Genomic DNA, 72,089 nt, shown 5'->3' on the forward strand with positions numbered 1-72,089 from the left:
AAATCAGGGCATGTTTGCTCTTTGGAAAGATGATTGTTAAACATTTATCAGTAGACCATTAAAACATATATTTTTATATAAACTGTAGTGTATAAAACAAAGGAAGACTGAGTTAGGGGAGTGGGGTCCTAAGCCATACCCTCTTAGCTTCCTCCCTTCCTAGTGCATGTCCTTTCCCCATAAAGGGCTTAAAGGCATCTCGGTGGCACTCTATAATTCCATAGGACTTAAAAATCTCCGGGAAAAAATCCTTTCTGCTCACGCTATGACTGTATTCCTTTAACCGTTATTTTCCTTTTCCTAGACCTAAGAGTACAGACATAAAACAGCAGGATTTCCCTCGGTTTTTATGAGATTGTTTTTAAACTGCAGTGCCAAAGGGATTGGTCTGAGAGCACTGGAAATCTGATTCCTAGATATACGAGAAGAAACGTACATAGGAAACAGGGAGCTTCCTCACTTTGTAAATGTTCTGAATGTAATTGTGAATTTTCCCCTGTGATGCAGGCCAGCCCTATGTGTAGTCATAAGTTTACATGTTGTGAAGACACCCCAAAACTTCCGATTAGCACGTTACTTTTTTAGTTTGTTAGACTAGAAACCTGAGAATCGGAGGGAATAAGATTTGCTGGGATGTTGCAATGTGTGGAGGGTAAGGGTTACTGAAAGGCGGGTTTAAATGATCAACAGACCTTTGGGAGGGCTCCTAAAAAGGAGAGGGGCCATAAAAGGGTACTACCCAAGGGCAAACTTTGTCCACTTGCTCTTTTTTCTTTCGTACTGCAGTGTGTATTTCCTGCAGTGTCTGAAAATGGTCTTACGGGGTCCCACAGAGGCTCTCGGGGTGCTGGGACATCACTTCTGGCATCTTTTCTTGATATGCTTGAGGTGACAGCGATGTTTTCATGGTGTCCATAAGTCGGACAATAGGAGCATGAGTGGCACGATCTGCTGCAAAACTTATGAAGCCAAATTGACTCTATCACTGATTGCAGGATCCCTTTTCTTCTCAGAAGAAGTGACATCATATGTGCATATGTTATGTCGGATAATTTCAACTGAATTTCTCTTGTGCTCTGAACTCTGATTTATTTCATCTTACTGTTCCCATTCCCCCCAGAATCACAATGGCTTCATTCCCCTTTCAAGGTCTTTCCTTGACTTTGCCCCTGGTTTCCCTGATATCAGGTTCTCATCTTCAGAGGGAGAGGCCGACTCATGGCTAGCTAGAGTGTAGCTCTTATCTCTCTACTCACACTCCTTCCTGTTCCCTTCTCTTGCCAAACTTCCCTCTTCACTCTGCCCTCTCAGTCCCTCAGCGGGCTGTGGGCGCGGGCTGTGGGCTTGGGCTGTGGGCTCGAGCCTTTTCCCACTGTCCTGCTAGAACCTGTCTTCTAAAATGCATTGCCAAGAACGCTCTCCTTCCACCGTCTAAGCCCTTTCCTTGGGTTCACACTGCTATCTTGTCTTCTGCCAGCTGAGATTCAATCTCCATTTCTCACCTGATATTTGTGTCTTTCACTTAAGTTAGCTAAAGGAAAGGCTTTTACATTTGCACCAGAGCTATGTCACTTTCAGATGTTAAGCACACATTGTAAGATGAAGTAGAATGCCCCTTTCTGTATCTTTACAGTTAAGCGGCATGGACTATTTTGGTTTCTTCGAAAATGCATAGAAGAAACAATTTCAAAAGTCCCAAATACTTAACAAAAATTGATTTAGACTTAGGAAAAGTAAATATTATTCTCTTCTTAGAACACAGATCAGAAGTAGGGGCTGCCTGATTATATTGCCCCAATCCACAGGGGCAACCAAGACAAGCGAAACTCCCTTACCATGCAATGCAATTTTGCAATGAATTTAGGAAGATAATATTTTTTATCAAACAAAAACTGTGTTCATCAGGTGTAACTTTTCAAATCTAATGATCTGACACCTAGTGTTAGTTTTGAGTACTGCTAAATTTTCACAAAGCATGTTAAGAGAGTCTCCATTTTAAAAATTCCACTTCATTTTCGTACATAACCTGTGAGATTTATTCAGGTTATGACATAGTCTCAGGATAGATACAACTTACTCTTTGGTATTTAAGTTAAACAGTGGGACTTACAGTCAGGAGGCTGGGCTCTAGCCTTGGACCTGACTAGATCCTGTGACTTTCGTTAAGTTTGTTTTCTTCTTCGAGTCTGTCTGAGAGTTATCTTTGTTAACATGTAAATATCTTATTTATTTTTGGTCTTTTCAGATTTTAGCACCCTATGAGATATCTTTTAACAGATGTATATGCAAGCTCTATTTTGAAGCTTGGAATATGTTGTTCACTGAATAAACTAGCAAATAAAAACAAACACTTATTAATTGAAGAGGCGTGGTTATTATTATTTTTTTTGTGCTAAAATAAACCCAAAAACCAATGTTACAGTTATAACAAGGAACTAAAAGAGAATTTTAATGACTTATTCAAAGCCTAACCCTCACAATTATTTTTGTAAGCTAATTTTGTACATTTGAGAGTTTGGTTAAAAAAGAAAAAGCCATGAGTCTCATAAGATGCTGCAATACATTTATTTTTCTATTTATTATGCTGTCTAAAAAAATAAATACTTAGACAAGTTCTTTCAATTGTATTTAATGTAAATTTTAGCTTTCTTAAAGTTTACCCTGAAAACTCAAGGATTTTGGATAGAAACCTCATTCCATTTTATTCCTTCCAAATTATTTATTATTAGGTATATTTTTGTTTTTTTTAAAAAGTATATTTTTATTGATTTTAGAGAGGAAGGAAGAGGGGAGAGAGAGATAGAAACATCAATGATCAGAGAAAAGTCATTGATCAGCTGCCTCCTACACGCCCCCTACTGGGTATTGAGCAACTTGGGCATGTGCTCTTGACCAGAATGGAGCCCAGGACCCTTCAGTCCGCAGCCTGATGCTCTATCCACTGAGCCAAACCAGCTAGGGCTTTAGGTATACTTTCTTTTGTTCTCTTGCAGTGAAAATTAAACCCGCTAGTCTCTTTTATTAGCACATAATTTGTTTTGATTTCTTGGCAACGTAGAAGACACTTTCCATTTAACCCCTATTGCCAGATAAACAACTCTTCCAACAACAACACACACACATACAGTATATACACTCACGTACATATATACAGACATGTCCACACACAATTACTAGTTACATATACATTCATACACATCACATCTCTCTAAAATGTAAGGTGACTGAAAACAATTTTTTAGTATTTTGGTGTTGAAAGGGTCTCTCTCAGCAAGGTGCATATGCATAGGGGAATCTGGCCCAGAATGAGTAGAAAAATGACATGTGACTTATAAAGGTCGGTTTTAATACCTGTAATAAATTTTATCTCTTCCACACCTACGCCTATTCTACTCCTAATTTCTGCTTTATTTTAAAAGTACTATGCAAAAGCCTTGTCACTCCCATATGTATGTCAAATAATCAGAACGAGTTACTTTGTACATTAAAAATGCAAAACCCATGTGTGTTTCTGTCACCCAATCAAAGAACAGCACTTAAGTCTCCTGAGAAACAATAGGTCAAAGCTCAATAGAGTGTACTGTTTACAACACTGTATAAAGGTAATTATTGTTTTCAGTAATGACTGCAGGGCACTATAAAACACTGAACTGCCTTCTGAAATGAAGATTGAACTTTACTCATGAAAAGTTCAGCATTGTGACTGTAATTGAGTTCAGTTCCTTAAAAACCAACAAGCTTCTGTAAACGCATAATTGTATATATGTGCATAATTTATTGTACTTATTTTTAGAATGTGATTAGATAGATTGTCCTCTGCTGCAACATTTTGGAAGAAGGAGTTTCACATATCTACCTTTAATATACCACAGGGAGCATGATATGAGTTATCTCTTCTCTCTGACCAAATCAAGTTTGAAAATCCTTTTGCTAGCATGAATGCCATGTTTCTATATTCACCAGAGTGGAAAACAAACATTATTCTCTGCAGATTAAAATGAAAAGTCCTTAGTAGTATTTCCAGAAAGAATATTGCTGTACTGAATATCACATTGATTTATTCTATGCATCCATCCAGATACTTTTCTTTATTATAAAAATTACATCTGTATCATAATTTTCTTCTACAATCCTGCTTTTGTTATTAAATACTAGTAGTTTAACTAGTTGTATATCCTAAGTGTCCAGTAGATGGCAGTACATGCACTATGATCCACAGAACATTGTCTTAAATCCTAAGGGCAGTTACTCTTTTTTTTTAATCTGCATTTTGGAAACTTTGATAAAGTCTCACATAGTGATGTGAAACACAATGTTAAGCTACTTTGCTCTTAATTTTGTCTTTAAAGAACCAATATAAATGGAACATATATTTGCCTTTTGGTTCAGGTTACTTGAAAAAGATTTTGGCACAATAAAACAAAAGAAATGATTAACTTAAAACATCCACAAGCCCTGATTGATCAAAGCAATGAACCAATTTTCTGTCCGTTTTCTTAGTGTTTTAAAGAGGAGCAGACTGGAGGATGTGATTTGCAGCTGAGATGCTGCCCTTCAAATATGACCAGCAACAAACCAGGGGATGCTTTGTTCTTAGAAAGTGTCCTCTCTCTGTTGAAGAAACAACTGATGAGTGATTGTAGGAATTTGTGTCAATATTAAATACTGCAAAGTGGCTGTTATACAAACGGCCAATCTGATCTGTTGAAGGGGAAGTATGGGGGGGTGGCTTTGCCTGGGCAGTGGTTTGTTTCTATCTCCAAAGACCCAGGCAAGAGAAAGAACCTATCCTTGTCCACTGGAGAACACACAGAAAGAAATCACTGCTTCCAGGTGTCAGTGCATTCCGAGGTCTGTTGTGAAACAAGCAAGTGTGAAGCTGCTGGAGGCGGTGAGGCTGCCCTGAGTCAGAGGAAGGTGGAGGTGGAGGAGAAGGAGAACCGCTCCTGGTCAAAGAATCAGGGAGGTACTAGGAGAGGTCACTGATTCTGTTGGAAGCCAAGGGGAGTGTGGCCTGATGGAGAAGAGCAGGCAGTAAAAATCAGAGAAAGTGAGAGGAGATGACTCAAGGTTAAGTCTTCACACATGCCATTAGCTTGATTCCAAAGGCTCTTCTCCCCTCCACTTTCCACCAGGCCAGCATAGTCTCAGTCTTCATGTCTCAGCCTCCTAGTAAATATTTATTTGATCAGTGAATGAATGATCGTGCATAGGAAATTATTGGACTATCCCAAGACTAAAAGTGTGAAGATACAACAAGGCAGCAAGTACAACCAACCATGGTAAGAGAGAGCAGGGGAGAGCTTGTCTGTAGAAGGGGTAGCCAGCTCTTGCCACCCTGAGAAAAGCCGTGGAGTCTATGTGGCCCACCATACAGAGGTCTGGAGGTCAGGATAGGAGCTTAAGAAGAATTCAAGAAATTCCACTCTGCATATTTATCCAAAGGACTTGAAAGCAGGGTTTTGAAGAGATATTTGTACACTCATTTTCATAGCAGCAGTATTAACAATGGCCAAAAGGTGGAAGTGATCCAAATGCTTTTAAAACTTGGGTGGATAAACAATGTCTGGTATATATGTAACCATGATCATATACTGCATTTTTATTTACTTACTTTTTTGAATTGTTTTATTTTTTCTCTATTTTTTTATTGTGGTAAAATCCACCTAACATAAGATTTACTGTCTTAACCATTTTAAGTGTACAGTTCAGAGGTATTAAATGTATTCATAAACTTGTACAATCATCACCATCATCCATCTCCAGAATATTTTTCATCCTGCAAAATGGAAACTCTGTGTCCATTAAACAACACCTCCCCATGACTCACTTCCTGCAGCCTCTGGTGAGACCACCGTTTACTCTCTGTTTCTGAGTTTGGGTTTTTTATTAGATTCCATCTGTAATGAATCATACAATACATGTCTGTCAGTATCTGGCTTATTTCACTTAGCATAATGTTGTCCCCCAGTTTCATCCATGTTGTCACAAATGGTAGAATTTCCATTTATTGAGGCTGAATAATATTGTGTAGTATGTTTATACATTTTCTTTATCCATTCATCCATTGATGGACATTTAGATTGTTTTCATATTATGGCTATTGTGAATAATTCTGCAATGAACGTGGGAATGCTGATAGCTCTTTGAGAGACTATGTTCATTTCCTTTCTTTTTAAAACTTTACTGTTGAAAGTGAAAACTTTACTGTTGAATCCCCCCACTGGACCCTCTCTACCCCTCTTCAGCCTTCCCTGCACTATTGTTTGTTCATAACTATGCATATATGCATACTAGGGGCCCAGTGCAAGAATTCGTGCACCTTGAACTGTGGGCCTCAAGGCTACAGTGGGCACAGGGGGGGGTCTTGGCCCATCCTCTGTGCCCCCGCTTGGCCCCTCCTACTGTGGCCTCCGGTCCCCTGTCTGCTGGCAGCCCTGCTCCTGCCGCTGCTGCTCCCACATGCGGATGGTGCCGACCCCGCTCGCACCCACAGACAGCGCGGAACGACTGGGGCTGGCTCCAGCAGCGGGTGTGAGTGGCGGCTGCTGGCCCCGATTGCCCCTCAGGAGCAAGGGGAAGTGGAAAAACCCTGAGGGGCGATCAGGGTCGGCAGCTGCCGCTCACACCTGCTGACAGCACTGAGCAATCAGGGCCGGTGCTGGGCGCCAGCAGCGGGTGCAAGCAGGGCTGGCACCGGCAGCAGGTGCAAGTGCCTGGCAGGACTGCGTGAGTAAAGAATTTTCAGTAATCTCCAGAGGCTCGCCCCGATGACAGTGACTGGCGCCCTGCCTTGGTCTGGCGCCCCCACTCACCTGCTCCACAATCCTGCTGCAGCCGATGCCTGCCATGTTCTACACCCTGCTGCCTTCACCGACTCCCACCATGTTCTGCACATGCCCCCTGGTCGTCAGTGCATGGCATAGCAACCCGTTGTTCCATTGTTCAGATGTTCCACCGTTCCATCTATTTGCATATTAGGGTTTTATATATATAGATAAGTTCTTTGTTTAATCTCTTCTTGTCCCCACCTCTGTCTGAAATACGTCACTCTGTTGCATGTTTCAATGTCTCTGGATCTGTTTTGTTCATCAGTTTATTTTATTCACTATATTCCACATATATGTGAGATCATGTGATACTTATCTTTAACTTGTATAGGACTAATAATAATAACCTCGGTTAGAATATAGAGGTAAAGGGAATCCTAACATGAATTTAGTTATAGCTGAAAGATATTTTAAACCACATAGGACAAACTATGTTAACTTCAGGAAAAACTAGAAGAATCAAGTGGAAACTTGATTCTTGAACTTCATTCATTCTGGAAGGCTGTTCGAGAAGTGATTTGTTCGAAAACCAAACCATTTTTCCCCGTTAGAAATAATGTACATTGAATTAATCTGTTTCAGATGCCCAAATGATTCCCTATTTTAACCTTTCTCAATTGCCTGTGGTTGTTATTTCATGAGCACGTTCGTACCCTGAGCGACATCCGCACTCCTGATGGCTTCTTGATGTTTTAAAATGGTGCTAATTTTTTATTTTGCCATGCCATATTAGGTGGCAAGATCAGACACATGAACACCTTTATCATACTTTGCAATTGTTTCTTTTTAAAGCTCTATCATTGTTGTCACAACTTTTCACTTTGCTGCCACACTAACCTTCTTGGGACCCATGGTGACTTACTGTACATATTTAATAATAAGAAGAAGCAACAAAAGCAAAAAAGCATGAAAATATTCACAGCATAATTTCCTGAGATGTTAACAAGTAAACTGACTCATACTCTCACATTCTCTCCTTTTTGTTGTTGTTGCCTGAGAGACATGTGACTAATCACACAGGTATCAGCATGAAAGGGCTGTCAGATTCTTTTGTTTGACAACCGAGACATTTTTTTCCATGAACAACTTCGTCAAGAACCAAATTGTTCGAGATGAGAACCAAGGTTTGGCTGTATTAACTTGAGTCATCTAGGTTCTTGCAATAAAATATGAAAATTTCGTATTATTCCAACTAACTATAAAACAAGAACCAGAATAAAATGCACGAACACAACCAAAACTCATAAAAGGGAAATTTTATTCTAAGTTTGTTTACAAGCACATTGCAGGATTCAGAGTTCCAGTTCCCATATGAACAAGAAATTGCCTGATCACACGATTCCTGCTGGCACAAATCATCCAACTACAGAAATTCATCGAATGCTGGCTAGTTCCAGAATGCTGACATTAAACATCTATATTGGGACCACCAAGAAGACGGCATACATGTCTGCATCCCCTTACTTCTACCCAAGAATCACTGGCTTGACCTTGATGTTAAGATGGGCTTTGGGACGGGAGTCTGCCATCTTCTCAGGTCACCAGAACATGAATAAACCTCTCTCCTCACCAGCACCTCTCTCACACATATTGGCAGCAGGCAGCTGACCTTGGATTTGGTAACAGATACACGTAATAGAATAGCATTCAGCCTTAAAAAGGAAGAAATTCTGACACATGCTACCACACGTGTCTTTTGATCTTGGTAGAGTGGCCTTATGTAGCAGGTGTCCTGTGGGACCCAGGGGCACAGTCTTCCTGGTCACCTGAGCGGAGTACTCCAGGGGTGTCCTTGTGTGGCTTGTGTGTGCCCTCCTGTGTAGCTGAGTCTGGATTGCTGTTGGCACATCAGTGGGTGGGGTTGGCCCTCTGGCTGACTGTCTGTGAGAACTGGCCATGACTACAGCACGTAAGCTGTTGTGCAGGGCCTGATACCAGGGAGCAGGATTTGCTTGGGTGTGTTATTTGTGGTGCTAATTGGGTGCTGTTCTGGTGTGGTCTGAAACGGGCCACTAGGTGTGTTGGTTCTGGGCCTCTCGGGAGTGCTTCCAGTGCTGGTCAACGTCAGCCCCTACCTTTGTCCGGCCCGGGGCCACATGGAAGGAGCTATAAAGTGATCTGCGGTTATTAGCAGCTCGTGCTGGCATTGGTTTTGCTGTGAGCTTGGCTTGGGGCCACTTAGCAAGAGGTGGGGTTTGTGGACCTTTTAGAGAGTTTAGGAAAGGTCACAGTGTAGGCCCAGGCTGGCTGCTTGTGTGATTTAGCCTCTGAAAGAGGTTTGTGAATTGGTGGGGCAGGGTCTTGGAATCACCAGGGTGGGGCAATCAGTATTAGCCAGGTTAATGGAAACTCAGACCTCGTGCCCACCTGCACTTGCAGGCTGTGTGGGGTACGCCTCAACAAAGGAACACTGGCACCTGCCAGGACCTTAGTCCCCTGGAGGGCTGCCCCTCCAGCCCTCTCGCTGAAGCCAGACAATTCAGCTCGTCCCACATGTCCCTCGTGCTTTTTGAGATACTGTTCCTTCTCTGGAACTTAGGGCGAGTGTTTGTGAACAAGTGAGACTGTGCTCAGCCCCTTTAGGAGGACACGTGGATCTACAGCAGTTCTCTGTCTCACCTGGACGGAGTCCCTACTGATTTTCACAAGCAGATGTTGTGGGACTCCTCTTTACAGTACTGGTGCTATGGCTGGTGAGCCTAGTGTGGGTCTAGGATTCCTTACTTCTCACTGGGAACCTGTGCTGCCCAGATAGTCCTCCTGATTCTCAACTGCCACACAGGCAAACCCTGTCACATTGTCAGCCCTCCTACCAGTCTTCTGGCTTCTTCTTTATATCCTTAGTTACAGGAATTCTATTAGCTAGTCTTCAGGTCGTTCTCAAGGGGACTTGTTCTATACTTTAGTCATAACGTTGTGGTCATGGGTGGAGGTGAGCACAGCATTTGCCGGTTCTGCTATCTTGATCAGAAGTCCCACCTGGGGGTCAGAAGCACTGCACCAAAGCCCACTTTTCTAATACCTACTCAATCCACCTTCAGACGATAGGCAGAGCTGGGGAAGTAGGACTGAGAGCAAGGATGGAGAGATGAGAAAAGGTACTCAAGTGATCGCCATGGACATAGCCCCAGGCTGTTGCTCACTTCTACTGGTACGATTGCAGGTGGTCAGATAGGTTTAGAAATGCCACTGTCCTGCTTATTGTCTTTTGACATCTTCCGCTGATGTCATGTTTACTTACATATGAGGCTTGTTGTGCTCAACTCTGTACCTGCCCTTCACAACTGGGCTGGATCAAAATCAGGTCGCGGTCTCTTCCAAAATTCTTGTCTTATAAAAGTTATCCTGACCTAAAAAAATAAATAAATAAAGACTTTTCTTCTTTCTCACCCAACTCCATGCTTTTTGCCCTACGAAAAGAGACATTTTTAGATTTATAGTAACTTTCTGTTTCCTAAATAGAGTTTGAGTTAATAATCCTGTGGGGCTGATAGAAACCCAGGAATAGATTCATTGACTCTTGCTTGGTGTTCCTTGGCCAGGAGAGGGTTTTTGAAACAGACTGCTCAGCTGGGGTATGGGGACATCTCTGGCCATAGGATAGGGGGAAGCCTTGGATAGGGTCTGAGAGTCTGGCCTCATCAACACTGGCTCTGGCCACTAAGTCCGGGGTCAGCAAACTATGGCCACGCCACCCACTTTTTTCTAATAAATTGAGTTTTATTGGAACACAGTCAATGTGTGGAATGACAAAGTTGACTAGCTGGGACAAAGACCATATGTTCTGCAAAGCCTAAAAATATTAACTATCTGGCTCAGAAAAAGCTTGCCAACCCCTGTCTTAAGTTATTCACAGATTTAGAAGATAATTAGTTAAAAAATATTCAATTTGTCTCTAATGTCTTTTCAAGACCAAACCAAAACAGGCCACCACTTGAATGTGGTGCCTCTGCAATTTGAGTCAGCCCCTCAAAGGCGGCGAGACAGTGCTGGTCTGTAGTCGGCACTCACATTTTTGTTCGGCAAACACTCATTATAAAAATGGGCTTGTGTTTTTCAGAACACATTGGACATTATAAACCAGTGCCTGGTTCAATTTGGATTTGTGCTCTGGCAAAAAAAATAAATAAATAAATAACTTAGTGGAAGCCTTCTGGAAAAGTTTTCCAGGACCTTCATATTTTTATTTAGCCTGCAGCAATGCTCAACTGTTTCCTTTATTATTATTACTTTTTGGAACTCTCTTGTCCCCATGGGTCTTATTGTTCTCAAAAATATATTTTTTTTAAACTAGTGAGTCAGAGCCTAGCTACAATGAGTAAAACATTTGGTCTCACAGAACTTTGCTAGCGTGAGAGATGACGCTGAGGTGCAAAGATGTCACAGGGTGAGCTATATATAGGGCCTGCAAGGCCTCCCAGGCCCGGCCATTTCTCTGCAGACAGAGGCCTGCTACATGTCATGAGCCTCCTCCCCTTTCTCGGCCTTGTGCCTTTTGCACTACTCTGAGGAATCTTTCTCCTCAGGGCAGAGCCGATGAAGCAGTTACTAAATTCCCTGCGGGACCAACGTGAACTATCCACTGGAGGAAGCAGGCTGGCTGTGGTGACCAAGAACAGAGTAGGGAGCCTCAAGACATCCTGTTAAGACATGTTTTTTCCAGTTTTTAAACTAATTTGCTATGCATTTGGGTGGCAGCACTTAGCTGCTAAGTGTGGTGACACTATAGGGTGGTGCTTTTTAATTTGTTTCTTTGTACAAAGGGATTGGACAAGGCAGTTTACAGATGGAACAATGAGGATGTGCATTTTTAATGTCAAGAAAATACTGATGAGATAAAGTCACTTGGCTGGGTTAGAGAACAGTCCTATATTTAAACTAAAAAGGGATTATCCAGCTGATTTCAAAGGGTTTTCTTCTTGTATGTTTTTTATTGATTTCAGAGAGAGAAGGGAGAGGGAGAGAGAGAGAAACATCCATTTGAGAGAGAATCATCGATCGGCTGCCTCCTGCATGCCCCCTACTGGGGATCAAGCCTGCCACTTGGGCATGAGTTCCCACCAGGAATCAAAGCAGCAATATCTTGATTCATGGGTCGACATTCAACCACTGAGCCACACCAGCAGGGCATGTCCAGCTGATTTTAAACTTCCTTACTTGTTGGAGGTTGGTGGGCTTAATGTTTCCTCAATGGTCTATGTTGGAAGGTAGGATCCTGGTTTCATGACCTTTCTTGTGATTGGTTCCCCACCCCCCTAAGCACAGATTCTAGACCCCATTTTGCATAAGAGAGATAGCCTTGCAGAGGGAGAACAGGAATCTTTGCTTTGCCTCTGACTCACAGTGACCATGGAAAATTCTGATTACAAAACATGGAAAAGTCGAAGTTTTTCCCTTGAGAAGCATTTTCTTGATGGTGTCTCTTACCCATCTGCACACCCTTAGGAAGTCAAGAAAGCTGGGACCTCCACAACTGCAAGTGAGAGACAGGGTGCAGACACCCGGGGAATCAACTTGGAGGCAAGCCTCGCCTTTGTCATGGTGGCTACATTGGTTAATGCAAGTGCCTTTGCTGTAACAGATACATCCTGAAATCTTAATAGCTCAGCTTTTACTCATTTAAGTGTCCATTAGTGTTGGAGATTGGGGTGGGGCATGGCATTTTCCTCTACACAGTCTTTGGAGGATCCAAGCTGAGAGATGCTTTGCCATTTGAACACATGGTTTTCATAGATGCCCTTGGTCTAGACATCCAGCCAACAGATGGAGAAACACATGGGAGGTAATTATGACTCAGACCTGGAAATAAAGCATCTAATTTCTTCCCAAATTCCAGTGCCAGATCTGAGTCACATGGCCACGCAAGAGAGGCTGGGAAATGTAGTCTAATTGTATGTCCAGGAGGGAAAGAAAATCAGTTTTTTGTACAAACTAGCCAGTCTCTGCCCCAGTGACCAAAGTCCACTCTCCAGTGGGGCTGGTGTTGATGTCAGGGATCTGGTGGGTTCAGCGCAGATGCTGGTCTTCAAGCAATGGGGCGTCTTGGAGAAAGATGGTAAGCTGTGTCTGCTTCCAAGAGTGTATGTTTAGTTTGAGGAGGCGAGTGGCAGAGACATGGAGAATGGGGCTCAGGCCCCTGTGGATGGGAGAGAAGGCTCAGAAGAGCCATGCAGGGCTGCAGGGTGGAGATCACAGCCAAATGCTCTGAACCCAAATGGGTTTCAGTCTCAGCAGAAGCCAAAGTGATCTCAGGAGATCCAAGGAGGAAACTAAGTCAGGGTTTCTTGGCCAATACAACAAATTAGGAGAAGATGTCGCCTGGGCTCTGGGTAGGTGCTCAGGGTCTGGGACAAATGTTCTGGCATTGTGACTCAGTCCACATGGATGAGCATAAACAGAAATGTGGTCTATGAGGACACACTAGAGAATGGCTTAAATGTGTTATGAAGAGCAGGACAGTAACACAGAGGCACTAAGGAGAATGACAGGGTGATGGAGTAATGGGCTGTCTGTAACTTTATTTTTTAAGATTATTGTATTTTATTAATTAACTAGAGGTCCAATGCATGAAATTCGTGCAAGAGTAGGCCTTCCTTCCCCTGGCTGCCGGCACCAGCTTCCCTCTGGCACCCGGGACCCGGGCTTTCCTCACAGCCCCGGCTTTGTCTGGAAGTTCGTCCGGAAGGATGTCCAGTTTAATTAGCATATTACGCTTTTATTATTATGGATTTTTTTCTTTCTTATTGAATTTATTAGGGTGACATTGGTTAATAAAACTATATAGGTTTCAGGTGTACATTATATAATACATCATCTACATATTGTGTTGTGTGTTTACCACCTACAATTCAAGTCTCCTTCAATCACCATCTATCCCCCCTATAATTCCCACCAGATGTGGCTCTGTTTTAGGCAGTTTCACATTTTCATTTGAACCACAATCTAATGAGGTAAGAGGTGTTATGGTAGCTAGTTTAAGTGAATGTATGTAGTTATGAAACTTATCCAAGGTTATACAGATGGTTCTGAGTTTGGCTGAGGACTTAATTACAGGTTCCTGCCTCTAAGTTAAAAAAAAAATTTGTTTTTTCTATAGGATGGCTTGTTATTTACATTTATTATTGTTTAAGATTGAGGGTGAAAGAGCTAAAGAAATTGTCCTAGCCCAATGTAGATACTGAAGGGTTATATTCTATTTGCAAATTGCCTTGAGCAATATTTGACATCATCTGGATATTTTTCCTAATGCCCAAAACTTTACTGTTAAATTATTTCCTCCACAGGAATAAAAATGACATTACTAATTTTTTCCTACTCATTCCACTCAAATTATTACTCATTACTGTTAGAACTGAAGCTTGAGTTTGCAAAGCTATTATATATTTTAATTGGTATTTATTCATGGTTTTTATAAATATTTTCTGAGTTTGGTTATCTCAGTTGAGAATGCACCTTCCAAAACACTATTGGAACATATTTGAGTGACAATCACAAAAGCAAGCAGTGACATTTCATTTAAGATCTAAGTTGGTATAAAATATGCATTTATTTCACCAATTCACTCAATGTTGTTGTTTTTTATTTTATCGATCAATGGTTTTAAAGTTTTCTTAATGATGGAACTATATAGTCAAAGATAAAATGATGCTGAAAATTAATATGAAAAGCGATTAAAATGGGGCTTGTCTGTTTGAAGGAAAGTGGTAGATGCTATTTTTCTCATCTCTGCCCCTAGCCCATCTCTGTGTTTTAGGGGAGTCAGTTATTACTTTGGGTTTCTTTTTTTGTTTTAAATATTTTTATTGACTTTTAGAGAGAGAGGAAGGGAGAGGGAGAAAGAGAGAGAGAGAGAGAGAGAAGAGAGAGAGAGAGAGCTAGAGAGAGAGAGAGAGCGAGAGAGAGAGAGAGGGGGGGAGAGAGAGAGAGAAAGAGAGAGAGAGAGAGAGAGCATCCTGGTTATGTTGATCGGTTGCTTCCTGCACACCCCTTACTGGGGACTGAGCCCTCAATCCAGGCATGTGCCCTGACTGGGAGTCGAACCAATATCCTTTAGGTGCATGGGACTATGCCCAGCCAACTGAGCTATACCAGCCAGGGCCACTTTTAGTTTCCACAGGGCATAGTTTTAAAGCTGCTGTAATGAAACCATAACATTTATTGTCAATAGTTTTTATTAACCCTTTCCTGGAGTTGCCTTCATTGATGCTTCACGGAGCTTCTTAAAGACAAAGGCCTTTGTCTTACCCACCTTTCTTTTCTCTACTATGCCAAATAGTTGCTCCATAAACACCTGTTGAAGGAATAAAGTGAACAACTCTGTGAAAAGAACCTTGGATAAGGAATACAATATTTGCATGCATGGCTTTTTACCATTTACTGGGTGTGTGTTTTTCTCCTGAATGACAAACAATGCTTTTGTAATCCTTTCAGATGTTCCACATTTTCAATTTCTCTTAAGAGCATAGTGAGTTTCTTCATAAACAAGAGCTTTGGAGCTAATACTAGTAGTCATGGATGTTAAACTTGCTGGTTAACCTTAAGTTACTTAACTCCTCTAAGCTTCTATTTTCTGATTTGAAAACAGAATAACGGTGTTCATTTGATTTAGATAATTACACGTAAATCATAGGGCTATTGCTAGGAGTATTATCTGTAAGATGCTTAGCACACAGCTTGGCATAAGGTGTGTGCTTAGTAAATTAAAGCTATTTTTATTTTGAGGGCAACATGAATGCAGTGAAGCAAAGAACAAAATCGTGGTGAAAATGCAGACAGTGTCAAGCCAAATGGTAGCCGTGAGTGCGAACACTGTGCTGTGCGCTTCACAGGACACTCACCAGTGCTGTGCAGTGGACAGAGCTTCCTGTGGTAGAGCTGGCAGGTAACCACACCTGGCCTTTTCTAAGAGGCTGTGCAATGTGATGAAGGATTTAAGAAATAGCCTTTCAAAAATCGTTTTGACTAATGCCTCGGATCATCTCATTAATAGTTGTCATCATATTAGTAAAAATGAAGGCGAGGAGGTATCTTTGTTACCCATTCACAGAGTAGCTCAGACTGGCAGCTGTTGCCTTTTATACTAAAACAATAACAACAAAAATGATTGCCTTCTTCCTGTTGCAGATACCCCACCCTCTATGACACTTTTCACATGGTGTTTTTTGTGTGTGTTTTTTCTCCAGTTGTTCTGTTAAAGTACTAGGAAGGTGTACAGTGATTTTTTTCTTTGTTTGTTTTTTCATTTGACATACAAATTATTTAGCTTTCTGTAGCATCAAATTCTCATTCCAGTTGATTTTATTCACTTTGCCAGGTCTAACTCTTCCCACTCCTCTCTCATCACAATAAAAACCTCCTTCTTCCTCACTTGTAACTTTTAACTGTGGAAGTTTGAGTGACTCATCACATAGTGGAACTGGTGAACCCAGCAGCTGCTGGGAAATCATTTCCCTCTTAATAACTGTATTAACATGTGGTTGCTATCATTCAAGTAAAAAAAATATGTATGTCAAATATCCATGGTAGTCTTTGCTAAAGTTTTTATTGGGGAAATGCATGTTTTTACATATAAAAATATTCAAATGGGTGCTATACAGAAGGTTTTGATGGGGGGAAAAACGTCATGGAAAAATAAGGTGACGTGGGAAAAAAATGACAAGTATGTTGTTGCTAATGCTGTGATTTATTTCAGAATGGGTTGGTGACTTTCTTCATGACACTCTTAGTGCTAAAGCAGGAATTTGTCACTTCATGACTTCGTAGTTTCTAGTATAGTCTGACCATCAATCCATTCATCCGTCCATCTAACCATCCAACAATTTTATTTTTTTAGCTCTCCTCACACAGCTGTAGTCCACTCTGCCCTCCTTCCCCTGTAGCTCAGGGCGAGTGGCTTCAGATGGATTTTGTGTACTGGCCCTTCAGTAGGGCGCCTGTCTCTCTAGCAGACTCCTGTCTCTCTCTGGCGGACAGACTCCCTGCTGATTTTCATAGCCAGATGTTATGTGGGTGCTTCTTTCTATCTCTGGTGCTTTGGGTTGGGGAGCCTGGGTTGGTGGGAACACCCGCCCCCCCCCACACACACAGCTGAGATATCCCTCCAGAATCTCCGCCCCCTGTCCCCAGCCCTCCCACCCCCCCACCCATGGGAGAAGGACCAGCCTTTTTCCCACTTCCACCTTTCCTAACAGTCTTGATGTGTTTTCTTCTATAAATCCTTGGTTATAAAGCTTCTTTTCAGCTAGTCTTCAGTTTGTTATTTAGTTTGCTTGCTCTGTGTTTCTGTTGTAATTCTCCTTTTGTCCTGGTAAGAGGTGAGTGTAACATCCACCCACTCAGCTGCCATCCTGCCATCTTATTATTTTCAAAGGTTTGTTTCTTTCCATGATTGAAATGTCTGTCCTGGAGTTTGTACATTAAGTTGTCACTTGGTCATTTTATTGTTCCAAAAGTCACTAAACTAAAATGTGATTGAATGTACACTATTACAAAAACACATTTTATGTTTTAAAAAATTATATTTAAATATTTATATCAAAATTTGGGTTAATCTGTGAGAGAAATTTGATTTTTTATATTTTAAATGTAAAATGTTTTAATTTGCATTAGTTGTTCTCAGTAGAGACACAACTTGCTTTCTGGTTGTTGGCATTTATAGTAATTCTGTTGTTGATTGCTATGGTTCAGATTCCAGACTCTGAGCCAGTCTCCATGTCAATTACTGGCTGTGTGACTTTGGGCAAATTGTTTGACTTCTCTGTGCCTAATTGTCCTAATGCCTCAGACTGACCCGTTGACAAGTCCCAGCGTAGAGGGCCCAGCCCTCTTAGCATAATTAAGCTTGACCTTATGACTCTCCCTAGATCTTATCTAGGTAGCTAATGGGCTGTGGGAGGTGCAGCAAGTGCTGCCAAAACAAGTGAAACTCACAAGAACATTGTAACTATGGTGACCACTACCTTGTTTACCTCTGGCTATAAAATAAAGGCTCAGCTGGCCATCTGGATCTTTCTCTGTGGCCTCAGCCAGGCACAGGAGATCCACCTAGACCCAGCTTATTCTCTTTGTCTGTCTTTTCTTCAATCCTTCGCCGCCCCCCCTCAGGTTCACTGAACCCTTGGCTGTGCTGGCCCGGCACAATAATACATGCCACATAGGGTTATTGGGAAGATTAAATGAACAAATATATTACAGTATATAGAATAATGCTTGGCATGCAGATATTATTCTGTTTTAACTATTATGTAATTATTGCTAAAGTTTATTCTAATTCTGCTCACATTACTTGCTGATTATGATTCCACAAGCCAGCAGGAAAAGGAAGCCTTAAGAAGAGGAGGCAAGCTTAGGGCTCAGAAATCACTGGGCAGGAGGATCGAGAAGAGGAAGGATTGGGGCTTCAGTCTCAGACTCACCCGGATTAAATAAGAGCTCCAATGTTTATTGAATGTAACTGGTGATCTCTAAGTCTGTATCTCATTTGTAAAATTAGAACAGCAATTCCAGTTTGAAATCTTGTATAAATGACATAGCGCCTAGAAAGTGTCTGTTGGGCTCTTGGAAATGATATAATGATTCCTCCCGCCTCCATTGGTTTTTAAACAACAAAGTAGCAGCATATTTCACATTCAATTTTTAACTTTACTTTTAAAGTTAACATTATAACATAAACCCATGGACACAGACAATATAGTGGTGAAGGCCTGGGAGGGGCAGGTGTAGGGTGTAGGGGATCAATGGGAAATAAAGAAACAAAAGGGACATCTATAATACTTTCAATAATAAAGATAAATTAAAAAACATGTAAAAATTAACATATTACTATGTCATTAAATATTCTACTACATAAAAACATTTAAAAGCCTATTTAGTAGCTTATTAAATGTATATACCATCCTTTATTTAACTGTTTCCATATTTCTGAATATGTTGTTTCCAATATTTCCTACTATTGACAATCAACTAATGAGCATCCCTGATGATGAACCTTGGTATGCCTCTGTTATTTTTATTAAGTGACATTGTTGGATCCATCATGTGTACATTTAATTGTTCTCCAGAAGACTTGCACAATTGTATTCACCAAAGCACTAATGAATGTGCCTGCTTCCCTGCACCCTCACCAATCTGGGTATTATTTTTATTTTTGTTCACTGAAACCTTAGGCAAAAATTATATCTCATTGCTTTGATTTTTATTATCTCACTAGGGGCTCAATGCATGAAATTCGTGCAAGGGGCTTGGCCCTCACAGCCCCGGCTTCATCCAGAAGGTCGTCTGTCGGTCTGGTCTAATTAGCATATTACACTTTTATTATTATAGATTATTAATATATTTTTTTTCATATGATTGTCTTTCACTTTTTTGTGTTAAGTGTCTTTCTCTACCTCTCCTCTCCACTCCCAATTTTATAAATACAAATTATAATTTATAAGCCAGACATTTAAATATCAGCACCTGCATCAGAGAAGGTCTGAGTCAGAAGTACATCTCCACACTGCATACTAGAAATGGATTTTTAACATAAATTCCAGACAGGGTTACTAAATAAGCAGACTTAGTACTTTCTTGAGAGCCCAGTGAAGAGAGGGGACCACATGAAAGAAATTTCTGGGTGAGAGGAATTAGATCACCTTTGCAAAATTGTGTTTGGAAACTGTGACGATTAATTATGCATGTTGACTAGGATGCCAAGATATCTGGTCAAACATTATTCTGGGTGTTTCTGGATGAGATTAACTTTTAAATCAGTAGACTGAGTAAAGCAGATTTCTCTCCTTATTGTGGGTGGGCCTCATCCAATCAGTTGAAGAACTGAATAGTACAGAAAGGCTGATCTTTTTCTAAGTAAGAGAAATTCTTCTTGCCTGACTGACTTTGAACTGGAACATTGTGATTTATTTTTATTTATTTATTTATTTATTTATTTATTTATTTATTTATTTGCTGCATTTGAACTAACACTGAAAACGTCAGCTTCCCCTGGGCTGGCGCATGCCCGCTTTTGGACTGTGACTGAGTCTCCAGCGTGTTGACTCATCCTGCAGATCTTGAGGCTTCTTCACCTCTGTAAATTGTGCAAACCAATTTCTTATAATAAACCTCTTTAAATACATACTATTCCTTACATATTCGTATACATTTTACATACATACATTTTTATTGGTTCTATTTCTCTGGAGAACCTCAACTAATACAGAAACTGTTTTTAAACTTACCCAAGACCAAAAATAAATTGTTTCTGAAATATGCCTTTTAAAGAAATTCTAGTTACTTTAATTCTAGATCGGGCAAAATTCAAGGCATACTCCCCGAATGCATCATTTACTAAACAAGAATATTAATACCTAGCACACAAAGTTATTAGGGGCTCAAATTAGATGACATATAATAAAGCATTTGGTAAACTGCTAAACAAATCTTTCTTATGAATTATAACTTTTCTCTAAAGTAACTCATGAAAGCCAATGGCCTTAGGAGAAAGATTCCCCTTAAATGACTGTAATATTTGAAAAGTGGCAGACTACCCCCTCCCACAAACACCCTACAAACATGTACACACACTATGTACTACACAGACATGCACACAGGCCCTGACACGTATGCATTTGTTTGGGGGGGGGGGGGATAATAAAAGCTGACTGCAGAACTGTTAAACATTTTTATTGTGTAGACTTATAACCTTTACAGGCCATGCAGATAAAAAAGTGTAAAACATATCAGTAAGCATATAAAATTTCAGCCATCTTTCGGGCCAGTATTTGATTTGCACAGGAAACTAAGCATGTATGTAGAACAGACATGTCTTGGGACACACAGTTTACAGGTTGAATCACAAAGCCATCTCCCAAGTGATCTTCCTCACATAAAGATAAACATATCTTTACACTTAAAAAGTATGCAGTGTAGTACATCTTCAGTATGTACACAGATTAAAGGTAAAACTATGTCCATGCCAGTGTCTGTTTTAAATGCAAAGCATCAAAGTCAGTAACAAGTTGGTAAGTAAAGTGTCAGGAAAACTGGAAGAGGCAAAAAAAAAAAAACAACAACCAACCAACAAAAAACCATCAAGCAGAGTTCCCACAAGTGTATGGAACTAAAAGTGAAAGCATACCTGAAGGTTAAACATAAATTCCCCAAGGGCAGAATCTTAATATGAGCAGGAGGAATAAAAAGCTTTCGGGTGTACCAGGCCGAGTTCGGCATGACTCAGGTTTACAGGTAACATTCCTCAGTTTGAGTTTAGAAGAATTTGAATTTATTCCAGCAAAACGATCCCCATCTTTTATTACTGCCTCCTCCCCCATCTTCCCTCTGAGCAGAGTGATGCTTGGATTAGGCCCAAAGCTCCTGGCGGGTAGAGGGGCCATGTGTCACAGCACAACAGGCGGTTGCCAGTGCTTTACTTCGAAGCGGTCACGTGTGCAACAACTCTGACCGGCTCACACAATGGCCTCCATTTTATGAGCCTTTCCCCGGAGGCCCCCTGATCAGCTGAAAAGGGAACACAATGTTCGGCCACTAAAACACCCGGTGATGGATTAGTTTGGAGTCAGGAAAAGCGTGATTATTCTTGGAAATAAACGAAGCTGAATAGACATGCTGACCTCATTCAGCTGAAGAGGCAGGAAAGCTGGCTGCCATGCCTGCCAGTCCAGAGAGGACTCGGCCCCATGTGTCCTCCTTAATTCACCTCATTGGGCTGAGATGGGCCATTCTCGATATGGATAACGATGGTGTGTGATCAAGTGCAGACAGGAACTTCATCCGACTCTGTGCTCAGAGTCAGAAACAAGTGGGGAGAACTAGGTAATGGATTTTCTAATTTTGGTCTCCAGAGAGGTTGCTGACTTAATGAAAACTGACCAGCGAGACCCCATTTGAGAAGGAAAATATGATGAACAGGAAGGCACTTAAGTCTCATTATCTGTGTAACAGATATTCAGGAACAGAGAGTCTCACATTTTCAGAAGGGTAAGGCAGTCAGACTGTGTGAATGCAGAGTAGGTGTTCTAATTTGATAAATACCACTAGATCCCATTGGATCATTAAAATGAGTGACAGCAATCCACTAACACTTCAGATGGTAAGGGAAGAATTTAAAACCAGCCACATACCTGTACAACAAATGGCCATAGCCCGGAATTCTTCCCTTACCATAAAATGATCAACATTTTAGAATAGGCAGTTGAGGTCACTGGTTCTTCATATTTCTCTCATTCATATCTCAGGCAATAAAACAATGACCCCACATGCAAATAAAAATGCAAGGAAAACATTTTAAATGGGTTTAAAAATTTAGACCAAAAAAAAAAATAGATGAAATAGCTCAGAAGAGACACATAATAGTTATGAAAACTAAGAGAGTGATTTCTTTGTTATGAACCAAGAAAATTCACTCATATATTGTTGCCGTACTAGCAACTCAAAACTTGATATTGGCACCAAGAACATTCAAAGGAAAAGAAAAGAATCAGGTATACTTCTATCCTTGAAATGTCATTTATATTTCTTTCTGTACACTGATGCGGACATTGCTGAATATTTTGCCAGTAGCCTCAAACAGTGGGTCAAAGAGGGTGTGGATGCAGATGGAATAGATACGGCTGAAGCACTGAATCTCGATCAGGAAACTCTTAATGTATGGTACAACCACCCAGATGTGCACGAAAGAAACAATGGCGAAGTAAATGCCCCAGAGGAGGGCCAGTGGGATGCCCACGAGGGCCGACAGCAAGCGGTAAAACCAGTATTTCGTCACAGTGAAGGTGGTGAAGCTGGCCTTCCAGATGCCATCGAAACTGTGTATTCCTTCTGGTTCGGCAATCACATCTTCAAAATCAATCTGAAAGGAAGAAGTGACAGAATGTGAAGTTGAAATGGGAGAAAAGAGAAAAACCGCACTACTGAGCAAGTATAGATTAGCTTTAATGCACAGCGTGAGATGCTTGACGGCACCCAGCCATAGCAGCAGCAGCACAGCACTTCGAACTTCTCGGAAAAACAGATACTTGGGTCCCACTCAGATCTTACTGCATCTCTGGGGGTGGAATCCAGGAGGATTTTTAACATGTTCTCCAGATGTTTCTATCCCAGGTGAAAGGTTGAGAACCACTGCTGTAGGGAAAACCAAATGGATATTGTACATTCCTGCCTTCAAGTAAAACCTAGCAACATGGATAAGTATGCAGGGCACTCAATAAACGATACTATTTAAGTTAACCTTATTCTGAGACAACTATACACAAAATATTAAGGGGTAGCGAGTTAATTGATTATTAACTTTTTGAACACTCCACTATTAGAATTGCTTTGTGAAATGAGATCATTGTGAACAGTGAGGGCCCAAGAAATCTTAATGGGGTGGTGGGTCCTGAGCTGGGCTTGGAAAATGGGGTATTATTTGGAGAGGAAGGAAGCAGGGGCCTTGGAAATGGCGTGAGCAAGAAGGCAGGAATGAGGAAGGATAATACAGTGAGTGTCACCAGCAGATAGACCTGTGTGCCCATGGCTGGGAAGGCATGTTGAGGCCAGATTCAATACTTTTTACGTACAGTGTGGGGATGGGAAGTCAATTGAAGATGTTGAGGTGGGAGAATGTAGCCTGCAGCCACAACCAGTGGTCATTTATCAAGATTGATTTGATAGCAGTGTGGAGGCTGGGCAAAAGGGAAAAGAGACTTAAGGCAGAGAGATTGTTGCTGTGTCCCAAGTTTGAGATGGTAGGCCCCCAACTGGAATAGTGGCGATGGAGAAAAAAAAGAAAAAAATAAAAAAAAAGAAAATGATTAATTTTAGGAATGTAAAAGGAAGAATGCTCAGGACCTGGTTACCTCGAGGTTGGGAAAGAGAAAAGCCTAAAGTGAGCTCTGAACTTTCAATTTGCCTTCTAGGGAGAACAGAGGTGACATTCACATCAAGAAGAAAGCGAGAAAGGAAGGCAGTTAAAAATGTTAAGAAGGAGCTTCATTTTTGAACTATATGTACTTTATTTGGCAGATAAGGGAACAATAAAGTTTAAGGACAGATGCAAATATCAGTGGTCCACACCAGATGGATCCTGAGGTAGTCCTTTCGGTGCCACTGGGTAGTAATCACATGGCCCTTAACCGTTACCGAGTGCTACTCCATTGTTTCCACGTGATCTGGTGTTTCAAACCAACGTGGAAAGGTAGGTTGTCCTATCACAAAGGTGGGGCCAGAAAGCAAACGTGGCCCCTTTCCCAGTAGCATTCTCTCCCACAGCACATGTTCACATAAGCAATGAATTCTCAAGAGCTTTTATCCCTCTGGAAGGATTTATATAAACAACAACTGAAGCATTGGGGAAAAATTACTCCCCAAAGTGTGAGATGGAGCCAGCTCAACTGTTTGGTGTTGGCAGATGTATGAAGAAATCTAAAGTAGGTCCCCAAACAAGTGGATTACCGCTAGCAGCAATACAGCCAAGCTCAGGATTAGGTGATTCCACGGAGCCTCTCCGTGCCAAGGAGCCACCTTGAAGTCAACACTTTTGAAAGAAGTGCATGCTTACTAATAGTTAAAGTATGTTTTCTACAACATCCTGTTCCTTGATCTATTGTCCAATGTCCTAATGAGGTAATATGTAAAAATGGTATGTCCACAATTATGTAAATGAACTTAGATTATCATTCTGATTTTTTTCTTTGCTCATTTAGATATAGATTCAGCAGTAGGCATTAACTTGTGTGTTTTAAAAGGTTGTACAAAATATGTGGCAAATCAGATCAATCCTTCAATGAAGTTTCTGTGCAAATTTACTTAATTGTCTACTATGGGGTTTTGTTCTAACACAGCATTTTCCCAAAGCTATTAAAAATAAAGGCCAGGCCTGGCTAGCGTGGCTCAGTGGTTGAGCGTTGACCTATGAACCAGGAGGTCACAGTTAGATTCCCAGTCAGGGCACATGCCTGGGTTGTGGGCTCTGTCCCCAGTGTGGGGCATGCAGGAGGCAGCTGATCAATGATTCTCTCTCATCATTGATGTTTCTATCTCTCTCTCCTTCTCCCTTCTTCTCTGAAATCAAGAAAAAATATATTTAAAAATAAAATATTATTAAAAAAATAAAAATATAGGTCTGCAGTTTTCCTTCATGGAACTGCATGATACCAAAAGAACTTTATTTTTAAAAGATAACCTTGTTTTGTAAGAGGATTTGGTGACATCAAAATTAATACATTAGGGCAGGCATTTTTAATTTGGGTCAAAGGATGGGCAACGGTGGTCCATGAATGCTCTGAAATGGGTATACGTGTTTTGAGGGTACAATGTGCAAGAGTACAATACATTTGTTTGAAAATAACGCGTCTATTCCCAGTGGAGTTTGGGAAGGACTTTACTGAAGCAGAGGATTCCTTGCTCTACCCCATTCCTATATCCAGGTCGCATGTAAGTCTCTCATTGCTAGATCAGCCCCGAATCTCTGATTAAGCAATCCTATCCTTACGGATTTAAGCAATCCTATCCTTACGGATCAGACCCTGCTTCTCTCTCCAGGCCTCTCTTTGGGCCTGATCTGCAACCCCCTTGGCAGTAAGTGCTGGGTTGCCATGGCAATCCAGCACTGACTTCCGGTCAGTCCAGCCTTCAGTCATTTTGGATGTTATGAATCCTGGGTTTTTATATATTAGGATGGGAGGTTCAAAATGTTAAATTGTGCTGGTAAATAAGAGGATTTGAGTGTTGAATCTGGTCTGAAAAAAAAAATTCTTTCTTTAATACCACATTGCTTTAAAAAATACTTATAAAAGTTTCTCTAAGGCAATTATAATATTTCACAACTAAAAGTACATTAACAAAAAGTTTGCTGAATTTAACCCTCCTGGTAACTTAGAATTCTGCAGTCGGGCATTTGAGGACAGCATCATGACAAGGTCATATACATCATATACACAATTGATTATTAGTGAAGGTCTACAAGCATATGCCTGTGCATAAGAGTTCTTGATAATAACTGTTTTTCTAAGCATAAATATAAATGCTGTTTTCAATGAACATAATGGAAATTCATAAGCTTTTAGTTGCTTAGAAAATTTCAGGGTGGCTGTTTTTCCAGTGCTTTCCAGAAACTGCCAGTGAGCATGATTTATCCTCACATATCCAAGTGAATTTAGAGCAGGTCTCCAGGGCTAGACAGCAACATGACAGAAATAACATGTTATTATAAATGTATTCAGTTAGTTGTTGCTTTAGTCTTAAAGGTGGCTTAAGAGAACATGAACCGCCAATTAGAAAGAACAGCTGAGAAAAAGAAAGCAAAGCTGGTGAAGAAAACACAGTGGAGCCAGAAATAAAGTTTAGCTTCTCTCTACTTCCATTTCTGCAACAGGAACAGTGATAGGTTTTTGCGAGGAGTACATGAGATCATTTATATAAAGTGCTTAGCATGGGGTTAGAGCATTGCTATATAGTAAATGCTCAATATATAGTAACATTAAAAAATTCCTTCTGGGTGACTAAGATAGTCTGGGCAATAACTGTAATAAGAGAAACGACCAACTGCAAAGTACATAGTGGCTGTGAATTCAAACCCCACCAGTGGCTCAGAAGAATTAACTTGCAATTGTAATCATCTTTACCACAATCCTCTGAAATGAATGCCATTATTCCTATTATACAGGTGACAATAGAGCGGGAGGTTAAGAAATTACTCAAGGTCACACAAGCCTGATCTCTTTTTAATTATGCATTCATGGGGTGACAAGCCCTTATGATAGACTTATTTGCTTAATTTTCACCCAGATAGACATACTTCCTAAAACATTCACATTTTGATTATTAAAGGAATTAGCCTTGTTGACATTTCCATTTTAAGACAGGACATCTAGTAACTAGGGTGTTTTCCATTCTTGGGACTGGTTGTATTTTCATGGCCCTGCACAGTATGTTCTCACAATCCTGGGCACCCAGCCAAAGGACTCTCACTCTAATTAGCAGGTAAGGAAACTGAGGCACAGAACAATTAAAATGGGCCTGACATTCTCAAGGTCCCAAGTGAATCAGTGGAAAAGCTGAAATTAGAGTTCTAACTTCCTGACTCCCATGCCTAGGTCCAGGTCTGCTCCACACAATTTCCCCAGGAACTTCCATCTCTCTCCACATCCCTTCTCCATCTACCCCATTCCTATGGTGTGATTTATTTCCCATCACAAAACTATCAACCTGGAGTTCTATTTGCTCAGGGACTCACTCCTCTTATACTTTACAGGAGGCCAGGTCTTTGCTGGACCTGAACTTTACGTGCTTACTTAGATTTGGAGCAGAACAGAAATTAGAGATTTGCTTTTTAAAAACAAAAACAAATACAAAAAACAAAAAAATAGCCCCCCCCCCAAACAAACAAAAACACAGAAGTGCATTGCCATTTAGTTTCTTAGAATGGGATCCCTCAGATGAGGTTGAGCTACTGGTCCAAGAACTGATTTTCTGTCCTGAAGTCTACAGAACAAGTTGTCCTTCTGGCAAGAATCATTATGTAGCTCAAGATCAAAGGCATAAATGTGGCTTTAGTGATGTCTGTGTCTTAATAAATGCTTTATAAGGAGTCAACAGTTTATATTACTAGATTTTTATAAATGACATTAAATACCTTTGTGCAATATTGACTTACGATGTTACAATTTCAGAAACATAAATTAACAAAAATCTAGCAGCAGACGTCAGGAAAAGCAATCTTTCTTGTTGTGTTTTGGTAATACTGGGCTAATACAGTAAATCTCAGAATATTTCATCTTGTTAAATGTATCTGATGGCAATATTTAAAAAATATTTTATATATAAATATAAAAAAAACATGGGGTCATTTTTTTGTTTAAAAAAATCGAGACACTTTATTTCTGAATGAGGAATTTTTTAAGAAGGAAACTTTAAGTACATCTAGAATCTCATAAGCAATGATGCTTGCAAATTCTGTTTCTATGGGAAGATACCTTTTTAGACTCTCAGTGGAAATTGTGATTGTATTGGATATACGGAACATATAAATAACAACACACAAGATGTTTACCGAAGACTTGGGGGTTGTCTGTCCAACATCCAAGTTCTACTTCTTTGCCCAGAAACTTCATTACCCAAGTAATAGCAATGATTCTCTGATCTCCCAGATGAGTCATAGTTGGTTTAGATTGCTGTAGTAACGGTAGTCTCCCTCCTGAGTGATTGGTTTATGGTAGGCAGGAGAGCTAGTTCTGGCCAATGGATCTAAGTGGATATCTGTTGGATGGGATTTCAAACAAAGCTTTATATTCCTTACGAAAAGAGACAGAAACAAATAGTGTGGAGCTTTGCTTCTTTAATCCTGCTTAGAATATGATAAAGAGCCTTATTGTACAGAAGTCATCTTGTGACTTCATGGTGACATGCCTGATTAAAAGGCCAAGAGAATAAAAGATGCTACCTTTGCCATTATCAAGATATAAAAACAATGCCAGTACCTGTTCATCTCTAGATTTTTCCTTATGTGAAATATATATATATATGTATATATATGCATATATATATATATGCATATATATATATACACACACACTTAGTTTTAAGCCATAGCTATTCAGATTTTTAGTTACCTATAGCAGAAAGCATTCCCACGTGGTAGAGTAGCACTCTTTCCTATTGGTGTACATCTCATTTAGAAACCTGAGTTCAATGTCTAATCTCAATGAATCTTTTCAACACTACTAGACCAGTGATTTTCAACCTTTTTCATCTCATGGCACACATAAACTAATTACTAAAATTCTGTGGCACACCAAAAATATATTTTTTGCCAATCTGAAGAAAAATTAGGTATAATTTTGACTCATTCACACCAGACGGCTATTGTTGCATTGATTGTTGCCATTTTTAAAATTTTGACAATCCAAGGGAAAACAGGTCCGTGTCCCTGACTAAATAGTCAGGTATTGCATGTTTTAAAAATTCTCGGGGTATACCAGTTGAAAGTCTACTATACTAGACTTTCTTCCAGAATGTGCTGCCTGACCTGTGTGAAAAAATGTTTCCTTTACGTTATCATTTAGTTTTAGCAAAAAATAAAGAGGATGACAAGCTCACTATGAAAGAAACAAATGAATGTATTCTGTAACAGCATCTAAGATGGCTCCCAATGGTTTCCCTCTCCTCTATTTCCCGGTATTCATGACCCGTGTAATGCGCCCCCTTTGAGTGTGGGCTGGTGGGGTGTCACTTCCAACGTCAGGTTATAAAAGTCTGTGCACCCATCTTGCGTCCTCCTTGCTCTCTAGGGAGCTTGCTCTGCTAGAAGCCGGCTGCCCCGTGGCGATTGTCCTCTGGGGAGGTCTGTGTGAGAGGGACGGAGGGAGGGCTCTGGCCAACAACCAACGGTTGAGAAGCTGAGACCCTCATGAGAGGCCCTGAGCCAGACCACTCAGTCACGTCCACCTGGGTTCCTGGCGCACTGTCAGATGATAAATGTTTGTTTTTTCAAGTCATTCCATTTTAGGGTAATTTGTTACGCAGCTATAGAAAACTAATACAATTAGCAGAGCAACCACTTTTATTCTTAGAGTCATTTTTTGTTTTCTATGTTCTTGCTCTATTCTACTAGTGGATTTGATTTTCATGCTGATAGAAAAATGTATACAACGAATGTGCTTACATACCCAGGAATGTGGTTCTGGGGCAAAGTCCAGAAATATATGAGGAGGAAATACAGCATTTTCAGCTTCCTACCATTCACGTCAAACAGAATATTAGAAAACTTTTAGGCTATTGGTTGTGCAATTAGTTCATATATCTGAAGTGGCTTGGTTGATTGTATCCTGAGATATGCACCGAAGACTAAGAGCCAGCTCCTTCTAGAAAACCCATCATGAATATGGACTTCTGACTGTAATGCACTGGCCCAGGGCCCTCGGTTCCCAGCGCTCTCAGCAGGCACAGTGTGGCAAAGGACCAACCGTGGGCGTGAGTGGGCGGTGCCTGTCAAAATGCAGATGCTTAAGCCCCATTTCAGATTCAGATCAGATTCTCGGGGAGGAGGCGAGGAATCTATATTTTTAACAAAATTTATCCTTTTTTTCCACGCAAAAGTTGAAAGTATGCCAAGCTCTTTTTCATTTAGTGTCAACTCTTTTTTTTGGTCTACACTGCTCCCTCCTCTATGCCTCGAAGCAGGTTTGTTTCCTGCTTCTTTCTGGGAGCTCCTCATGTGCTGGATGGCATCTGGAAGTTGGTGAATAATGAATGGACATTCTCTTTGAAAAGCTTTCCCTAATTTAAGCCTATGAAGATGTATTATTGGAAAAGGATGAATGACTACGATTTATTATGAAAAACACACAAACTGGCAATAGAAATCCTGATTCATTTTCATATAAAGAATATGCATGTTTTAAAAAAATCAAATACGCACTTCTAAAATCCCAAGGTATGTATGCACCAAACCCAGTCAGACAGAAGGAGGGATTCGACATTTCAAACCCCCCTCGCTGTTCCCACGCATATTTCCAACATGTGGAGCAGCCTTTGAAGTCCATGGAATAAATGTGTGTGTGGGGGGGGGTGTACTAGCACAATTAAATGTTTCCAGAGCACAGAAACTTTGCTCTAATGCCCATGTGTTTACTGGGCCAAACTGGCACCACTGGGGAAAAGGCTGCAGTGCGCTCACAGCCCTGGCTGGAACGGGCAGCCTGGATTGTGTTGTTGATGCCTGCGTTGCTTGGATTCCCAGAGGATCCACAGGCAGCCTTAGCAAACATGGACACCTGGGTGGCAGCCCTGGCATGGTCGTGGGCTGCCTGGGGGTGGCAGGTACTAAGGAAATGGCCTTGCACATGAGCGCAGGCCTCTCGCTTGAGGAGAAAGGAAGAGGGCTGGTTCCAAGCAGGACAGGGGGAACTGCAGGTATTTGTCTCCCTCTGTGAGCAGGAGCAGAGGGCTGGGTGCAGGAGGAGTGGGGCCCGGGGATCTGCAGTCCCCGCCTGGGCCTCCAGCTGGAAGCATTGCGTCTCGCCCTTTGGACTGACCTCCCTCTTGTTGCTTTCCAGACATAACAGAGGCTTTAGAATGAAGCCTAATAAATGAGGGTTTACATTTATGGTGCCCACTCATCTGCTTCTCTTCACAAGCTTGAGAAGTTCTAGGTTAATTTCATAATAAGAATGAAAAATAGTCTTTTATTTTCCCACTAAGGAAAGATTCACTTCACTAATAAATGGCTGGACCAAACCAGAACTTGGGGCAAGTCTGTGCGCTTGTACCCATCTTGGTATCCTCCGCGATACCTAGTAGTGCTATACACTATTACTTAGCAAATAAATATTTCTTCAATACGTATAATATTTTAAAAGAGCGATGTGTCTACTGTAAAGGCATAGTTATACATAACATTACACTAATCAACATATTATCTCTTAAGAATTTTGGGCCTGGTATCACAAGTTTACTTTAAAATTAATTTTTTTGGCATCCCATTTTATTCAAAACGACCTTATTTACCAGAGCTCTACAATACCATGACCATTCTGACCAAACGTAAGTGGAGAGTTGGTTATCATTTAGGTGACTTGGAACACTCACAAAAGAGGGGGAAGTTCAAATCAGAAGTCTTCACCTTTAGGGAAAGATTATCTAGAAAACATTGAGGAAAGCATGTTTTTGCTTGCTTGGGTTTTGTCCCAATGATCTGAATAACTACGGTTGTGTAGACCTGGCCCCAAAGTAGGGGGACCACTGGAGTATGATGGGGAGGGGCCTCCAAGAGGAAGCTGGGGTGGAGGTAGAGGAGCAGCTGGGCTCATCCAGGCAAGGCATCGGCAGAGCGCCCCGATGGGGAAGGGAAAGGCTGAGGAGTGTAAACTTTTCTCTGGTGCCTCTATTCTCCACCTTTCTCACGTGTGTGTGTGTGTGTGTGTGCGCCTGTGTGTCCCAGTTCAGGAAAGAAGGCTTACAAGTAATTTGTACTTCAGAATGCACTTGGGTGACTCTTTTCTTTCCTGGCAGGGATGCAGGCAGATGTGCAGGGAAAGGCAGAGCATCATTGCCAATTGTCCTTTATGTGTCAGTAATGAATTTTAGGCATCTATGGGGCAGACTCTTACAGAGGCCTTCGACTCGCAACCCTTTATATTATAGGCCCTAGATGCCTTCTCGAGTTCACATCGCATCTTGTATGGGAGGACTTGGAAGGTGTTATTTCCTCCATTTTACAGACTAGGGAGACTGAGGCTCAGGGAGGCTGTAGTCAGTGACTGGATCAAACAGGACTTAGGGCTCTTAGTTCCTCATTTAGTTCTCCTGCCATCACACCACCCTTTTTAAGGCCACACCTCATTCTGTTTCTACAACCCTGCTCATTCAAACCTCACGCAGGGGTTTCTGAATCCGCATGCTCTCCCTTGCCTGCACCAAGCTTCCCATCCAAACCAATAGAAAGTGCCTTCCCTGTCTCAGCAAATGACCATTTCTACCAGGAAATGGTGTATTATCCAAGCAAGAGGATGCAGCTTGCCTTCTTCTACCGCCAAACCTCCCTGTTCATTATTATTCTCCCTCCCAGCAACGGCGCTCCTCTCTGGCCAGGACTCCTGATTCATTTCACTGACCAGGGTCCCCATTGCCTTCTCATCTCTCCCTGGTTTTTCCAGGTTTATCATAATACTAGAGGCCTGGTGCATGAAAATTCATGCACTGGAGTGGGGTTCCCTCAGCCTGGCCTGCCCCCTGTCACAGTCCAGGAGCCCTCAGGGGTGGGAGGTGACCCGGCGATCATGGGAAGGCGATGCCCCATCACACCTCTGCCGCTGCTACTGTCGGCAGCGCAAGCCTCGACCAGCCCTGGTTACCTGAGCCTCAGGCAGCCCTAGGCGGCTGGGAGCCACCATCTGAGGCTCGCCTGTGCCTCGGGCCAGCTCTGGGTGGCTGGGGGTCTGAGGGGACTGGGGGACTCCAGAAGCAGGCGAGTGGAGTGCGGCCTTGCCACGCACCTGCTGCCTCAGCTGGGCTGAGGGGACTGGGCGCCACCATCTTGTGGCTGTGGGTGCCGCCATCGTTGAGGGTGTGTCAGTCAATTAGCATATTCCCCTCCTTATTAGATAGGATTTTACCCTTTCCTTATTCCATTCCTTTAGGGCCAGTGGTTCTGGAACATCATATACTGATGAATTTTCTGGAGAATATTTGTTAAAATGAAGATTCCTGGAGTTCTGTAATGTGTTCTAAAGGAAGAGTCCAGTTATCTATACCTTCTCTCCCCTCCCTCCCCTTTTGATTCAGGTGGTCTGGGGAGGACACTTTGAGAAACAAAAAGTTGCCTCAGCCTTTATTCTCTGCTAGATGTGAAGATCTGATGGACATAATACTAGGTTTGTTACTGTGTTGCTTCCTACTTTTTTAAAAAAGGTGTTTTTATTGATTTCAGAGAGAGGAAGGGAGGAAGGGAGAGAGATAGAAGCACCAATGGTGAGAGAGAATCATTGATTGGCTGCCTCCTGCATGGCCCCCACTGGGATCGAGCCTGCAACCCAGGCATGTACCATGACTGGGAATCAAACCAGGACTTCCTGGTTAATGGGTCGACACTCAACCACTGAGCCACACAAGCCAGGGTCTTACTTGCTACGTTTGAAAAGCAATTATGTTGACATGCTTGACAGCAGGAGGGCCGGGTTTGATCCCAGCTCTGCTGTGTTTTCATATGCTACTCCACCTCTCTTTCTTCAGTTTCTCATCTGTAAAATGCAGGTATAACAGTACCTACTTCATAGATTTCAGGAACAGCGTTGGGAGGACAGAGGAGATCTTTTGGAAAAGGAGAACCTCTTGGCATCCCTGAAATTGTTTCATGGAGGTGGCTGTTTATTTTTCATTCTACCTTTAAGTGAGCAAGAAGAATTAGATCATCTCTAGCAAGTGGGTCAGCCTTCTGGAGTTTATTACAAACAGGAGGCACAAGGCGACCAAATGTGCCCCGGGGTAGAGGATGCCCCAGCTGACCGTGCACCTGGACATGTCAGAAAGCGGCACCAACACCCACGAGATGGCACTCTATTTGCTTTGGGTTAATTCCTTTTTGCTTTATTTTTCCTTTCCTTTTGTTTGAAGGTAACTACTAGGTTTCTCCATCATTTGTTCTTGGAAAGGAATATGAATTCCCCTAGGGTTTGAATTATACCTCAAAAATGTAAGTTAAATTTTCCTATTTTGATAGCAAAGGTATACACTCTTAGTTTACATCTAGTCATGCATTGAATTGGGTCCCCTTCTAAAAGATATACTGCAGGCCTCATCCTAATCCTCAGAGCCCCAGAATGGGACGGGGTCTTGCAGGTGAAATTAGGAAGAGGTTACACGGGTGTAGGGTGGGCCCCCCATCCAATGTGGCTGGCATCCTGAGAGGAAGATGGCAGTGTGAAGACACAAGGAAAAAGGCCATGAAATTGGAGTCACACTGCTGCAAGCGAGGGACATCCAAGATTGCCAGCAAACCACCAGGAGCTGGGAAGAGATGAGGAAAGGATTCCCCAACAGGTTTCAGAGGGAGCATGGCCTTGATTTTTGACCTTTAGCCTCTAGAACAGGGAGCCTGTACACTTCTGTTGTTTTAAACGACCCGGTATGTGTTCCTTTTGAAGGTAATCCTGGACAATGAATACGTGCGCATCCCTTTGAAATAGCTAAAACCCATCCTCAATGGCACAATGGTATGAGGGTTCCTACTCCTTGAGTAGGCTGCCCACCTTTTCTATGGGGATCCTAGGCGGGAACCTAAAGCCACATTTGGTGTACTTCAGATCAGCTGGCCATGGGCCTTCTTCAAGAGCCCGGAACCATCTCTCCTGTCCACACAGTCTCACGTTTTTATTATCACAAAAAGTGGATGGTGCCCTTGCTGGCGTGGCTCAGTTGGTTGGCCGTCATCCTGTTCACAGAGAGGTTGCTGGTTCAATTCCCAGTCAGGCAACATGCCTGGGTTGTGGGCTGGATTCCCAGTAGGGGGTGTGGAGGAGGCAGCTGATTGATGGTATGCTCTCACATCAATGTTTCTCTCTCCTCCCTTCCTCTCTCTCTAAAAATCTATAAACTATTCTTAAAAAAAAAAAAGAAAAGAAGAAGCAGATGGCTCAGTACAACGCAGGCTGCATACCTTTTGATCCCCTTTTTAATCTTCAGTCTTCTGGTATCAATTTGGTGGCACTTGTTGATGTTGAGTGTCACCAAACAATTGACATGGAACTGTGAACAGTGCAAAAATAGGCCACACAAAAGGGAGTGATAGCAGCATTGAACTTGAATAGGGCGGAGGGATACTTTGGGGGAGCACTTATGTTGCTCTCCTTGAGGAGAAATAACTACAGCCCTTCAAAGTTTTGAGAATTATCTTCCCAAATGGAAAAGTCCTGTATTTTTTTCACCCATTTAAAGTGTGTTTTTTTAAAATATATTCACAGTTGTGCAACCATTGCCACAACTAATTTTAGAACATTTCAACACCCCCAAAAGAAACCCTATACACATTATCAGTCACTCCCAGTCAGCCCCCCTCTCCCTGTAGCCCTAGGCAGCCGCTTTGTTTAATGCACGGAAATCTTATTTTATCCAAACATACAATTAAATGGCTTCATCTGGAGGCCTCACGAGCTCACAAAATTCTGTGTTTACACTTGGGAGTTTGTTATTCTTTAAACTTCTGGGTGTGTCATGGGACAAATACGAATGATTACCGCACTAAAGAAAATAAAAGCTCTTTCATTCTATCAAAGACACAAGAAATGGACAGTTCCCCCCCCTCCACCCCCACACCCATTTTCAGGCTACCAATTGGTCCACATAGACATCTGTTTGAACGGAGCTCTTTAAACACTTTTCACTTCTTTTCAGTTTCTACAGTTCACTTCCTGAGGACAGAGGTTGTTTCCTACCATTCAGTTAAGTCAAAGCAGGGTTACCCGTAGCTTTTGTCTTACGTCACTACTGGAATATTGTTCCCTTCAGTGCTTTGAGCTTGTTTATTAAACAGATAGAGAATGAGTGGAATAAATCTCTGCAGGTTTGAACACTGCTTTGCAAGTGAGGAAAAGGATCTACACCAAGGTTCTTGTAAGGTCTAAGCAAAGACAATCACAGCCCACAACCTCTGCCACAAGTTTCTTCCTGAGCTGGACTGGCCTTTCGTCATCAGGGTGGGGGTGGGGGTGCTGTCCTGTGTGCTGTAGCATTCCTGTCCTCTACTCACTAGAAGCCAGTAGAACCCCCTACATTTTCTCCAGATTTTGCCCAATGTTCCCTAGGAGGGAATGGGAGGTAATGATCCCAGATTGAAAAACTCTGATCTAGAAAATGAGAATATGATGTAATGAGACAGGACCTGAAGTGTAGAAATATTTATAGCCTAGAATGCTTGCTTGTTAATTGCAGAAATTTGTTGTTTTTAGTACATGGCCTTGTAAATTCATTCATTCATTCAGTATTTATGAATCACCTACTTTTAGAGGATGGAATCGTGAAATGAAAAAGTAGAGCCAGGACACGGGTGATGAACTGGCTACATGTCACTGGAAAGGGGACAGTGCCAGTCACACGGAGACAGCCTCTGGCGGTGCAGCTCACCCAGGAATCACACCAGAGGGGCAATGGCCTTCCCTCTGCACTCCCTTACTTTTAAGGTCAGAGAGGAAGTCACTTTCTTGCACCTTCCCAAGTCACCGACCTCTTGAATTTAGACTGGAATCTTGAATAATTTCTCCCGGGACAATGGCCCCAAGAACTTTCTTGCTTCAGGCCCTTCCCACTTGCTGTTGGTTTTACAAGGATCACTCCTTCCATCACGTTTCACTTGTCTGAGTTGTTTGTAATGTCTTAACCTAAATGTTCTTTTTCAAAGGTTTCTTTCTAGTCCCCACCCTTTTTCTCACCTGGACTTTTTTTTTTTCCATCTGCTCTATCACACACATATTAATGTGATGTGTGTGTGTTTCTGCTATTAGACTTTAAGCTCCTTGGAATGTAGTAGGTGCTAAGTTAATATTTGTTGACTGAATGAATGAATTAGTGAATGTTACCATTTGCTAAGTTATTTCCAAGAGCACAAGCCTGATAAAATCTTTAGAAAAGAAAGCTCTGAATGTTCATATCTAGCTGAAGGGTAAGTAATTGCATGCATTGATTGCATTCATTTATTTTAACCCAGTCACAGTAATTTTGGTAAAAGAGTGGACAAAAGACGACTGATTAAATGGAAGACAGATCAATTCAGTTTTTGCTTATCATGAAATTTGGATTCAAATGTACAGATTTTGACATAGCTTTGCTTAGGGAGCTGATGCGTTCCTTAAAAATGTTTAGGTGGTCTGGAATTCAAACAACTTTATGTTTACAGAATCATACAGCTGGGGTGCCAAGTGAGGGGATTAAAATCATACAGGATCCTCAATGCTAAACTTTATATAAGTCAGAGAAAAACAAACTCTTTACAGCTGGGTAATAGGAAAATCTGCTCAAAGTAAGTGTTTCTGCCCTGTAGTGCTTGGTCATTTGATCCTATTGCTCACAGATGGCCTGTTAAAAGAACTTCAGCCCTGGCCGGTGTGGCTCAATTGGTTCGAGCATCGTCCCATAAAGGGTTGCAGGTTTGATTCCAGGTCAGGGAACATACCTAGGTTTCGGGTTCGACCCGGGCACGTATGGGAGGCAACCAATTGGTGTTTCCCTCTTACATCGATGTTTCTCTCTCTCTTTCTCTCTGTCAATCTCTCTTCCCCTCCTTTCTCTCTAAAAATCAATAAACATATTCTCCGGTGAGGATCTAAAAAAATAAAAAAGAACTTCAGAAACGTGGCCCCATGAATTAGGTGAATTTGACAACTGTCAGCATTTAGAAAGTCTGAGCATTTTCTGTCTAGCTAGAGCTTTTTAAGACCATCGCTCTAACTAAAGTTGCAAGTAATTATGCATTTCTCTGTTAAGAATGTCTGATTACCAGAAAAATTACTGACAGCTTGTAACCAACTTTGATACTGATTTTCTGACCCGTCTTGGAACACAAACAGCCAATTTGGAGTTAAGGGCAATGAAAGGGAAGACCACAGAGTTCTGAGCCCAGATGAGAAGAGGACAAGAACCCCAGCTCTTGACCTTCTTCAGCAGCAAATGTTCATCTGTGGTATATCCGCAGTCAGCATGCATCGGTAGCTCAGTATTTCAAAGACCAGTTCATTAAGCCCAACAGCCTGAACATGAAGACTGAGAATGATAACTGGGATAGTCTAAGAAGGTCTTTTTCAGCCTTCCTTTCTGTTGTGAATACTCGTCAATCAGAACCAAAGATTTTAGAAGTGGAAGTGACCTAGAGATCTTTAGGTTCAACGTCTTCATTGCCCTAGATGCGGAAACTGCTGTCTGGAGGGTACAGTGACTCTTCCAAGGCCCAAAGTCACCTGCAGTGTCTTGGAAACTTCCTCTGGGGCTTAGTTTACCCATCAGCTCTGACGAGTGACTGGCACCAGTAAAGCACTTCTCAGTGACCTGGGATCTCTTCTCTGGGCCAGGCCCTGGAGACACGAAGGACACTTGCTTGTGCCCAGGTCCAGGGAAACTTCGTGTAGCCCCTAGCAGCACAGGAAAAACAACCAGTGCATGTTGTGAGCTCCATTCTTAGGATGCCTGAGCCATGGGCTGAGGTAGGAAAGGGGCACAGAGATGACATTCTGACACTCTAGCCATATGCTCTTCCTCTTTGGGAATAGAAAGAATGAGAAAAGGGAAAAACAACAGGACTAGATTATATAAGGGACATACAACAGAGTTCCAGAAAGTATTTTTTTTTGTAATGGGAATTTGAATGACAAATATAATATTCCAATAAAAATGCTTAGTCCCCGAAATGAGAAGTAATAATTTCCTCACTGTGGCCATTATGGTCCTGAAAGTTTTATCATGGCACATGGTTTTATTTATTCTGAGAGTCAAAAACAGACTCCATTCTGGCTGTACATTAGCCTCATCTGGGAAGCTTTCAAAACAGAAAAAAAGGAAAAAGAATACATAGGCATGGACCCCACCATAGGTCAATACAATCAGAATTTCTAGGGAGAGAGCAGATACAGCACTGTATATAAACATTGCCCAGAGGATCTGCAGCCAGAGTACAGAACCACTGGTCTAAAGTCACAAAACAGCCACCTCGGCAGAAACCGCACTCTCTCGTGAGTTTAAATCACAATAGGGGTTTATACAAGCTGCAGAACTGTGTGCATGTGCAGCGTGTAGGCGTGGATGGGCACGCTGGCCATAAAGACAATGTTTCATACTGACCTTTTGGTACATACAATGCAGTGTTCTGCTTTCAGATGTTTACCACTTGCATTCTTAACCACAGTTGCGTTGCCACATAAATCCCTCTTTGCCCCAAACACACCAGGTATCTTGAGGGAATAGAGGCAAGTGTTCACACCTGTGCCTATGCTTAATTATGAGGCTGTGTGTCAATGTTGTTATACACCAAACTGTAACTGTAGAGGTAGGATTTGAGAAGTTACACAGACAAGGAAGGGATTTTAATGCACAACTATTACAAAATAACCTCCTGTGACCCAGTCCTTACCTGGAATCTCTTTTCCCATGTAAATTAACACTTTAAAAAAGGGTACACCCCTTCCTCCTTTTCCTTGTCTGAATGGTGATTGTGTCTGAGCAGTGTTTTTCTTGTAAGTCTCATAATAACCTGGCAATAACCATGAGCAGTTGTCATTCCATGCTCCCTTCCAACTCTTCTAACAAATCATTCAGACAAAACAGTCCTGCCCCAGCCCCAGCTGGCGTTTTCTCTCCATCCCGTATCTCCTTCCTTTTGCTCTTTCCAGCATCTCTACATCCTTCATAAGATCAAATCAGGAGCCCATTTTTAATGTCAAACCAGTAGCAAATACTAGTAAAGTAGAGAATCTTGTATATGACATTTCTTTGGATCCCATTGTCCTTTTGATTCCATTCATTAGGCTTCCTTTAAAATATCATTAACTTCTTTAGATGTTTCATGGTCAGGAACAATCAACAGACTTAGTTTCGGTTCCCTATTGCCCAAAGGGTATGAAGTGTGGTGGATTCACTTAAGGATGAATTTAAAATAGTGATTTTCACCTCGGAGATCTTGGTGTCTTGGAAGCTATGGGATTATTACAAGGGCTTTCCATATCCATTATGCTCACGAAGCATCTTGGTTTTCCACATCACAAGCTCCTACAGAAATGACAACCCTCTTCTCATACTAGTATTTTTTTATTTTTCATGTATTTACCTATTTGCTTCCCACTTAATATATCTATGTTTTACTTCTGCTTATAAAACATTATCTTACTTTGTATTAGGCTTTATCTTATTTTTATGGGCTATTTGTACTTTGTCAAAATCACTTGGATGTTTTTCTTATCACAGATACTAACAAGGTCATTGTGATCAGTGTCATTTGTAAGTTGAGAGTCCTCTTAACTTGTTCATTCTGGTCCCTGATAAAACAGTAAATGTGCAAAAACGGTGGTCCTGGCTATATATCAGATAAGAGTCACACCTGAAATTCACATTGCACGTCACCACCCTCTTTTTATGGCTACTTCCGAGTCCTACATATTCTTAACTGAATCCTAATCCTGATTTCCTATACTTAGCTTGTTGATATGTAAACTATTTGGGGTCAAATGGACAAGCCTTACTTTTATATGTATTACAATAAACCCATCTCCTTTCATAGGAGATGAGAGAAAGAAAGACATCTGCAAAAGGAGCTAATGGTCCCTGTACTTGGCACAAACATCAATAGTGAAATGAATAATGTCTGACCCCTTTTAGAGGCACTTTAAGCATTTTCACTTTTTTTTTTTTTTTTCTGTAGAAGAGATCTGAAATCTATGTGAGCCCACCTCTGAGGTACAAAGAAACTTCTATGTTGTTGGAGTAGTGGGTTAATGGTCGCCACCTTCCAGCTAGTAAAATCTCAGAGATCTGTGTACTTAATATCTAGAAGTAGTAAAGCCAAAATAGAAGGAAGAAGAGACTCAGGGTATCAAGACTGTTGTCTCCTTCAGGCACATAGGATTTTAGCTTTTTCTTCAGGGATGTCTCCTGACCTAGATGTTTGCCATTGTCTGGGGAGAACATGTCAGGGGTTCAACAGGGAGTCTGTTTATATCTCTCATGTGGCCTGAGAACCAACTCTCAGCCTTAACTCCTCTGGCCCCAGGGGGCAATGCCAAGCAGCCGAATGGCATCTCTTGGAATCCTGGGAATTTGCCTGCCTGGCCCCAAGATACTTAGGAAATTAGCCTTGACCTCCAGGCCCTGGGATGCCACCGGACACATGTATTCTTCTAAAAATGGAGACTAAAAATATTAATAAATATATACACATATTAGAACACCTTTTCTCTTTACATTAGTAAATAGAGCAAATGCTTTTGGGTTTCTTTATTAATTAATTGGATATACTTTTTCTTATAAGATTTTAAATGTGGCTTTTGTAGAGAAAAGTGGTAAAAGGAAGACACTCAATAATGAATCCCACTGTCTTTTTGCTTAGAGGAGACCTTCAGTTCCTTAAAGAAGAGTTTCAGATTACTTTCAGCAGATTCAGTTGGTTATTCATTTTCTAACGGCAGACAGTGTAGGGTCCTGGGGTGGGCACTGGGAAGCTTTGAGGAGCTTAGACCTGAAGTGGGAAGAGAAGCAAGGGGAGAGGCATGGGCAAGAGAAGCAGAACCCTTAGAAGGCTTTGATACATGCTAAAATAGAAATAAAGACATATGTGGTGGAAGCCAAGAGCAGAAGAGCAGTTCGGATGCGGGCTGTCAGGGAAGGCTGACAGAGGCCCAGAAATCTGAGCTGAGCCTTGGGCGTGGCTATGGGTCTGCCAGGCAGGCTCCTGTGCAGCAGGACTCAGCCATACTCCATGCCTGGTCCAGAGTGCATGCTTCCTAAATATAGGGTATACCCCCATAATGTACACACACACTTTGAATAATTATAAAGGCAGTGTTTATTAAAATACATTTCATTTTCAAAATTGAGCCATCAGCTGTTAAAGTGTGTATACATTTTTGGGGACACCCTGTATTTGTTGAATGGCCTTTCTGGGAAGTCCATGATCTGGGAATGACTCTCATTCCACCTTTATAACTAGAGTAAGTAGAGGCACTTAATCAAAATAGTTTAGTAAAGAATTTCTCTCCCTACTAAAATGCCTGGTGTTCAGGAACAAGCAAGGAAGAGAGATCGGTTAACCTAACCAAAATAACTAGTGATGAAATCCAGTGAATGCAATTTCATTTTCTTGACATATTGTGGTATGCCATTTCCAGCTTTTATGATTACTGCTAGTAATATAGAAAAGGCAGCCCTAACTGGTTTGGCTCAATGGATAGAGCATTGGCCTATGGAAGGGTCCTGGGTTCAGTTCCGGTCAAAGGCACATGCCTGGGGGCGTGCTGGAGGCAGCTGATCACTGATTCTCTCTCATCATTGATGTTTCTATCTCTCTTCTCTCTCCTTTCCTCTCTGAAATCAATAAAATTATAATAAAAAGGCAAATAGTGAGCCATGATTGACAGGACATTTTAACTGTTCTGAGAGATTCACTTAACAGTGTAAAATGCACTATTAAGTCTCTCCCTTATGTCTGGCATTTGTTTTTGAGAACAAATACGTAACAACTAGGGAGGAAGTCTAAGAGAAACTACTTTCAGAACTAAATACACATTTCTCCCACTAGCATAAAACTAAGGTTTCTCTCAATTGTTCCCTGTTTTCACAACGTATTACGATAATGGCACAGAAACCTGTGGAAATCCAACAGGCACACTGAGAAGCTGTTCTTGCCCAGTGCCTGTCAGGACCTGCTTCATTCTCCGGCACTACCCACACTCCCGCAGGATCAGCTGCGCCCCGGGTGCTGGCCACCCTAGGCAATGGGGGTGCTTTAAAAGACTCAGGCGATCCAGCCTCTGCCAGGTGGCTCAGTTGGTTGGAGCAACGTCCCTTACACCAAAAAAGGTGGTGGTTCGATTCCCGTAAGGGCACACACCTATCCCATTCTGAGCATGTACGGGAAGCAACCAATTGAAGTTTCTCTTACATCGATGTTTCTCTCTCTCTCTCTCTCTCTCTCTCTCTCTCTCTCTCTCTCTCTCTCTCTCTCAAAATCAATTAAAAAAAAAAACACACAACATATCCTCTGTGAGGACTGAAAATAAAATAAAATAAAAGCCTCAGGCAATTCAACCCAAGCTAGGATTGTAGCTTGTCTGGTTCTGAGAGTGTGCTCCACTTCTAATTACTTTCTAATCACTGAGACCACACCCCACTCTGTACCCCACTTCCAGTCTTTGGGAATTGACCTTTGCTGCCTTGTTGGGAATTCACCCAGCATCTGCATTCCTTGAGGTTTGGGGTTTTACCTTCGTCTTTACATTGGTCCTTTACTCCTTCCCCAACCCACCTGCCGGGATCCAGAGTCTGGCCTTGAAACTGCAGGCCTGTCACTCCTCTTGCTAAATGCTGCCCACCCACCGCAAGAAAACCGTCATTTTTCTCGATCGCTGTCTGCTTGGATCGTGGCCAGTTTTAAAGAGAGGCACTGTAGCACAGTGCTTAAGGCCCTGGGCCCTGGAGGGCACATAGTCTGGATTCAAACTCTGACTCAGAGTTTGACTGTGCCGCCTCTTACCTGTGAAATCCTGTGCAAATGGTTAAGCCTGCGTTTCCTTATCTGCAAAATGAAGAGGCCTGGCTAGTAACAATAGCAGCCTCCTCAAAGGACCACTGGAGCAGTAAGTAAGCTGTGCCACCGAGCTGGCCTATAGGAGAGGGGGAGGAGGCAGCCCTGTCCTGTCTCCCTTCCCCCACACATTTAGCACCACGGGGTTTGCCCCACTGCACTGAAGTTAGGCCTTTTCATTAGTATCGGCTACCGCTCATCAGGTCCCCTCCTGGTCTAAAAAGAACTCTGAGCTGCTGTGGCCTGCAAGGGGACAAAGGCCTTGGTGGCGCACAGAGGCCCTGTGGATCTGGCTCCTGCTAGTGTCCCTTGCTCTGACCACACTGACTTGCCACTGGTGCCCAGAACATGCCAAGTGTCCTCAGGTCGCTGGGCCTTTTTCTCCTGCCGTCCCCTCTGCTGGACCAAACCAGGGACCCGTTTACTGCCTCCAGTGCCTGGTGAACATGTGTTTCGGCTTTGGAGACTGTTGAAAATCCTCTGCTTTCTGCCCAGTGTTGGCCTGCCCCTTAGTTACACGGCCTCACTTGGATGTGTCTCCATGTGTGCTTCCCAGATAAACGCTAAACCTCTTGGGGGTAGGAGCAGTGAGTTAACACTCAGCCCACGCCTGCGCCTGCGCCTGCCCATACCCTCCCCTGGCAGCACCGTGTAAAGCAATGGGTGTGGGATCCTGAGGTTGGCGTGTGAAGTGTCCAGTCCCGCACAGAGCCAGTGGCAGGACAGGGAGAAGGGGCCTTGTGGATTTCTCTTTACCTTTGCGTCCTTTCCTCCCAGTCTCCTCCTTGTTTCATGACTTGGGTCCAGAAATCAGCATACTTTCCAGTTAATCATTGTAAATGGGAAAACATAATTGTGTTTGATACCCACAATGTACATGAGATGACCCAGTGCAATCTCTAGATGCAATTTGCCTTTTTACATAGAATCTGTCAATGTCCATATGAGAGATCCTAATGTCGTTGCTGGGCTCAGGAAAGGTTTATACATTGAATGCACCTTTTAAAATTTTTCCTGTTAAATTCCTACTCTGAGATTAAGCACATAGATACACCAACAAAATGCCTGCCTCTTAATGACCTAAACAGCTCCCAGTGGCTAAGGGGAAGCTCAGTTGTGTTTTTAGGAATATGCACTTCCTCTACTTTGAAATAATGACCAATAAGAGACATCTTCGCAAGTTTCGATGAAGAAAACAAGATGTGTTTTATATCTGAACCATCAGCATGTTCCCGTGAGAGGCAGGAAGTATGTACTTTGTGCAGGTGTCAATCTGTTCTACCAGTTAATTCCCCGGGTATTTGCACAGTACATGGGTCATGCAGATTTCCTTTAAGACAAAATTAAAAAACATTTCCTCCACCCTAAACAATGGTTCATATAAAAGCATGCCATTTTTTTTTGTTTCCTGAACTAACTGAAAAAGAGTTTAAACTATTTTAAACATTTTAACCTTTGATTGAGTAGTTGACAAAATATGTGATGGAAGGATGTCAGTTTACTTAAACCTGTGTTGCAAGGAAAGAAGCTAAGGGGTCAGGTTAGAATGGCGGTTAAGAGCTCCTCCTCCACAGCTTGAAGGCTGTGATGATGGACAGGAGAGAGGTAACACTGGAGAGTGGAGAGAAAAGAAAACATGTCTGGAATGTGGAAATTTTGCTCATTCAGCTAAAAAATAGTGTACTAGTATGTAGGGGCTTCCAGTGCATTCCAGGTATAGGAGTCAGTGGCAGGTCATTGCCAATCCATTTGTGACCATATAGTTTTTCTTCCAAACTTGGGCACTTCTAGGCATGAATGGGGACACTACTACTAGTTAGTTACTCAGGGCTGGCCAGTAATAACTGGTTTATGCAGGGCAACCTAGGACATATGAACACCTCCCTCCTATGTCACCATGAGGCTCTGGGCTTGCAGTTGGCTGTAAGCCCAAGTGGCCTCAAGGGATGGAGGACCATTGAGCATGGTTGATCTGGGAACCCTCTATGGTGTTTCAAAACTCTCCGGTTTAAATGGGCCCAACTCCCAAGTATTTTCCTGGCAGGAAGAACATCTGGAGCTATACAGGGTGACTCATCTGTTATCTTTGGGTGAAACCATCTAAGGTGTATATCTTTAAGCCAACCTTGGGTACAATTACTTCTAAACCTGACCTCACAAATGTAATCACTAGTGAGCTTTGAAAAACAAAGACTCTTAGGCCCCATCTCTAGAAGTGCTAATTTAGTAGATCTGTAATGGGCCCAGGCATCAGTATTTTTAAAAATTCCTTTGGTTTGTCAGCTGTTCAGCCAAGTTTGGATTTGTAAAGATGCTACGAGGTTTTAAAAAGGCTGAAAATGTCAAATTTTCAATAAGAATATTAGAAATTGAGCACCAATGTGGGAAGAGAGAATTTTAGAGAATTGGAATATGGTCCATAATTTAATTGCACTTTTTAGAGGGCCCAAACAGAGGCAGATGGTATAAAAAATATGCCTCTTATTTTGCCCAAGCCTTCTTTACTGGCTCAGGAACAACTGGAGGCATTAGAGGTGAGGTGTTTTTGAACTAAACCCTGAAGGTTCTAAGGTTTTAACAGACAGCAGAATTTGGTAAAAAAAAGTTTCAGCAAAAGTTTTCAAAGGAAACTGCATGAAGGGAGGCAAGCAGATAGCCATAAACTCTGGGTGGTGCTCCTATCTATCTTATTCCTTATTGTAGCTCCTGACACATAATAGTAGATGTATAATAATCATTTATTGAAAGGTGAACAGTTTTTTTTAGGGGGACATTATTATATTATATGAGAATGACTCCCATTACTTTTTTATAGTTGGAGAAATTGAAGCATACAAACATAAAATATCTTGCCCAAAATATTTTTAGGACTGGTGTTTACTATATCCAAACAAGTATACTCCCTGTTTGTAAACCAGATTCTCTGGGATAACTGAAGAAGAGAAATCTATTGCCCTAACATCCTTCACCCTTCCGTCCATGGTGTGCAGTACCACACTATTGAGACTCTCAGCTTTCTAGCTGGAAGAGGCCACAAAAGCATTAGGCCTTTATATTGAAACTAACTGATCTGATTACTATATGCATGCATTTTCCTGACTGTTAGAGAAAAAGAATTTTGTGCCTGCATATTTAAGAATGATCACACTCAAATTTTAGAAAAGAAAAAGTTGCAAAAATATATTTTCTTATTCTGGCACAATACTCTTTCCACTCTGTCAGGTTGCCTTTGAGTACCTATATGTTAGGGATATTTCTAGGGGCTGAGGGCTTATTTTTTAGAAACTTCTTTAAAAAGAAATACACCATGCAAATTTTTTCTTCAGGAGCTCTGTGTACATTAATGAAGATAATATACTATTATAGTATATACAAGGCCCAGAGTATGGAAGTGTGTGTTTCTTGGCATAAACCACCTTTGTATGAAAATGGCAGCCCTGCCCTTTCCCCACTGCAAACCCCGCCAGCTGAGTCACGAAAAGGCCCAGAACCCCACAGGTGCGCACAGCCTAGGTCTCCTAGGGCCCGGTTCTCTCTCACCATTTCATCATAGAGAACTTATGTTGAAACTAGGGCAAACTCAAAAGCCGTTTCACTTGAAATATGCAAGTGTCTGTTGTTTCTATGGTCTTGAGTGGGCAGGCTGCATACTGGACTTTCCAGATGTTGCAGTCATTCTTACTTTAAGCCCATTTATGTATGTATGTATGTATGCATTTACTTATTTATGTTAATCCTCACCTGACGATATTTTTCCCATTGATTTTTAGAGAGAGAGTGGAAGGGAGGGAGGGAGAGGGAGAGAGACACATTGATTGGTTGCCTCCTACCCCCACCCACACTGGGGTGGGGGATGGAACCTGCAACACACGTACACGTCCTTGACTATGAATCCAACTCAGGGCCCAAGTTCTAATCACTAAACAACACTGGCCAGGGCTAAACCCCTTTAAAATGTAGCTGACACTGTTATTAATTGGGAGATTTACCCACATCACGAACTTTTTTACAGTTCAAGGGTTTTTAGTGTATCTTATCCCATCTAATAAAGAGGGAATATGCAAATTGACCATCACGCCATAACAAAAATGGCTGGGCCCACAGCGGAGGCAGGGATTCCATAACACAAGATGGCTGTGCCCACAGCAGAGGCGTGGATCCCATAACACAAGATGGCTGCGCCCACAGCAGAGGCTGAGTTCCTGTAACAAGCCTTAACGAGCAATCAGCAGGGATCTGAGGCTGCGCCCCCTACCTGGTGGGGCTTGACAGGGACCTCAAGCCATGCCCTCCACCCGGTGCCAGGCCAGGGGACCTCAGGTTGCACCCCCTGCCCAGCAGGGCTTGACGGGGGACCTCAGGCCGAGACCCCTGCCCTGGCACTGGGCCAGGTGACCTGAGGCCAAGCTCCCCCACCCAGTGGGGATTGATGGGGGTGGGGCCAGCTGGGTCTGGATCTAGCCCAATGGGGTTGGGGCCAGTCGGGTCAGGGTCTCACGTGATTTCGAGGCGCATGTGGGTGGGCGGGACCTTGACTCTGGTTCTTGTGGCATGCCCCAGACTCTGGGAGGAGGAAGATTTTTATATACATTTTACTAATTTTCTTTCATCTCTGACACTTCTATTATAGAGAAAGGGCAAATAGCAATATTAAAATATTTCCTCTAATTCCCTTTTAATGTGCACAAACTTTGTGCACCATGTCACTAGTCTTAAATAATATGACATTTTATTCAGTTAGAACCAAAGTGGAGCTAATTCTTCTTCTTTTTTTTTTTTTCTTTTTACCACAATTAAGAGGTAGAGAACATAAAAAAGACTTTCCATAAGCATTTAAAATGTATATCACTGTTGGCTTAACTTGAAAGTGTTTCAGATTTTTATGAATGAATAATATCTCCCCATTTTATTATAGTTCTTTACTCAATGATGTGAGGATAATTTCCCACCAAAGATGACTATAATGCTCTTTTATAAGCTGGAGAATATCCATCACTATCTCCCAAACGAACACACAAACAACAGTCCCAACAGAAGATAATATTACCAACTAGAGGCCCAGTGCATGAAATTCGTGCACGAGGGAGGGAGGAGTCCCTCAGCCTGGCCTGCACCCTCCTCAATCTGGGACCCCTTGGGGGATGTCCGACTGCCTCTTGCAATCCAGGACTACTGGCTCCTAACCACTTGCCTGCCTGCCTGATCACCCCTAACCACCTCTGCCTGCTTGATGGCCCCTAACCACCTCTGCCTGCCTGCCTGATCGCCCTTAACTGCTCTCCTACTGGCATGATCGCCCCTAACTGCTCCCCTCCTGATTGCCCCTAACCACCTCTGCCTCACTCTGCACCCAGGCTTCCCTACCTCTGGCCGGCCGCAGGCACCCAGGACCCGGGCTGGCTTTGCCCACCCCGGCTGCAGCCACAGGGGACTGTGGGTGGTTGGCTTCGCCCAGACCGCAGCCACAGGTGCCCAGGAAGCGGGGTGGGCAGCTTGTCCCTCTCCCAGGCTGCAGGTGCAGACAAAGCTGCTGGCACCCAGGACCACAGAGCGGGAGGCTTGTCCCTCTCCCGGGCCGGGCTGCGCCGCAGGTGCAGGCACAGCCACTGGTGCCCAGGACCTCTTGTCCCTCTCCCAGGCCTCAGCCTGGCTGGTCCCCATTCCTCTCTTGCAAGCTCATTTGTGCCTGGCTGGTCCCCATTCCTCTCTCCCCAGTGTTGAGTATCTGAGTAGTCACAGCATGATGGCATGATGACCATTTACATATTAGCTATTTATTACATAGGATGTGCTGAGTTCTTTGAGATAATTTGATCTTTTAAAACTTATGCTTTGATTATAACTATATCGAATAAACTTAAAAATTACTATTATATATATATATATATAATTTTATTGATTTTTTACAGAGAGGAAGGGAGAGAGATAGAGAGTTAGAAACATCGATGAGAGAGAAACATCGACCAGCTGCCTCCTGCACACCCCCTACTGGGGATGTGCCCGCAACCAAGGTACGTGCCCTTGACCAGAATTGAACCTGGGACCTTTCAGTCCGCAGGCCGACGCTCTATCCACTGAGCCAAACCGGTTTCGGCTAAAAATTACTATTATATTGATATTAATCAGCCATCACCCTAGAATGATTTCAGGTTGAAAGAGATCACAGAGGCTGTTATTTTGAAACCAAAACAGATCTGATTACCATGTGCATGCCTTTTGCTGACTACTAAAAAAAATTCATGTCTATTTAAGAATCATTACATTCAAACTTTGGAAAAGAAAATTACAAATGCATATTTGTATTTTCCAACAAAGATCTCCTCTCAGATGTCTTGATTTGTCTCAGAACTAACATCAGAATTATCTCAACTAATTTCTCTCCTCATGACAATAGTCCAGGAGAATCACATAATCTTGTCTTTTCTTCTCTTGTGATAGATTTTAAAATATCTTTTTAGACAGTAACCATGTGAAAACATGGATAACATTTTAAACTTTTTTAGCCCTTAAATTCCTGTTAATGTTAAAAAAGAGGAAGTGCAAGTTAGCCTCATATAACCACTCCATTCCCTTCTAATTCTAAAATTCCGTCATTTTGTGCTTATATGATTTTATTCCCAATGCTACCACATACTGTCCTCCCCATTTTGTGCAATTATAGTGTAACTGTTCTCTGCTCATCCAGACTAGCTATGTTTTATTACATCCTGTGCCCTAACCAGTCATCTTCCAAAATGCCTACCTGCAGCATGCCATCCTTATGCTTGAAGTGCTCCTGACTGCACTGCTGACCTGTTAAGAGTTGAAACTTATGTGTACTGGATTCAGGACTCTGCCACCTGGCCAATGATGAGTCTTTTCATCTTATGATTGACCACTCAGTCACTAAATTCTTTCCAATAAACAATGGGCTTATGAGGCATTGCAGGCTCATGACCTTGGATAGACATTCTCGCTCCCATGCTTTGCTCATTTAGAATGCCCCCCTTTGCTTCTCTCAGATATTTGCATTCCATCTGTCCTGTATGACCCAACTCAGACTGCATCTCCTTCATGCTCTTCTCCATTAACCTTTCTCTAGTGCATCCTCCTTCTCTTTCCCTAATGCCCTCTCCATAGTAGGGCCTTCCTAACACTTAATACCATTCACTTAAAACAAACTTTATTGAAGAATGATTAACAAATATAATTGTATATATTTAAAGTATACAATATGATCATTTGATATACATCTACATTGTAGAATGATTACCAAAATCAAGATAATTAATACCATTCACTTTTTAAAAGCCTTATTATGCAATAGTCACTGTTACTTACTTTTGACTTATTATAATATACGAATTTGTGCACAGGTGGAGTCTGGCCAGCCCAGCCCCAATCGGGGTGGATCAGGGTTGGGCCTGCCGGGGTAAGGGGCTGCAGGAGGTTGGCCGGGGGACCCCACCTCGATTAGTGTGTGTGTGGGATCAGGGGTGAGGCCAGCCGGGGGGAGGGCCCGCAGAAGGTTGGTCGGCCAGCCCAACCCCTGCTCCAGCAGGTTCGCAGGCCTAAGTGGACGTCATAGCAATTGGTCATTCTGTTGTTCTGATCATTAGGGTGTTCTGGTCGCTGGCTTTTTATATATAGACTAGAGGCCCGATGCACAAAGATTCGTGCAAGAATGGGCCTTCCTTCCCCTGGCTGCCAGCACTGCCTTCGCTCCGGCTGGAGCCGCCTTTTCACTCTGGCCTGGAGCCGCCTTTCCGCCTTCCCACGCTGCCTAGAGGCCCAGAGCGGCTGGGGCAGTGTGGAATGCCTGCGTCACCATGGTGACAACGCAAGCATCCTGCCCTGCCCCAGGCCACTCGGCACCTGTGTATACAAATTAACCTGCCATCTTTGTTGGGTTAATTTGCACACTCACTCCTGATTGGCTGGTGGGCATCGCGAAGGTATGGTCAATTTGCATCTTACTCTTTTACTAGTGTAGATATTTGGTCTATTTCCAAAATGATGATGAGAGAGCTTACTATAGTAACTGCATAAAACAGCATTCCAGTTGGAAATGAAAGTGAAAATTAAAATCCATATGTGGGAGAGAATAAATAACATGGGTCAATAAAACTTAAAATCTAGTTATATGTTTCCTGGCAGTCAAACCAAAAAGAATCCATTAGTTACCATGTGGCAGTGACTTACTGTTGTGTATTGTATGTGTGTATTTTTTTTAAGCTTTTCATCTGTATGTATCTTGTCTCATAATTCTAATTTTTGTGATTTCTAGAAATTATTTTAGGAATTACCCTTTGTAGTATGTGTTTAGTTCAGCATGTAAGACTTAAATAAGTGAATTAATTGATGGCTAATGTGATATCAGAATTATAAAATAGAAGCCATTTTATTTATCTAGAAATTCCAAATATGTACATAATAAACATATGGATGGAAATGGGAATGTAAAAAGAAGACATAAAAATCTTGGAAGGAGAAGGGTCTGAAGTTGTGATCACTTTAATTAGAGGAAATTTTAAGAAGCATTCAGAGCCCACTCTTTTTAGGTAAATATCAATATAGATATCTCATATATAGAGCAGCAAACCTTTAGTAATATAAGAAACAAATTCAGTGGAACTAAATGGTATAGACTAATTTATGCCATTAAAACCAGTGGAATAGGTGGTAAAACACCTTGAAATAAAAAATCATGACACAGCCAGGCCAGTTCTGAATTTTCTTCCCCTCCCTACATGGCTGTTTTTTTGGAGAGGATACTGTAGAACAAGCATGTCAAACTCAAAGGCCAACACAGGCCAAATAAACAAGCTTTAGGTTTATGTGGCGGTAAAAAAACAAAAGCTTCAATTTTCACAGAAATGTAGGTTTATTTTGATAGAGACATGCTGAATACAAAGGGCTGAAATAAATGGGTAATCGTTAACATAAAATAATAGAACATTTTAATAAAAATTAATATTTTTTTCTTGAACATTAACTTACCAAACACTAAATAACTGCACAAATTACTAAGTGTGATGCAAATAAACCTATTTTTCTTGTTCTCCAAAAGTGAAATATTTCCTGTTGCGCACACCAAACAAGTCAGTCCAAGACTAATGACGTGGCCATCGGCTGCTAAAATGATGCGCCCGTGTGTAAGGTGCGTTAGGGAAATGAATGCAACACAGTTACAGTAATCAGTCATTAGCGAGCGTTGTACAATATCCTATAACAGGCTATTGTAAAAATCAAGTTATAAAATTTTTATTAAAATGTTTCTTATATACCATTATATTGGTTGGGCTCAAAAATATTCCTTGTGGGCCACATGTGCCCCGCGGGCCGTGAGTTTGACATGCTTGCTGTAGATAATACTGTGCTATTCCTCTCACTGTACATCAGGGTTTAATTTCTTCTACATCCAGAGTTATTATTCTAACCTTGGCATAGGAACCTTTTGTAAAATGCAAGGAACACTCTAGGCTGGTGCTGTCCAAATGCTCTACATCTCTGCTGTCCCATATGGTAGCCCCTACTCTCATGTGCTGGGAACTCTTTGTGGCTGGAGTGACTGAGGAACTGAATTTAAGTTTTATTTTATGTAAATTACTTAAACTTAAATTTCAAGTGGCTAAGTGGCTACAGAATTGGACAGGGCTGCTTTTACCGAGCTGCTTGCCTTTAGACCAGAACTTCCCTTACCTGATTTGGTACCTTTAATAATAGATTCAATTGATTGCTGTTTGTTATCATGTGAAATTTTAAACTACCATGTATTAACAGTGAGGCTTTGGATCTCTTTATTATTTTAAGAAATCTATGCCATCCAAATAAAATTTAGGGAAATTCATTATTTATTGTCATGGTAACATGAGGAGGATCACCCCTGTTTCTGTCATTAGGTTTATGCTTGTACTCAAAGCAAAGCACTAGGAGTCTCTGTAAGGTGTAAGCCCCCCTCCTCCGCCTTCTGGCCCATGGCACTCTAGGTCTCTCTCCCTCTCTGCAGGGCATTCTGAAGCCCTAAGTGGGGCATCTGAGTGAGCGGGCCTCCCAAATTCTTCTCAAGGCAGATTTTTTTTCTGTCCGTCTTGCTTTGCTCACAGTTCTATGAGCAAGTGGGTGGGGTTTGCTTTCTCTGAGCCAGCAGGAGCTTGCTCTAACTCTCCCTTTTAATTTCTCTAATATGAGGATCCCCACACTTGCTCTCTGAAATGCTATTTTGTAAACTGCTATTTCCTCTAACTGTTATGCCCTTTTTCCATCTGCATTGAAGTCTCTTTTCCCAGAGGGCTCTTCTTTCTCAACTTAGTCATGCTCTGTGTGGAGAGCCACATCCACACTCCTGGCCTCTCTGACTCATCGGGGAGGTTTGCCCGCTCCAGGAACCCCACTCACGCTGTGGTGGAACAACAGGGAGGCTCCAGCGAAGCCAGCCCTTCCTGCCTTCTGCCTCTTTTCCTGGCATCTCTCCTTCTTGCCCACAGCTACAGGAGAAGGGGAAAAAGCAAAAAAATGCCCTTACCCCTTTTAAGGTAATGTTTTTAGTAAATAGTTTATAGCAATTCCCATTTTCAGTTTATAAGCTACTTTGGTTATTGCTGCTACCTTTAAATATTCCATGATCTGGCTAGCAGAAAAACCTGCCAAGGCTCCAAATTTCCTTTTCCCTCCACCAGCAAGCCAAGAGAGTCCATTCTGACAGCTACGTTTTCCTTCTAGTTACGGATTAAATTGTTCCCCTTTTTGAAATCTATTATTCATGAATGTGAACAGTCTCAACTATAGCTTCTTCCATCGATGGACGGGGAGGCCCAGTGGGTGAAGTGGTTCATTCACCCCATTGACTGCTCTGGGACAGTACAGAACTGGGTCTTCACACCCTATCTCCCAGGCCAGGACTTTTCTTGGCCCTCCTGGCCCCTCAAAGAAAACCCTCTGCCAAGGATGGCTCACGCCCATGATTTCACAATCCAGATGGGTTCAGACAATAAATTCCTCTGACTTGATTTGCTAAAAGGGTCAAAGTTAAGTAACATCGTGAAATAAAAAAAAAACTGACCCCCAAGTCAGATCAGATCTAAGTTTGGCCAATAACCTGTTCAATTAACCTATTTTTAATCTCACCAAGTACATCCTGAAAGCATAAAAAGTAACTGCAACGGGAATGTCCCTGGAGCTCAGCGAAAGCTGACGCAGGTAGTCACTAAAGAAGCAACTTTCCACATCTAACTCGAGGTTTCTGTGGGAGAAACCCAGAGCTGTGCATTATTTTTGACTTTGTAGTTTTGTTCAGTTGTGCACAAGTGCCATGCTTTTTCCAGTTAAAATACCCTTCGTATATGCATCTATATGAGTGTGTATGCATATATATTTGCATAATGTCTTTAGATGCATGCACATCTACCCACTTTATTGTGTTTAAGAAAATCACTTCAGTTACTTGACTTTAGCTGAGAGGAACATGCCCACTCTGTAGCCCAGCTTTCACCTTTGCCACAAAACCTCAGAAATGACCGCGCTGTGTCAATTATCTGTGCAGTGGGCACCACCCTTCGCTAGACTTTCAACCTGGGAATGGAGAGGGTGACCTGTAGCATGACCATTTCACCCTTTCCAGGAGTGGGGTCTGTCTGTGGCTGTGATCAGGAGCTTCGTTTGCCAGAAGAGTGCAGCTATATGAACGCCCATAAAACTCAAGTTAGCTAAATTCCACCTGAACTCAACAGCAGGGTGGGGGAGGGGAGGTCAAGCCCAGAAAACGGTGTGTGTGCGGCTCGCGGGGAAAGTGAGAAAAGAATGCACAGGCTGCCGGCCAGAAGAGAGCTGTCCGGGCCCTGACAGCGTCCCCTCTGGGGACAGACCTCCCCTTACCTTGACCACGTGGTCGTTGAGATGCTTGGGGTCCCGGTTAACCAGGTCGATCTCCTTGGTATGCACGTCGTACACTTGCCTCTCGTTCATGTCGTCTGCCATGGCCTTGTTGTTGGGCTTGTAGATGTTGCCCTGCTCCCGGGTGGGAACAGTGTAGAGATGTCCCTGCAGAGGGCGGACGGCCGCGGGAGAGAGAGGGGCACCAGCAGTTGGAAGAAATTCTCCAAAAGACAAACAAGCGATCAGAAGTCAGCCTGGCGGCAGAGCAAGCCTCCGGGCTCAAAATCGAACAAACCGCTCCCGCAGCGGCGGCGCACGCAGTCCGCTCCTCGGCGCCGCCAGCTTTTTAAGAGGATCGGGGAGAAGACACCACACCCCTCCTCACCCGGCGGGAGCGCCAGCCTCCCGCGCCCGCCGCCAGGGGTCAGGGCAACCCCCGCCGCGCACCGCCCGGCCCCCGCCCCAGCGCGCCCGGCTCGAGGCACCCCGCCTAGGCCCGCGCGGCGATGGGACCGACCCCGGACTTCTCTACAGCCCCCCTCTTCCATACCCCGGGTGCTTCACCTGTTCAATTTTCTCGTCCCCGCCCCCTCCTGCCTATTCCCCCCCTCTCCACAATTCCAGTTTCACCCTTGAGATTCAACTTGAACCCCCGGACTCATGGAATGTTCCCATTTCGTTGCTTCCCGGGCACCTGCCCGCGTCCTCCACCCTCCTTCTGCCCTTTGCTCTCCCTCCTCCCCCTCCCCCCGCCCCCCAACTCCGAGCGCTCCAACCTCAGGGCGGGGCCGTGTCAGACCCCTAACCTCCCGGAGATCTCTCACCTGCACCGCGACTCCGACCCACCCTCGGCGCAACGGCGTCTGCGTTTGGGGAAACGAAGTCTCCACACACCCAGGCTGGAGGGTGGTGGAAGGGGTGGTGGTGGCTGCGGGGAGGGAGGTGCGTCCCGCTTCCAGCACCCCAGCCCGGCGCCGAGGTGCAGGAAGAGCCCTTGAGGCGGCCTGAGAGCTTTGCAAAGTGCAAACACGGCGCGCGCCGCCGGGAGGGCCAGGCGCCCGGCGGGGAGTCGCCGGGACGGTCCCCCCCGGACGGGACGGCGGGTGACGAGCTCTCACCCTGCGCCCCAGCTCCCGCCTCCCAGCCGGCCAGGGCCCGCCGCGGGGGGTCCCGCCTTCAGGTAGCACCTGGACCCGCGGAGAAACTCGTCCTCCGACCCAACCTCAAACCCCGACCACCTTCTCTGCACCCCTCCAGCTCAGGGCCCCCGGGTCCTCCCCAGGAGGAAAACATGAACTATTCCTGCCTCCCCTTCACCTCCCCGCCCAGGCCCCTGCCTCAGCCGCTCGGCGCGAGGGCTCTCCAAAGTGGAGAGAGGGCTGGGGCGTTTGGAGAGGCAGATAGCAGGAGCAGGCACTCCCCGCGCCCCCGCAAGCCTACCTCGGAGTCCACGTATTTGCCCCCAGACATGCTGGCCCGTGGCTGGATGAAGGCTCTTGAGATTTCCCCGGGCTGTGATTTAAGGGAACAGAGGAAGAGAGATCTTGTATTGTATGGGGGGCGGGAGGGATGGAGCTGCCGGAGACGGGGGGGGGGGGGGGGGGTGGCTGGGAGGGAGCCTCCTGGCCGCCCGCCCAGGGTTTGTTCTGCTCAGGGTTGGTCAGGACCTGCGCTGCGCCGGGTCTAGGCACATCCCCAAAGTTCCCGTGCGGAGGGCGGGGAGCGCCCTCGGGGAGCAGAGAGCTGGGAGGAAGCGCTTCACCCACGCTGGGCGGCCGGCCGGGGCAGATATTTTAAACCCGGGGCAACATCTCCCCAGCGGGGAGCCACTGAGAGGCGTCCCGAGCAGAGCGAGTGTTTTCTCGGTGCATCATCCCAGCAGGGGTGGGGATGGAGAGTTCCCACACGCCTGCAAGATAGATGCCCAGTAAGGGAGCCAGAGCTTTAGAAAGAATTCTGCCCTTTATAAGCCATTTCTTCTCACCGTCCATGTTCCTTCGTTGCCTAAGACACTACCATCTCCTTGTTTCTCACAGAGGAAGGGATAAAAAATAAATAAAAAATGGCTGGGAGCCTTTAGGTGCAGTTCACATCTAAACACAGGCAGGAATCTGCGGGCGCATGTGTGGTGTGCTTTAGTGTCTGATCTACATCTACCAGCAGTTGCTGTGGATGGGAACTTGGGAGAAACAGGCATGCAGAATAATTGACTGTTTCCCAATCGCTTCTAGAATGGCTCCCAAATAATGTGAAATATTAACCTTTTCTATAAACTTATTACAAGTCTTTTCTGTAACAAAGGGAATTTATGCCAACAGGTTATGCCATAGTTATACAATATTTGAAATTGTTAGTAAAATATGCTATCTGTTCCTGAATTGGGGGCTTCTCTCTTTACCTTATTATAAATCAGCAGAAGATGGATTAAACAAGGATCAGTCATTTTTACTTTAGGAAATTTACTATCCAAGAATGGAAAGGATTTTTTTAAAACCTAAGTTTCCACATGCAATCAAAAGTCAAATTATGACTTGGAATAAAAAAGTTGGAAATACACCCGAAAGGGCACATGTTACGTTAAAAGAACTGACAGTCTAGAAAAGGAACTATGGGGAGAGCACAAAAAGAGGAGGAAAAGGGGAATAGAGGATGGAACTTTTAGAGCTGATTACCTAGTTGATTATCTGTAAAGCAGAACTACAAACGACAGCCTATTGTTGATAGCAAAAGGCAATACAACTTTTATTTATTTATTTTAAAATATATTTTATTGATTTTTTTTACAGAGAGGGATAGAGAGTTAGAAACATCGATGAGTTAGAAACATCGATCAGCTGCCTATTGCACACCCCTTACTGGGGATGTGCCCGAAACCAAGGTACATGCCCTTGACTGGAATCAAACCTGGGACCCTTCAGTTCGAAGTTCTATCCACTGAGCCAAACCAGTTAGGGCGGCAATACAACTTTTAAAAACAAGACAGTTTTAACTATGTGGCAGGGAAAATGTCATAAATATTGGCATGACTTTAAATTATGCTGGCTAATCATCATTAGAATACTAAAGCTCTTCCAAAAGTTGTTAATTTTATTTTTTAAATATATTTTATTGATTTTTTACAGAGAGGAAGGGAGAGGGATAGAGAGTTAGAAAGATGGATGATCGATCAGCTGCCTCCTGCACACCCCCTCCTACTGGGAATATGCCTGCAACCAAGGTACATGCCCTTGACCGGAATCAAACCTGGGACCCTTCAGTCCATAGGCCGATGCTCTTTCCATTGAGCCAAACCAGCTAGGGCAAAAAAGTTTTTTGTTTTTTTAAAAAATGTTATTTCTACCAAATTTCATTTCTAAATTCTTTGAACAAATTGTGTGTTAACAAACATGCTATGCTAGAAAAGGGTCTTGTCAGGTTCAGTGTTGTGTAGCGCCAGTCTGTTCATCTATGTCTTCCTTCATAAATGTTAGCTGCAAAGCAGTTGGGATTAACTCCTATGGAAAAATGTGGAAACCGGTTCCCATCTATTGTTATTCAGTCTTCAGCTGTGATGAGTAATCTTGACTGTGAAAAACGTCAACAGGAACAGGGAGAGAGCATGTCCTGCATTCCAGCAGGAGATAGACTTTCTGGGGAGGCCTGTGGGTGAATGCTTAACTAGCACTGAAAGAAGGGGAAGCCGCCCGGCTGGGGAAGTCTACATCTAAGGGGAGTCAGCAGCCGCACACAGAATCATAATGATCAGTGAAGCGTTGTCAATGCCAAAATGAATTCCTAATGAGAGGAAAAACCACAAATCTTCATTAACCTGCCTCAACAAGAAGCTGGCACAAAAGAGAAACAGATCTTTTTGTGATTATAAAGTTGAGTTCGAGAATTGACTCCAACTTTATGAGAAATAAAAAAAACAGATGAAGAAGAACATTGTTAGCATAGTACTAGAATTGAAATGAATAGATGATGTAAAAACAAAACATAATGTTTTTTCTTTGATTCCCAGATAGATAATGTTAGGCTTGGAGGCAAGTTAATAACTTTCTCCAAATCATTTACTAAGACATGGGTAAATGGCAATCATTTGCCCTCTATTGTTTTTAAAGAAGCAGTCTCAAAAGTCAGCCCACATATTATATGTTACTAAAAATATACAGCTGGAGGGACACAGATTGTGCAAACCAGCCATCTTAGAGACGAGAAAACCGAAGTTTAAATACATGACTATTATTTATTCTTAAGGAGTTTTGTGGGGTGTGGACAAAAAAAGGGGCCCCACACGCTAACCTGACACGTTCAGGGAAATCTTGCAAACTCAAAGGCCTAAAGTAACCACAAAAGATGGTCTGAAATTAAAACTTTAACTAAAAGCAGTTTATAGTGGGTATCATGTCCTAGGCTAGTATCTTCCCTGACAAAGGTCAATCTTTACCTTATCAGAGCCTATTGTCTTTTTTTTTTAAAAATATATATATATATATTTTTATTGATTTCAGAGAGGAAGGAAGAGGGGAGAGAGAGAAAGAAACATCAATGATCAGAGAAAAGTCATTGATCAGCTGCCTCCTGCACCCCCCCTACTGGGGATCGAGCCCACAACCCGGGCATGTGCCCTTGACCAGAATCGAACCCAGGACCCTTCAGTCCACAGACCGATGCTCTAACCACTAAGCCAAACCAGCTAGGGTGCCTATTGTCTTTTTACATCTAAGATAACACATCTGTGAAATGTCAGAGTAACTTGAAATTTCCCTTTTTCTGGACTCAGGGCACAACCAAATGTGCCTGGGCGCCTGGGAAGGAGATCATAAATGCCTTCATTGTCATTGTTATCATGCTAATTGTTGACTGTTACCTATTCTGCACCCACCTACCTAAAAGAAGTTTGTGTCTATCATTTTACGTCTTACCCAATCCCAAAAGTCCCTCCTTTGCTTTCTCCTGCCTCCCTAATCTATCTATCACCAATGGATTTCATGTAACCCACCTATGTCTCCTTCTTTGATTGTAATGTATAAAACAAGGTGAAGAACTGCCATTCTCCGGAGCATTATCCCAATCTGGTGAGATTCTGCTTCCTGGCAATTGTTGACAGTTTGGCTCAAATTAACTCACAAAAATTCTTTACAGGTTTGAACATTTTTATGATAACTGGGGATAATGGAACATTTTAAAGCTGATAAATACTAGCACCTGTTAACAACTTACAGGACATGGGATTCCTATGTAGTCTAGTGAGATGGTGAAGTTAGTTGCCTTTTGTGTTCCCACTTTCTCAAGGCACATGGCACAGCTTCCTTTTCCAGTTCCTACCCTCTAGGTCCTCTTCACACTTTTAGGTGGCTCCATCTAATTCCCACTTTAGGATTAGGAACCTAAGGTTTGGTCACTTAAATGGTGTTGAGGTTTTAAGAAGTAGGTATTCTTCCAACACTTCCCAGCACTCAGAAGTCTGAGGCTGCCCAAATGTGCCTTTGTTAATGAGTTCAGAAAAGAGAGTAGTTTGGATTATCAATAGGGTTATTACTATGTATAATATACTAGTAAAAAGTTAATGACCAGTCTGTCAGAGACACCCACAGTCATTCCAGACTTGGGCCCCAGCTCTGGAGCTGAGCCTTAGAATCTTGCTGGCTAGTGGCTGGCTCATTGGGAGGATGGCGCCCTTGGGGCAGGGTGAGAGGGGAGGAGGCAGAGAGTACTTCAGAGAGTGACTATTTGCATGAAAGTCAATATTTTTACAATCTTTGTGTTCAGCTGAATATTTACCCTAATTACCACCATCATTACCTCACATACCTTCCTTTAGTCATCCCCATTCACTTCCATTCCATCCTCCTTCCCATGCTTACCATACTTCTTCTGTATTTTCCACTTGATACATGAAAAGATACTGCTTTCTAGATTAAGACTTGCTTGATCACCTGATCCCTTCCTATTCCATCCTGGCTTGAATGCCCCACTGGAATCTTCCTTGGTTTGAGCCTTTCCATTTGAGTATTTGAAATGATTTTTTAAATTGTTTTCCTAAATAAATAAACAACTATTTCGATATTTTAAAAATCTTTCTGATCAAGGTGGCTAAGAAAGTAGTCTTTTCATACTATTTTTTTTTAATTTTTAGAAGATATTTTATTGATTTTTTACAGAGGGGAAGGGAGAGGAATAGTGAGCTAGAAACATCGATGAGAGAAAACATTGATCAGCTGCCTCCTGCACACACTCTAATGGGGATGTGCCAGCAACCAAGGTACATGCCCTTGACCGGAATCGAACCTGGGACCCTTCGGTCCACAGGCTGATGCTCTATCCACTGAGCCAAACCAGTTAGGGCCATACTAGTTTTTTAAAAAGTTAGCTCTACTTTATAAATTTGTAAAGTGAAAAATGTAATTTACATCTACCCCACAGAGATGCTTTAAAGCACTAAAGATACTGCCTAGCCCATAACAGACAAGAATTAAGGGTACAAATTTCAGTTCACAGATTCAATATTAGAATATATATATTTTATTTTAAAGTATTTTATTATAATATAGTTCACCATCTAAGAGAGCAAATAGTATAAAGAACACCTGACATCAAGGCTGATCAAATAATAAATTTGCTTTATTTGTTTCAGATTTTTTAAATGTGGAAAACATCATGGATACTATTGTTCCTTGTGGGATGCAACTTTCTCTTTTTCTGTAACTGAATTTAATTTCTTTTACAACCTTGCATTCCTTCAGGTGGCAGAACCTTCTTCTCAGGCATTTCTTTATTTCTTCCATTTTGTTGAGGTTGCATCTGTACATTCCAGAGACTCTGAATTGCCAAGGAATCTCAGGGTGGGTCTGTGCAAGAGAGGGTCTTTTTTTATTGTATATCTTGGATCTGTTGATCTATACTAATAAAAGCCTATGTGGTCACCACACCCTCATGCCGTGATGCCCTCACACCATAACAATCCATCACCAGGAGGTTACGTGTGCAGTGGGCGCGTGTGGGTAGGCGGAGACCTGATGCTGCATGTGGGGCGTGTGGCGGTCCCGTGGCTCCACCTGGTGCGGAGGCGAGTCCCGGTGGGAAGCTCCGCACAGAGCCACGGGGGCAGGTCCTGGCGGGAGGCTCTATGTGGAGCCATGGGGGCAGGTCCTGGCAGCTCCACACGGTGACGACGCTGAGGACAGAACCCCCGGCTCCAGCCTACCTCTTTGGGGCAATCCACCGAGGATCCCCAGATGGGTGGGCCAGGCCTACCTCTTTGGGGAGATCGATCGTGGGGCTCCTGCACTGTGTGAGGGCACAGGCCAGGCTGGGGAATCCCCTGTCCCCCAAGCGCATGAATTTTGTGCACCGGGCCTATAGTAGGTACATAATTCGGTCCTTGGTCATTGGTTCATTCATGACATTGCTACAATGTCCTTCATGCTTATTTCACAGGACCCTAGAGTTGGAGAAACTTTTGCTAACTTCTGTCTTTCCCTTGGACTCTATGCAAGTCTGAGGAATCTGAGTGGGTAGGCGGAGCACAGCATCATGGAGCCTCCCATATGAATGTGGTGTAGAGAGCAAAACAAACACCGGGCCATGGTGCAGAGAAACTCCAGGAGGTAGCTACCTCCATGGGCCCTGCCCAGGAGGAAGAGGCACAAATATCTCTGTTCTTGGATCCTTCTAACTTATCTCAGCCTGTGCTAGGGACACAGGTGTGTCAAAAATTATTTTGCTTATTTTCCCAATTTCTTCTCCCTTGAGCAGGACCAGTCAGAAATTAAACATACCATATTTTCCAGCGTATAAGATGACTTTTTAACCCAGGAAAATCTTCTATACGCCCAGTCGTCTTATACGCCAGAAAATATGGTACACTAATTGAAATAAATAATAATTTACAGGGATTCAATAGTAGAGAGAATTCTGAGAATCAAATCAATGATTTGAACTATGAGAAAGCAAAAAACACCCAATCAGAAGAGCAAAAAGAAAAAAGAATCCAAAAATATGAATACAGTATAAGGAGCCTCTGGGACAACTTCAAGTGTACCAACATCCAAATGATAGGGGTGCCAGAAGGAGAAGAGAGTGTGCAAGATATTGAAAACCTATTTGAAGAAATAATGACAGAAAAATTCCCCTACCTGGTGAAAGAAATAGACTTACAAGTCCTGGAAGTGCAGAGAACCCCAAACAAAAGGAATCCAAATAGGACCACACCAAGACACATCATAATTGAAATGCCAAGGGCTAAAGACAAAGAGAGAATCTTAAAAGCAGCAAGAGAAAAGCAGTTAGTTACCTACAAGGGAGCGCCCATACAACTTTCAGCTGATTTCTCAACAGAAACTCTGCAGGCCAGAAGGGAGTGGCAAGAAATATTCAAAGTGATGAATAGGAAGGACCTACAACCAAGATTACTCTACCCAGCAAAGATATCACTTAAAATTGAAGGTCAGATAAAGAGCTTCACAGACTATAAAAAACTAAAGAAGTTCATCACCACCAAACCAGTATTATATGAAATGTTGAAGGTTATTCTTTAAGAAGAGGAAGAAGAAGAAGAAGAAGAAGAAGAAGAAGAAGAAGAAGAAGAAGAAGAAGAAGAAATATGAATAATAAAATGGCAATAAGTACACATCTATCAACAATTGAATCTAAAAATCAAAATAAACGAATAAGAAATCTAATGAACAGAATAAACTGGTGTATAAAATAGAATCAGAGGCATGGGAATGTAACAGACTGATGATTCTCAGAGGGAAAGGGGTGAAGGGGTGGGAAGAGATTAAACAAAGATCTTATATGCATACTAGTGACCCGGTGCACAAAATTCATGCACATTAAAAGGGGATTAATTAGAGGAAATAATTTAATATTGCTATTTGCCCTTTCTCTATAATAGAACTGTCAGAGATGAAAGGAAATTAGTAAAATGTATATGAAAACCTTCCTCTTATCAGAGTCTGGGGCACAACACAGGACCCAGAGTCAAGTCCCCGCCCACCCACATACACCTCAAAATTGTGTGAGATCCAGACCCAGCCAGCCCCCCACCCCCCCCATTGGGCTAGATCCAGACCCGGCCAGTCCCACCCTTGTTAAGCCCTGTTGGGCAAGGGACAAAGCTTCAGGTCCCCTGGCCCAGCGCCAGGACGGAGGGCATGGCCTGAGGTCCCCCAGGCCAGACTGAGGTGGGGGGCATGCCTTGAGGTCCTCCATCAAGCCCTGCCAGGTGGGAGGGGGGCGCAGCCTCAGGTCCCCCATCAAGCCCCACTGGGCTGGGGCATGGCCTGAGTTCTCCAGACCCAGCACTGTGGGAGCACCTTGAGGTCCCCCATCAAGCCCCACTGGGTGGGGGGCATGGCTTGAGGTCCTCTGTCAAGCCCAGCCAGGCAAGGGGGCGCAGCCTCAGGTCCCCTGGCCCAATGCTGGGCGGGGGGTGTGGCCTGAGGTCCCCTGCCAAGACTGGCTGGGCAGGGGGTGTGGTCTGAAGTGCCCCGGTCTGGTGCCGGGGTGGGGAGCATGGCCTGAAGTCCCCTGTCAATCCCCACCTGGTGGGGGCTTAGCCTGAGGTCCCCCGACCTGGTGCTGGGGCGGGGGGAGCACCCTGAGGTCTCCTAGCCCAGCACCAGGATGGGAAGTGCACCTTGAGGTCCCCTGTCAAGCCCTGTCAGGCGGGGGGCATGGCCTCAGGTCCCCTGGCCTGACACTGGGGCAGGGGGTAGGCCTGAGGTCCCCCAACCTGATGCCAGGGTGGGGGGCGCAGCCTGTGGTCCCCTGTCAAGCCCTGCCAGGTGGGGGTGCGACCTGAGGTTCCCTGTCAAGCCCCACGGGGGTGGGGGAGGGCGTAGCCTCAGGTCCCTGTTGATTGCTCGTTAAGTCTCCTTATGGTAACTTGGCCTCAGCTGTGGGTGTAGTCATCTTTGTGACAGAGTGATGGTCAATTAGCATATTCCCTCTTTATTAGATAGGATATACATTAACTATGGACACAGACAATAGGGTTTCGAATGCCTGGGGTGGGGTGGGAACTGGCTGGAGGGGGATAATAGGGTGAAAAATTAGGGATATCTCTAATACTCTCAACAATAAATATTTTAAAAATAAAATAAACAACAACAACAAAAAACTAAATTGGGGAACATTCACATGGAATTACCAACTGCATTCCAGCTGAGGAGACCTATATCAAGGAAGCACAGAAAACACCTGGAGACTGGTAGGAAGGCTGAGGTCACGAGAGGGGCTGACGCAGCTTCCACAGGGAGCAGGCTGAGCGTGAGGAGGGATCTCTCGGCTATGGGAGGGTCTTTTTCCTGAGAAGATTGTGGCCTGGAACCCAGGCTGGGCTCCACATCCTAGACTCTAGGATGTGCACATTAAAAGGGGATTAATTAGAGGAAATAATTTAGTATTGCTATTTGCCCTTTCTCTATAATAGAAGTGTCAGAGATGAAAGAAAATTAGTCTAGGTCTTCAAGGACCCAGAGCAACACAGCTGAGAAAAGGGGCCCATGTAACATCCAGCCATGAAAAACAGCAGGGCTTCTGGCCTCTGAGGAGACCGGAGATTGTCAGAGATAACGACACAGTGTTTTTGTTGTTGTTTGTTTTTACATCCAGAGCACAGGATTTTCATTTGCAGCTACTCACCCAAGGCTCCAGTGGAGGGAGCGCGGTATGGACTGAAGATGCCTGAGGAGAAGCTGGGGTAGGAAGCATTTGGGGGAGACATGGAAAAGAGGTGGCCAGGAGAACTGCATTTACTCGCACCCTGCAAACCAAATGGCCAGTTTTCCTGAGGCACTGGCCTTTCCCAGAAGCCATATCTCAGGAAAAGGAAAAAAATCCACCCTAGGTGATTTAGCCTGCCCCACTCTCAGGAGCCCTGCCTGCCACACTGGGCATCATGACCGTTAAAAAGGAGACAGCAGCAGAGGCCAAGCCTACAGGTTTGAACAGTTTCAGGCAGTGTCAGTGACTGGATTGGGAGTGGGGCTGTCCACCCCACTATCCCGGGAACTTGACTGGAGAGCTGATAGAATCTCCCAGTATCCAGCTGATCCCACTGGACTGCATACCGGGATCTCAGCCAAGCCGAGGACAGGGATATTCTGGAACACTCTCAGAGGAGTAGCTCTGGCATGGGGAAACACACCCAACCACTTTCCCTGAAATCTGAACATCAGCTTCCCCTCAGAGGAGACCCAGGGGGCTATGCTCCCAATTCCACCTAAATCCCTTTCAGAAACAGCCTTTTGAGTGATTAAGATTGACAGCCAGCAGGCAGGCAAAGACAGGTGGAGGTGAAGCACGGGGAACCTGGGGAAGTTTGCTCACCCACCCCTGGGCCCCGTGCTGCTAACAAATCTGCCTTTACAGGTTGGCCCCTCCCACACATGGCCAAGTCCTGTGGAGCAGACACAAATTGTGGATCACACGAAGCTTCAAACTAGTTGCTGAAAGCCAAAGGAGGAGAGTTTCCAACAGTGGTTACTACTAAGTACCTCCCGGGAAGCCAAGAATTGGCAGGCAAAATGTCAGCCACAGTCATCAGAAGAACAGGATCCAAAGGGAGCTCCCAGGAGGCAGTAAACTTTGCTGAGATGAATAGCATTTCACTTTTCTTTTCCTCCCTTTTTTTGTCATCTTATTTATCTTTCTGCTTTATTGATTTGTTGTTATTTTAGTCTCAATTTTTTCTTTCATATATCTAATGTTTCTCTTCCCTTTTCTTACTCATTTAAAAAATTTTTTTCTCTCTCTTTTTTGTTTTCCTTTTCTTATTTTTGGTCTATCTACTTTTTTACTGTATTTTCCTTTTCAATTTTTTTCTTACTCTTTTCTTTTATACCATTTTCTTCTCTTATTCTTTATTCTAATTTTCCTTATTTCATCTCTGCTCTTTCATATTCCATTTTCATGCTATTTTGTTTCTCCTTGTATTTTTTTCTTTATTTTTTTTCTATCATTCTTGCTCTCTTTTCTTCTTCCTAATTCTCTCTTCTTTTGTGATTGCTTTTATTGTTGTTCTTGTAGTGGCCTTGTGTATATTTTTGTTCTGTTTCTTGTTTGGTTCTGTTGTGTTTTGATCTGTTCAGTCCGCACCTCCACAACAACTAGCACAATATGGTCAGGGGTGAGCCTCATAATCAGCCAGACTGAAAGGAGATTCCATCCATGAATGGAACAACAACATTCAAGACCAAATTACAACAGGAGAGCCCAAATAACTCACACAAGGGACATTCCTAGAGCACCCAACTAAAGAGATCTAATAGATTGCACCACTGGTCTCACAAAAACACTTACTAGATAATGCCCTCCATGAAGATTGGGAGGAAAAACAGTTTGATATAAAACATAGAAATAAATATAAGGGAACATCAAAATTGGGGAGACAATGACACAATCCCAGAATGAAAGCAAAGGAGGAAACACCAGAAAAGGAACTATATGAAATAGAGACAAGCAATTTGTCAGATAAAAAATTCAAAGTAGCCTTAGCAGGTTTGACTCAGTGAATAGAACACTGACCCAAGAACTGAAGGTCCTTGGTTTGATTCTGGTAAAGGGCAAGCATCTTGGTTGCAGGCTCGAACCTTGGCGCTGGTCAGGGGGCATGCAGGAGGCAACCAATTGATGTATCTCTCTCACATCTATATTACTCTCTTTTTCTCCCCTCCCTTAAACTCTCTCTAAAAATATTTGGGAAAATGTCATTGGGTGAAGATTAACAAACAAACAAAAAAGATTTCAAGGTAATGGTTATAAGGGTGCTTAAACAACTTAGTGATAACTACAAGAAACTTTATGAAACTAAATGGAACTTAATGAGAACTACACCAGAATGAAAAAAGTGGTAGAAACCATGAACAGGAAGCAATAAAAAATGAAGAATGACAGAGCTGAAATAAAGAATATCCTGGAAGGACCCAACAGTAGCGTAGAAGAAGTGAAGGACCGAATCAACCAATTAGAAGACAGGGTAGAAAAAGACAGCCATTTAGAGCAGCAACTGGAAAAAAAAATTAAAAAGCAAGAGGAGAGTAAGCAAGCTGTGGGACATGAAACATAACAATAGCCACATAACAGGGGGATTAGAAGGAGAAGAATATGAGCAAGAAATAGAGAATCTATTTGAAGAAATAATGACAGAAAATTTCCTTAACCTGGTGAAGGAAAAAGTCACTCAAGTTTGGGAAACACAGAGAGTTCCAATCAAGATGAACCCAAAAAGACCCATACCTAGACACATCAAATTAAAATGGCAAATGTTAAAGACAAAAAAAGAATTTTTCTTGTTGGTTTGTTTATCCTCATCTGAGGATATTTTTCCATTGATTTTTTAGGGGGAGTGGGAGAGGGAAAGACAGAGAGAAACATCAATGTGAGAGAAACACATCAACTGGTTACCTCCTGCACAGTGGCATAAAATTAAAAATCAACTACAGTAAAAAACACTCAAAAACATTCAAACAAATAGAGGCTAAATAACATGTTATTAAATAATGAATGGGTTACTAAAGAGATCAAGGAAGAAATAAAAAACTTCCTGGAATCAAATGAAAATGAACACAAAACAACCCCAAATCTATGGGACACATCAAAGCATTCCTAAGAGAGAAGTTCATAGCACTACAGGCCTACCTCAAGAAACAAGGCAAATTTCTAATAAACTATCGCACCCTACAACTTAAAGAATTAGGAAGATATCAACAAGAAAGAAGTCCAGAGTAAGTAGGAGGAAGGAAATAATAAAGATCAGAGCAGAAATAGATGACATAGAGAAAAAAAAATCTATGAAACCAAAAGTTGGTTCTTTGAAAGATAAACAAGATTGATGAAACTTTAGCCAGAATCATGAGGAAACAAAGAGAGAGGACCCCAAAAAAGTAAAATCAGAAATGAAAAAAATTGAACAACAACTGACACCACAGAAATACAAAGGATTATAAGAAAATACTATGAAAAACGTTATGCCAATAAGCTGGATAATCTGTACAAACTGGAATAATTCCTAGAAAAATACAATTTTCCAAAATTGAATCAGGAAAATAACAACAAATAAAATTGAAGCAATAATAAAAAAATTCCTAGCAAACAAAACCCTGATCTAGAGAGCTTCACAGAGTTTTACCAAATATTCAAAGAAGAACTAACACCTATCCTTTTCAAACTATTCCAAAAAATTCAAGAAAAGGGAACACTTCCAAAGTCTTTTCACAAAGCCATCATTATCCTAATTCCAAAAGCAGATAAAGATACTACAAAGAAATAGAATTTCAGGCCAATATTCCTGATGAACATAGATGCTAAAATCCTCAACAAAATATTAGCAAATAGAATGAAACAATATAAAAAGATCACACACCATGATTACATGGGATTTATTCCAGGGATGCAAGGCTGGTACAATATTAGCAAATTAATAAATGTGATACAAATTGAAAGACAAAAATCATATGACCATATCAATAGATGCAGAAAAAACAGACAAATTCCAACACCCATTTTTTATTTAAACACTCAACAAAGTGGGAATAGAGTTATCTTACCTCAGCATAATAAAAGCCATATATGACAAACTTACAGCCAACATCATACTCAATGGGCAAAAACTAAAACCAATCCCCCTAAAAACAGGAACAAGACAGGGTTGGCTGCTTTCACCATTTTTATTCAATACTAGGGGCCCAGTGCACGAAATTCGTGCACAGGGCTGGGGGGTCCCCTCAGCCGGACCTACGCCCTCTCCAATCTGGGAGCCCTCAGGGGATATTCTACTGAAGGCTTAGGCCTGCTCCCCATGGTTCTCTACTCTCTGCGGACCTGCCTGCTTGACGCCACCACAGGCCCTGGTATCTGTTCTCTGTGGGGGCCTGCTTGCCCTTAGCCGTCGGAGCCAGGGGCAAGCAGGGCCCTTGTGTCTGCTCTCTGTGGGGGCCCTGCAGGGGATGTTCGCTCGCTGCAGGGGATGTTCCTGCCCTGCCCTGGCTGCTCCACCCCTGCGTGCATAGGCCTTGAGTGGCCAGGGGTCGTCCTGGGACCCCAGCTGCTCTGGGCCTATGCATGGGCCTACAGGCTCAGAGCAGCCTGGCTCCCAAGGATGCCTGTCCCCGGGCTGCCCCACCCCTAGCTGCTCTGCTCCTGCATATGCAAATTAACCCACCATATTTGTTGGGTTAATTTGCATACTCACTCCTGATTGGCTAATGGGCATTGCAGAGGTACAGTCAATTTGCATATTTCTCTTGTATTAGTGTAGATAATACTGGAAGTCTTAACTACAATGATCATAAAATAAAAGGCATCCAAATTGGGAAGACAGATATAAAACTGTCATTATTCACAGTTAACATGAGATTGTACATAGAAAACCCTGAAGACTGCACCAAAAAACTACTAGATTTAATAAGTAAATTTGGCAATGTAGCAGGATACAAAATTAACACCCAAAAATCAATGACATTTTTATACCCCAATAATGAACTCTCAGAAAAAGAAACTAAAAAATCTATCCCATTTACCATTGCAACAAAAAAATTAAGATACTTAGGAATAAACTTAATCAAAGAGGTAAAAGACCTATAATCATAAAAGTATAGAACCTTGAAAAAGAGATAGAAGAAGATGTAAACCCATGGATGTATATACCATGTTCATGTATTGGTAGAATTAGCATCATTAAAATATCCACACTCCCCAAAGCAATCTACAGATTCAGTGCAATCTCTATTAAAATACCTGTGGCATCTTTTACAGATTTAAAACAAACACTCCAAAAATTTATATGGAATCACAAAGACCCCAAATAGCCTCAGCAATCTTAAGAAAGAAGAACAAAGTTGGAGGGATCACAATATCAGATATCAAGCTATACTGCAAAGCCACTATAATAAAAACAGCCTGGTACTGGCAGAAGAACAGGCACTCAGATCAATGGATCAGGACAGAGAACACAGAAGTCAACCCAAGTCATTATGCTGAACATAATTTTTGACAAAGGAGGCAAGAGCATACAATGGAATAAAGACAGTCTCTTTAATAAATAGTTTTGAGATAATTAGACAGGTACATGCAAAAGAACTAGACCACCAACTTACACCATAAACAAGAATAAACTAAAAATGGATAAAATACTTAAATAAGTTGTGAATCCATAAAAATCCTAGAAGAAAACATAGACAGCAAAATATCAGACATCTTATGTTGGAGAATTCTTACTGATACCATGCCTCGTGCAAGAGAAACAAAGGAAAATAAACAAATGGGACTACATAAAAATAAAAAGCTTCTGTACAGCAAAAGAAACCAGCATCAAAATGAAAAGAGAACCCACTGTATGGGAGAACATATTTGCCAATGATATATCTGATAAGGGGTTAACTTCCAAAATATGTAAAGTACTCATACAATTCAACAAATGGAAGGCAAACAATCCAATTAAAAAATGGGCAGAGGACCTAAATAGACACTTCTCCAATGATGACATACAAATGGCCAAGAGACATATGAAAAAATGCTCAACGTCACTAATTATCTGAGAGATGAAAATTAAAATGACAATGAAGTACTACCTCACACCTGCCAGAATGGCTACCATCAATAAATCAACATACAACAACTACTGGCGAGGATGTGGTGAAAAGGAACCCTAGTACACTGCTGGTGGGAAAGCAGAC

General features: G+C 42.7%; 1 protein-coding gene across 4 annotated transcripts; it reads right to left on the minus strand.

Moving 5' to 3' along the window:
• Positions 1-20,471: 20,471 nt before the first annotated feature.
• CAV1 (caveolin 1) lies at positions 20,472-56,990 on the minus strand. Of its 4 annotated transcripts, XM_054726654.1 has the most exons (4): positions 56,869-56,990; positions 56,253-56,291; positions 55,429-55,593; positions 20,472-22,677 (listed from the first exon to the last, which is right to left on the minus strand). In XM_054726654.1, the coding sequence occupies exons 1-4, from the start codon at positions 56,896-56,898 to the stop codon at positions 22,336-22,338; spliced, it is 576 nt and encodes a 191-aa protein (XP_054582629.1). In that variant the 5' UTR covers positions 56,899-56,990; the 3' UTR covers positions 20,472-22,335. The 4 variants fall into 4 exon arrangements, with proteins under 4 accessions (XP_054582629.1, XP_008150641.1, XP_054582631.1 ...); XM_008152419.3 differs by lacking the exon at positions 56,253-56,291 and having other exon boundaries at positions 56,869-56,988; XM_054726656.1 differs by lacking the exon at positions 56,253-56,291 and having other exon boundaries at positions 55,429-55,649; positions 56,869-56,941.
• Between the last annotated feature and the right edge of the window lie 15,099 nt (positions 56,991-72,089).

Source organism: Eptesicus fuscus, chromosome 14, assembly GCF_027574615.1.
Source record: "Eptesicus fuscus isolate TK198812 chromosome 14, DD_ASM_mEF_20220401, whole genome shotgun sequence".
Lineage (NCBI taxonomy): Eukaryota > Metazoa > Chordata > Mammalia > Chiroptera > Vespertilionidae > Eptesicus > Eptesicus fuscus.

Bases quoted from the DNA above. Each gene is read 5' to 3' on its own strand.
- CAV1 (XM_054726654.1), bottom strand. From the start codon at position 56,898: ATGTCTGGGGGCAAATACGTGGACTCCGAG. The intron at 56,292-56,868 runs GTAGGCTTGCGG...CCCCAAACGCAG, and splicing joins GCAAATACGTGGACTCCGAG to ACGCCGTTGCGCCGAGGGTG. The intron at 55,594-56,252 runs GTGAGAGATCTC...CGCCCTCTGCAG, and splicing joins GGGTCGGAGTCGCGGTGCAG to GGACATCTCTACACTGTTCC.